General features: G+C 39.6%; 8 protein-coding genes across 8 annotated transcripts; 4 read left to right on the top strand and 4 right to left on the bottom strand.

Annotated features, from left to right (window-relative positions):
* Positions 1–18910: 18910 nt before the first annotated feature.
* Positions 18911–20807, top strand: LOC121973121 (auxin efflux carrier component 5-like). The gene is made up of 5 exons (XM_042524704.1): positions 18911–19657; positions 19765–19850; positions 19955–20112; positions 20371–20447; positions 20548–20807. Exons 1-5 carry the CDS (start codon positions 18954–18956, stop codon positions 20615–20617), a joined length of 1095 nt encoding a protein of 364 aa, XP_042380638.1. The 5' UTR covers positions 18911–18953; the 3' UTR covers positions 20618–20807.
* Positions 20808–26062: 5255 nt separating this feature from the next.
* On the bottom strand, positions 26063–31484 carry LOC121969524. The gene is made up of 14 exons (XM_042519665.1): positions 31189–31484; positions 30412–30535; positions 30059–30160; positions 29821–29922; positions 29330–29413; positions 29135–29253; positions 28957–29058; positions 28491–28610; positions 28292–28357; positions 27144–27210; positions 27002–27055; positions 26836–26925; positions 26474–26512; positions 26063–26395 (listed from the first exon to the last, which is right to left on the bottom strand). The coding sequence occupies exons 1-14, from the start codon at positions 31203–31205 to the stop codon at positions 26297–26299; spliced, it is 1185 nt and encodes a 394-aa protein (XP_042375599.1). The 5' UTR covers positions 31206–31484; the 3' UTR covers positions 26063–26296.
* Positions 31485–33075: 1591 nt separating this feature from the next.
* Positions 33076–34542, bottom strand: LOC121969526 (ras-related protein RABA5c-like). Its single transcript, XM_042519667.1, has 2 exons — positions 33922–34542; positions 33076–33505 (listed from the first exon to the last, which is right to left on the bottom strand). Exons 1-2 carry the CDS (start codon positions 34268–34270, stop codon positions 33186–33188), a joined length of 669 nt encoding a protein of 222 aa, XP_042375601.1. The 5' UTR covers positions 34271–34542; the 3' UTR covers positions 33076–33185.
* A 1627-nt stretch (positions 34543–36169) lies between these two features.
* Positions 36170–38191, bottom strand: LOC121969528 (glycine-rich RNA-binding protein 4, mitochondrial-like). The gene is made up of 4 exons (XM_042519669.1): positions 38031–38191; positions 37874–37942; positions 36554–36660; positions 36170–36461 (listed from the first exon to the last, which is right to left on the bottom strand). The coding sequence occupies exons 1-4, from the start codon at positions 38146–38148 to the stop codon at positions 36357–36359; spliced, it is 399 nt and encodes a 132-aa protein (XP_042375603.1). The 5' UTR covers positions 38149–38191; the 3' UTR covers positions 36170–36356.
* A 1663-nt stretch (positions 38192–39854) lies between these two features.
* Positions 39855–40946, top strand: LOC121969527. Its single transcript, XM_042519668.1, has 2 exons — positions 39855–40479; positions 40552–40946. The coding sequence occupies exons 1-2, from the start codon at positions 40045–40047 to the stop codon at positions 40612–40614; spliced, it is 498 nt and encodes a 165-aa protein (XP_042375602.1). The 5' UTR covers positions 39855–40044; the 3' UTR covers positions 40615–40946.
* Positions 40947–42942: 1996 nt separating this feature from the next.
* LOC121969525 (isopentenyl-diphosphate Delta-isomerase I-like) lies at positions 42943–46770 on the bottom strand. The gene is made up of 6 exons (XM_042519666.1): positions 46449–46770; positions 45690–45745; positions 44752–44843; positions 43695–43797; positions 43473–43610; positions 42943–43392 (listed from the first exon to the last, which is right to left on the bottom strand). Exons 1-6 carry the CDS (start codon positions 46760–46762, stop codon positions 43139–43141), a joined length of 957 nt encoding a protein of 318 aa, XP_042375600.1. The 5' UTR covers positions 46763–46770; the 3' UTR covers positions 42943–43138.
* Positions 46771–50980: 4210 nt separating this feature from the next.
* Positions 50981–53230, top strand: LOC121972231 (B3 domain-containing protein VP1-like). Its single transcript, XM_042523924.1, has 6 exons — positions 50981–52360; positions 52453–52545; positions 52653–52753; positions 52850–52896; positions 52982–53058; positions 53147–53230. Exons 1-6 carry the CDS (start codon positions 50981–50983, stop codon positions 53228–53230), a joined length of 1782 nt encoding a protein of 593 aa, XP_042379858.1.
* An 8935-nt stretch (positions 53231–62165) lies between these two features.
* LOC121972232 lies at positions 62166–64023 on the top strand. Its single transcript, XM_042523926.1, has 7 exons — positions 62166–62277; positions 62322–62416; positions 62503–62604; positions 62719–62800; positions 63056–63075; positions 63167–63223; positions 63916–64023. Exons 1-7 carry the CDS (start codon positions 62166–62168, stop codon positions 64003–64005), a joined length of 558 nt encoding a protein of 185 aa, XP_042379860.1. The 3' UTR covers positions 64006–64023.
* Positions 64024–69605: the final 5582 nt, after the last annotated feature.

Below are 69605 nucleotides of genomic sequence, written 5' to 3' on the forward strand. Positions count from 1 at the left end.
CAATAACAAATTGCTTGGGTACCCAAGCTTGAACAACCTTAACCCTTGAAGCATGGTTTCTACTAATTAGGGACATGAATTTAACTTCCTTATCTTGAGATTTGAAACCTAGTCCCGCTTTATTGTACACGCCTCTTTGAGCTCCTAGAATCATATCTAAGTATTTTGAGCTTGAAGTAAATTTTACTAGAGCACATCTAAGATCATCAACTTGTGATTTCAATGATACATTTTCTTTTTCAAGATCATCAACATCATTTTTGTCATTTTCATGAAGCATGCAACTTTCACATGGCACAATTTCATTTTTGAGTGATTTCAATTCACTTTGCAATCTTTTGACCTTCCCTTTTGATTTAGCTAGTGCATTGGTTAAGCATGCAATGGTGGCATACATCTTATCAAGCTTGGGAGAAATTACCTCATCATCACTAGAAGATGACTCACTTGAAGACTCCACATCTTCTTCATGACTATCTTCATCTTCACTATCTTCTACATGACTTAAGGCCATGAGAGCCATGTGCTTTGAGCTCTTCCTTTCATCTTCTTCCGATGAGCTTGATGATGAGTCATCCCATGTGGCTTTCAACGCCTTCTTCTTTTTCTTGATCTTTTCCTCTTGCTTTTTCAACTTTGGACACTCCGTTTTGTAGTGCCCCTTTTTCTTACATTCATAGCAAATTACATCAGTTTTATTCTTAGAATCCACAAGAGATTTACCTTTTCTTTTCTCATCATTGAAGATTTTCTTAACATCCTTTTTGTCAAACTTCCTTGAATGTCTCATCATTCTTCGAACGAAGTTTGCCATTTCACTTGATGATAGCTCTTCATCACTATCACTATCACTATCACTATCACTATCTTGTTCGGATTCTGAAGATGACTCCTTCTTCTCCTTTTTCTTTTCCTTGTGCTTCTTTTTGCTCTTTTCACCTGCAACCAATGCTATACCTTTCTCCTTATGGCTTGTGTTAGCTTGCTCATGTAATTCAAGTTCACAAAATAATTCATCCAATTTCACTATTGACAAATCCCTTGAAACCTTATAAGCATCCACCATGGATGACCATAAAGAGTTTCTTGGGAAAGATTTTAAAGCATACCTTATGAGATCTCGGTTCTCCACACTCTCTCCAACTGAATGAAGACCATTTAGGAGTTCCTTGAATCTCCCATGTAGTGAGCTTACCGTTTCTCCATCCTTCATGGTGAAGTTTTGAAGTTGATTTATCAACAAATCCCTCTTTGCAATTCTTGAATCCTTGGTGCCTTCATTTAGTTCAATAAGCTTATCCCACAAATCCTTGGCACTCTTAAAGGGTCCAACTTTGTTGAGTTGTTCCGAGCTTAATCCACATTGAAGAGTCACAATCGCCTTTGCATTTGCTTGAGCCTTCATTTTTTGTTCAACAGTCCACTTGGATGACTCAAGCATTTTTCCATTTTCAGTTGGCGCCATGAATCCCTCCGTGATTGAGAACCACATATCAATTTCGGTCATGAGATAGTGTTCCATGCGGCTCTTCCAATAAGCAAAATTGCTGCCTTCATAGAACGGTGGTCGTGAAGTACTATGTCCCTCCTTCATTGACAAAAACCAACATGTTAGAGCAGTTAGGACAACATTTACCATCGCTTTTATCTTCCGCTCTAATTGGGCCTAGCAATGGTGGCAACAAATGCACTTGCCAAACTGTTGCAATATTTGTAGTAGCGATGGAAAATTACTCCTACAAGTCAAATAAACTAGTCCTATAACATCTTTTTTTTTTTATAGTGTCTTGATGACTTGCTATTAGTGTAAGTCTGGTGTAGGCCTTGATTTTGAACCCTGATGACGACTTGTCCCATATAGCTTTTAGATTATTATGCTTCGATCGTCTTGGCCCTTTATCCTTTCTTTTTAGTTTCAAGCAATTGTTCTTGATATGTCCATTTTAGCATCTGACTTTTCTCTTTCTCCGGAGAATCTTATTGGCATGTTTCTTATTGAAATTGTTAGACTTAAAGAACTTTAAAAGTTTTCTTAGCATATAACTTTTTTCATTTTCGTCGAGCGATGATTTTGACTCTGGCTCGATCTTCTTGGCTTTGAGTGCTAGGTTCTAATTTGACTTCTCTTCTTTATTTCATAAACCTACACATCTCGACTCGTGTAATTTGAAAGTAAAAAATAAATTTTTTAAACTACTTACCTCGATGTCTTGAAGATGCAGTAGGGGTCCAGTATAGACGTCCATTTGGGTATTTTCGGGAAAGAATTTAAAGCATACCTTTATGAATCCTGATTCATTACCGTTTCTTTGAGGTTCGTGAGTCTGGTAATCAGTTCTTGTAGATAAGCTACTGTTTCTTCCTTTTCCATCCGGAGGTTACTGAGTCAGTTCCGGAGAAGGTCGTGTCTTGCGAGTTTTACCTTTGAGGTTCCCTCGTGTAGTTCCAAAAATTTCTCTGAAAGCTCTATAGCGGAGTCGTAAGCGCCGATTTGGTTGACTTCTTGAAGTGAAAGTACGCTGAACAGATGAAATTCAACTTTTTCGTTGGCCACGAAATTAGCCTACTCCTTTTTGCTCCACAAGTGCTCTTCCTTTTCACTCCATGCTGATCTATAGGTTCTATAAAACCATATTTTATAGTTAAAAAAATATAAAAATTAGTTTTAAACAATACCTCTATTTTCTTTTTTCATATGGTGAAATCACTCTCGAACTTCGGTGGATGAATGCTCGATCAGACCATCATCTTGTTATTTTTGTCGACGGTTAGTCCTTCTGAAGCCGTTGAGCTATGATACCAATTGCAGATCCAGGTAGATTAGCAAGAAGGGGGTGAATAGTTTGATTTGCAACCAAGAAGGTTGCTAATCTAAGATAATGAAAGCTCTAATAAAAGATCCCCTTTGATTGAAGCAGGCGAAGTAGTCTCTTTACAAACGTTGAAGCGTAAAACGACAACAATAGAATTTGAGAATAAAAGTACAAGTATGTTATTTGGACTTCGAGCATCAGGGCTCTATTTATAGCCCACTAGTCGAAGCTAGTCATTAGCTGGCATGGCATCTCCCAGGCGCCTGGACCCAGTGTGGGCACTTGAACTTGGTCGCCTCAATCCACTCTATAACGGCTTCTTTCCAATAGATCTTCGCTCCTGAGCGCTTGGACCAGTCTGAGCGCCTAAAATTTGGTAAGCGATTCGGTAAGCAATTAAGAAGGCTGATCACTTAAGCCTGTCTTCGTAAAGGGCAAAGAAGATTCAGTAAGTGATTAAGAAGGAAGGCTTAATCACTTATACCTTGTTCTCACGCGAACAGAAAGCTTCCTAATCGATTAGACTAATCGATTAGGAAGGCTTAATAGATTAGGCTAGTCAATTAAACTTGAAAATATAGCCGTTGTGAGCTCGATAAAAAGGGTTCGCATGCACTGTTCCAGACATCACTCCACTCATCTTCTCCGCCAATTCTTAAAAGCTCAAGGTTGAGGTGTTGTTGCATTTTCAAAACTTACAAGAGGCAATCACAAGCAACAAGGTCAAGCAAGAAGAGGTTTTTGTTATACTTGTGTACATTTACTTCTTATTTTGAGTTGTATGTTTGTGTGAGAGTTGTAAGAGGTTTCTTCACCTCCAGTTCCGAGAAGGAGTTGTTTACATAGTGAAGTATATGCTTGAGTGTGGATCATTAGATTAGTCACCTCTTCTTGAGGTGGATACCAAGTAAATGTTAGCATTGGGAGCTTGCTTCAAGTTCTATCCGCTGCATATCATCATCATGAAGCAAACAAACGAACCGTGTCGAGCTATTCACCCCCCTCTAGGTCCAAAGTGTCCCAACAAGTGGTATCAGAGTAAGGTCGCTCTTCACTAGAATCATCACCGAAAAGGGCAACGAGATAGAGGGAGAAGAAGTTGAAGCAAGTTTAACAAAGTCAAAGAATTCATCAAAGGCTCAACTTCAAATGGAATTCTAAGATGGACTTGGATACGACACAAGGGTCCCTCCACCATTCACAATGACGATCTTCGATTCTTGGAAATCAAGAATAAAAAATTTCTTCATGATGGAGATAAAGCAATGGTTTGCTCTAATGGAAGGCTTTGAAGCTCCAAAGAATTCAAAAGGCAAAATTCTCAAGAAGAGCAAGTAGAACCAAGAGCAAATCCAAAGATGTGAGGCCAATGATGAAGTGACCAAGCTATTGGTCAATCTATTGCCTAGCAACATCTTGAAGCAAGTGGGAGAATTTGAGGATGCCAAGGAGATTTGGAGCAAATTGGTCAAGCTTCATGAAGAACCCTTCGCTACACCAAACTAAGAGAAATCCAAATAGGCAGACTCATTGGATCAAGACCAAGATGAAGAGGACTCCGAAGTTGAGAGATGCTCAACTCAAGAAGAGGAAGTCCAAGAAGCTTCATCTTCAATGGAGTACAATGAAAAGGGAAAAAAAAGGAGCATACTCCTTGTTCAATGGGCATGATGATGAAGATGATAAAGCTTCCACCTCTAGGATTGAGGGGGAGTGTCCTTCGTTGACATCGGATCAAGAAGAAGAATAAGCTTCAACAACTGGGTCAAGTGGAGAGGAAGATGAGACAATCTCCAAAAGTCAAGAAAATTCAAATGGAGGATCAAATGTCACCCCTATAAGCAAAGGTATAGAAATGTCAATTGTTAATAATAAAAATCATATTATTTACTTTGAGTGTAGGGAACATGAACACTATAAGAGTAAGTGTCCCAAATTGGCTAAGAAAAAGAGCCAAGTGGCACCTAAGGGCAAGGAGAAGCCCAAGGAGACCACCCCCGTGAAAAAAAAAAGAGCAAGGAGTATATTGTGTACTTCTCTTGCAATAAAAAAAGATATTACTGAAGTCAATATCCTAAGGGGAAGAAATCGGCCAAAGTCAAAGGAGGAAGCTCAACTCAAGCGAGAGCTTCTAAAAGGAAACTCAAGGTATTATTTGTTAAACCAATTCCTTTGACACATGATAAAAAGCATGCTAGGTTTAGTTTATATCACTTTAATGCTATTTATAATGAAAATAGAAGACATAATATAATTAAAGAAAACCATGTGGCTTATCATGCTAAAACAACTTAACCTAGGGTTGGGAAGGTAGAAAACAACTTAGGCAATAACTCAAATGATTCTAGGCACATGCCTAAGAGAAATAAAAATAAAAGTTTTAATGAAAAATCTAAGGTTGAGCTATTATAGAAGTAAAATCAAGTCTTGAAGTCAAGACTTAATAAATTAGATAGGACTCTTAGAAAACCCACACATGAAGAACAAAGGTCCAAGAACAAAATCCTAGGTTTAGGACATTAAGATTCATCCAATGGTCGTAGAGGTTTGGGGTACAAACCTAAGGCTAAGAAGGATGTGACATCTTATCATAGGATTCCATATAGCTATGGAACCAACCCTATGTTTAGGGGTCAAATCAAAGATACAAGGGAAGTTATCCATAGAAGTATTTTTGCAAAGACCAATGTGACTAAGACTTCTAAGAAGCATAAGCAAGTCATCAAGAAGGTGACAAGGGAAGCTATCCCTAGAGTTGACCTAGAGGAAGTGACCAAGGCTTCTAAGAAGCCTAGAAAGGTCATTAAGAAGGTCACTAGGGAATTCATTCCTAGTGAATACCTAGAACATTCAAGGAGCACCAATAGGTGTTGGGTTCCTAGGAGTATATTCTCTACACCCTAGTTGGGTTAGAGAGTGTCAACTCTATTTGGAAGGGTAGTTAACCCAACCTTGATATAGTTGCCACTTGGAGGTGTTTTCAAGATTTTTGCTAAACTTTGAAAATGTAAAGGATTATTGGTTACTCTTTAGAAGAGTAAAATGTGTCAAAATTTGATAATTTGGACTTAATTTTAATTGACACAAATAGAAAAGAGTAAAAGAAATATCAAGTTGAGTTTTGACATTTTCTTGAAGAAGATGGGGGCAATCTAGATTTAATTTTAAGCTTAGCTAAGAATTAAGGATACTTAGATAGATTATCTAGGTATATTTTATTTATGCTAAGTTGCCATGTTTGATTGCTCATCATATATCATAACATCATAGTTTACATTTATATTATTATGAAAAATAAAATAAAAATACCATGTTATGTCATACATGCATCGCTATAGCAGTTTTTCTTTTGAAAAATGCTTATTTTAATGTATGTCATAAGTCATCATGTATTATTTTAAATTTCATGTAATTAAGGACAATGACATTTATCAACAAGCGTGGTAAAAGAATTTATCAACAAGTGACATCATAGGTAGATAATCATATTTTTAAAATGCTTAGATAGATATGCATGATCTCTAGCTTAGGGAAAAATCAATATCTAAATCTCACAATAACTATAGGTTGACTTGTATGTTATTTAGTGCGCATTAGATACAAGTGAGATGTTAGGATGATGAACAAAACTCAAGATGTTGATTTAGTGCATCCTTTTGAGTTTGGATTTCATCAAAACACATAGTTATGTGTTATCTAATCATTGGAAAAGCTAATGTATAAATCATGTGCATTGAGCCCAAAGAACATGGTTAGAAATTGATTCTGAAAATGATTTTAAAATACTTTTGGAAAATCTTGGTGAAAACTATCTTTTGATAGTAATCACCATTGAAGAGTTTGACACAAACTAGAAGAAAACATTGAATTTTTCATGAGTTTTCAAATTTGTATCAATCTTTGAAAATATGAAGTATTTTCTCAGAAAACTATTTTTCCATGAGAGTATATATTTTAGATAATGTCTACAAGAATTTTCATGATTTTTAGAATTTTATAGAATTTTTGAGGCATTTCTGAAATTCGACTGAAATTGAATTTTAGAAATCAAAAATGGTAATCGACTAGGCTAGTCGATTACCACATCCTAATTGATTAGGTTGATCGATTAGGTGAATTCCCGTGAGCACAATAGCTCACGGAATGTAATCGATTAAAGACCTTAATCGATTACATCAATCGATTAACCCTTGGGAATCGATTGAATCCCAACTTCAGTCGATTACGGATGGTCTTAAGCGATTAAGAGCCTTGGTTAGGCGCTTAAGATCTTGTTTTCAATTTGAATAAGTTGATTTCATTTGAACAAGCTGTGTTTAGCCGTGTTAACCATTCTTAACCCTATGAAACCAAGTTGTGAATGTTTAAGGGTAGTTTTCATGATGAAAACAAGGAGCAATGGTTAAGAAGGACTACGTTGGAGTTTGGGATGAAGTTTGCATTCAATATTGATATTTTGAATCTAATAATTTCATATTTTGGGTTTTCTAAAGGTTTAGAAACTCCAAGTCATTATTGGTGCAATGACAGAAGCTCGGGCATGTTTTAAGGGGGAGCTACTCCTTGAAAACATAGTTTACTTTTACTTGTAAACAAAGAAAAAAAATGGAAGATTGGATATCTTCATTGTTAGAATGAAGTATTCTTAAGGGTAAGTATTGGATACAATGAAGGGTATGAGACCTTCAGTATAGTGTTGTGCCCAACGAGTGAAATGCTCTAGGATGAGTAGTGTGAAGTAGTTTAGTGCTCAAGGGTGAGCATTGGAGATAGTGAAGGGTATGAGACCTTTATTATGATGTTATGAATAACAAGTGAAGTTGTGAATAACGGTTGGGTAACTCTTTGGGGGAAGAGTTTTTGATGTGTGCTAAAGGGGGGAAATATAGGGCTTAAGTTAGACCTTCATTTCCTAAAGAGGGAGTTTGCTTCTAGGAAAGGGAGAGAATGAAAGAAACTCTCATTTATGCTTTAGCATGAAGAAAAAATTGAGATTATGTGTTTAGCCTAAGTTAAATGTATTGTCAACATCAAAAAGAGAGAAATTATTGGTGCAATATCCCCTGGATCAAGGTTGACCAGATTAACTAAACTTGAGCTAGCTCAAGTTTAAGTTTTGATATTTGAGTTTCGATGTTTGACAATATATAGACATTGTCGTTGCAATTGTCCATTTAGAAAGGTTGGTCAAGAAGGACAAGGTTGACCGGATACTTGACTGGAAAGTCCTAACTAGAGGTTAGGCAAGGGCAAGTCCAATGGGAAGGTTGGCAGAAGAAGAAAATCTGAGTGGCTCAGTGTTGACCGGACACTTGGTGTGGAAAGTCCTGGTAAGTAAAGCCAGGTAGATGGAAAGTCCTAGTGAGCGAAGCTAAGCAGAAGGAAAATCCTGATGAGTGAAGCCAGGTGAAAGTCCTAGTGAGTGAAGCTAGGCAGAAGGAAAATCCTGATAAGTGAAGCTAGGTGAAAGCCCTAGTGAGTGAAGGTAGGCAGTAGAAAACTCTTAGTGAGTAAAGCTAGGTGAAAGTCTTGGTGAGTGAAGCCAAGCAGATAGAAAGTCCTAGTGAGTGAAGATAGGCAGAAGGAAAATTCTGGTGAGTGAAGGCAGGTGAAAGTCCTAGTGAGTGAAGGCAGGTGAAAGTCTTAGTAAGTGAAGCTAGGCAGAAGGAAAATCCTGGTGAGTGAAGCCAGGTGAAAGCCCTAGTGAGTGAAGCTAGGTAGTAGGAAAATCCTGGTGAGTGAAGCCAGGCATGTAGAGGTCCAAGTGGGTCAAGGTTGATCGGAAACTTGGCATGAGACGATAAGTCCAAGTGAGTCAAGGAGGACCAGACACTTGGCACGAGGAAGAAAGTTTAAGTGGGTCAAAGGATTGACCGGCCACTTGGCAAAGAAGTCCTAGCAGGTCAAAATCAGCCAGATATCAGGCAAGGAGGAGTCCCAACAGGTCACGATTGACCGGATGTTGGATAAAGGAATCCTAGACTTCGGTTGGGAAGTTAGGGTTTGGTGATCGACTATGGTAGTCGAATACCATAGCTTAAGGAACTAAGGTAATCGCTTAAGTTTGGAATCACGAGAAAGGTTGTCTAATCGATTAGTGTAATCAATTAAGACATTGTAAGCGATAAGGGTAATCACTTACGGTGCTTTTTGCTTCGAACAGAATGGTTCTGTTTGAAGCTTAAGCGATCAGGATGATCGCTTAAGCCTGTCTTCGCAAAAGGCAAAGAAAATTCAGTAAGCGATTAAGCAGGAAGGCTTAATCGCTTACAGCTTGTTCTCGCATGAACAGAAAGCTTCTTAATCGATTAGGAAGGCTTAATCGATTAGGCTAGTCTGTTGTGAGCCCGATAAAAAGGGTTTGTGTGCATTGTTCCAAACATCGCTCCACTCATCTTCTCCGCCAGTTCTTGTAAGCTCAGGGTTGAGGTGTTGCTATATTTCCGAAGCTTACAAGAGGCAATCACAAGCAACAAGGTCAAGCAAGAAGAGATTTTTGTTATACTTATGTACATTTACTTCTTGTTTTGAGTTGTAGGTTTGTGTGAGAGTTGTAAGAGGTTTCTCCACCTTCGGTTGTTCCGAGAAGGAGTTGTTTACATAATGGAGTGTGTGCTTGAGTGTGGATCCTTGGATTAGTCATCTCTTCTTGAGGTGGATACTAAGTAAATCCTTTGTGTTAACATTGAGAGCTTGCTTCGAGTTTTATCCGCTGCATATCATCATCACGAAGCAAGCAAACAAAGTGCGATGAGCTATTCACCCTCCTCTATCTCCAAAGTGTCCCAACAGGCACCACAAGGAATCATGTAGAATAGGAATTGAAAATTTTCTATTATAGTGATTTTTTATAAGTATTTTGAATATAAATGGAACATCTGTGTAGTATAAAATTCTTTTGATACTAATTCTCTCAATATTGTTGCAGAAAATATATATTTGGAGGAGGACTATGAAGTCAAATTTAAAAACACAGAACATCTACTGCGCTAAACTTTACAAGGGCTTATTATACAAGTGGAGGAAGAGGGGAACCAGGCCATCCAAGGTGCTTGATGATATTTGGGAGGCTTGGAGAGCCATTTAGGCTGCCAAGAGATGGCAGTCAAATTCAACAATTGCTTGAAGCAATCGTAATGTTGGACCAAGCACCGAATCCATAAAGTATAACGTAGACTTGGTAAGTTTGTTAATTTAATGTTGAGGGAAAAATTTATTGCTATTATTGACCTTGTTTTAATGTACTTGTATTTTTTTTCTACGTAGATTGCTGAATTACAGAGACATTACACTTGTTGGAAGGTATTTAACAAGATGCATAAGAAGACAGATGTCGCATTTGTCGATTTGTGATCCCAAGCAGTCAACGTATAAGAATATTAACTTTATCCAATTACACAATTATCATTCAATATATTTATAGACAGTATGTGAATATTAATTATTTAATTATTTTTTCACGTGATAAAATGACAAATAGAATTGAACTAGCATTTCAGCCTGGTATAACGGAAGAGAAGTCACTGACTCTATCCACTGATGTAATTAATGATATTTATTATGATATCATCAGTAGAAGGAAGAAGACCTCCCTCTACGACCTTGACTCTAAAGTCAAACTTATCTTTGATCGTATGAGTGGCTCCTTCTAGGACCAGGGGTTGTCCTAGTTCCACGTCATTTAGTGTGGTACAAGTGTTGCGACAAGAAAATCAATAATTGAGGGATCAACTTGTGATATTGGAGCAGTCGATGATTGCTCGGAACGCTAAAGATAAGGAGATGTATTGCCATATGTGTGCCATGGCAGCTCAGTTCACTCCAACATAGGAGCCACAGCTACAATCATATCATTTTGAGTCCCAGGATACCAAGGATCCCAATAATGCCCTTGATTAGTAGCTCATTTTGAGGTATGTTATCATATAACTTAGTTTTTTAAAACATATTGCTAGTACTTTTAAAATTATATGCATCTCTAATTATATTATATTTCTTTGTGGTTCATTTCAGTCAATGGTATTTCTATCACCATATGTAGATATCCAAAATTTTTGAACAAATGTATGTTTTTTTAAAGAATGTAAAATTTATGTTTATCCATTTATGTATTTGTATGATAAGTAGTTATCCCTTATATATGCAGTTTAACTTCAAAAACTATTGTTGTTTTTATAACCTATGATATCTTATTTTCTACAGGATTGAAGATGATTTTGTATTAGATTTTGAGTTATTAGATAATATAGATTGTTGTATTGGATTTTTCTTGATTGTATTTAGATGTTTGGTTTATATCGTTTCTTATGTTCGGATCAGATAGGATTGAATTTTATTATCATTTGTCATGTTTTGGATTTTTGTGTTTGGATTGTATTATCGATTGTATCGTTGTAATAACCATCGTTTGTGAATTGTGATGATTTATCAATTGTTATACTTTATGTAAATAGGAAAAACGCCAAAAGGAATAGTTTCTAGTAAAATTTTATCAAATTTAGTGACGGGAATTTATAATTCCATCACTATTTATTGTAAAACTAGTGATAGAATTTTAAGGGGACGTTTGGTTTGCGTTTTCCACGCTGTTTTCTGTTTTCATTTTATGAGAAAATGGAAAATGCGTTTGGTTTGCGTTTTCCACGTTCATTTTTAAGAAAATGAGAGAGTGTTTTCTAAGAAAACGAAAAACGCGGAAAAGTCATTTTCTAAAAAACGAAAAACGCGCGTTTTCCAGAAAATGAAAATAAAATTGGGCAAACCAAACGCACCCTAAGTTTTTCTATTAGAGATGAAATTATAAATTTTTGTTGTTATTTTTTACGATAAAATAGTGATGGAAATTTATAATTAGCGACAGATATTTATAATTCCATAGCTATTAGCAATTGAAATATAAATAATAGTGACAGAATTATGGATGTCTATCGCTGATACATAAATGATCCTGTCCGAATGCTGAGTCGATGGACGCTGGGCACGTGGTGCTCTTCCAGATGATGACGCGGATCTCTGACAGTCCGTATGGAGCTCCGGTGAACCTGCAAGGAAGTCGGGCCGGGAAGGGGTTCCCGGCGACGACCCTCCGACGCTCAAGTCAGGCAAGAGGAAAATGATGAAGTGGCTCTAAAGACGAGATATCGCCTACCTCTGGCGAAGTCTGAGGGCTCTTATATAGAGCTGTGGAGAGGCTTGTGCACACCTACCGAGGCGTACATGTGTCCTGTACCATACCTTAGCATGGGCTTGCCAGAGGAGCATGCCTGACACCATACTGCTACAGTCTGAGCACCTCTCTGATGGGACAGCAGAACCTTCCATCGTACGATTCTACGTATGGCCTGGTCGTCGAATATGTCTGCTGTCAGAAGATGATGTTCCCCAATGTCCCCTTGTCCTGGTCTCCTTTTTTCCCCAAGCCGAGCGTCCGTCCGCTCGGCAGGCATCGTTCCGACCGGGCGTAGGTATCGGTCCGACCGGGTGCTTGGCTGAGACTGTTCCTTCACAGCATTGATGCTTTACGCCTCGGCCGAGCGGGCCACCCGCTCGGCCCGGCGACCCTATTCACCATGAGCGTCGGAAACCCGACTCCCCGTCGGGTTGTCTTTGATTCCGCCCGGACCCGTTCGGCCGGTCGACCCACCCCTTCTCCGATCGGCCGAACCTCATGCTGACCCTTTTGACTTTTGACCTCTACGTGACGTTGACTCCCCTCCAGAGGGGGCCCCCCGACCTTACTGCCGAATCACTTGCCTTCCCTTCAAGTCTAGTCGAAGGAGGCGCATAGTCCGACTGATTGGACGCCCGTAGTGCCGAGCGGCGCATTTAAGAAACCATCCTCCGCTCGGCTTGTGTGGGGGTAGCTACGGCCTTAGTCAACGCCAACATTCCTCGGATCTCTTCGAAATTTACGCCAATCTTCGACATTAAGGCCGGGCATGCTCTCTGCGTCTCGTGAAGGCGCTCATTAAATGCTCTCCAGTGGTCGAATGCCACGTGGCGCTGCTGTCGTCATCGTACGGCGGCGGCGTCGCGAGCGACGAGACCGAGGCGGTTTAAAATGGACGGCCCGATGCGTGCTTCGGTTCCCGTGACCTGCATCCAACGGTGGAAGCCGCTCGGGCTTAACCCTATAAAGCCTTCGCCTTCTCCCCCTCCTTGCCGCATTTGTGCTTTCGCGTGCCCAGAAGCTTTCCTTGCCGTTCCTGCTCTGGTGATCTTGTTGCTGCTTCTTCCGGCGACCTCTCACACTCTTCCTTCGATCTTCGTCTGCTTCTTTGTAAGATCCTTACCCCTTCTCTGTCATCCTTGTGTTTTTTGCTGTGTTCTCGCTTTCTAGTCGTTGTATTGCTTGTCATCTTCTTCCTTCTGTCATTTGCTTTTCCTCGCCTTTTGTGGTTTCGTCTGTTCGGACAATGGCCAGTTCCTCTCAGCCTCAAGACCAAGCCCTTGGCCCATGGTATACCACCATGGAGTCGCGCTTCGATCGGCGCGATGCCGATATTCTGATGGACAATTTTGACATCCCCTCCGATTTTGAACTTATCTTACCCTCCCCCTCCGCTCGGCCACACAAACCGTCGCGTGGAGCTTTCTGTGTTTTCCGCGACCAGTTCATAGTCGGTCTGCGCTTTCTCATCCATCCCTTTATCGTAGAAGTTTGTAATTTTTTCGGCATTCCGCTTGGAAGCTTAGTCCCTAACACCTTCCGCCTTCTATGCGGCGTTGTTGTCCTGTTCAAAATCCACAACATTCCCCTCCGACCGGAGGTCTTTTATTATTTTTATTACCCTAAACAGTCCGAGCTGGGTACTTACATGTTCCAGACTCGGCCCGGTTTAGTCTTCTTTAATAAACTGCCCTCTTCCAATAAACATTGGAAAGAGTATTACTTCTATCTGCGTCTTCCCGAACGGGCCTCCTTCCGAACCCAGTGGCAGGTCGGACCGCCAATCTCCCCTGAGCTAAAGAGGTTCAAGAACCGACCGGACTATCTTCATGCTGCCAACATGCTAGCCGGTCTGAAATTCGACATCAACAAGTTCTTACCCGAAGGGGTGATTTACATCTTTGGTCTGAGTCCGATCCGGACCCCCCTCCCGAGCGGCTTCGATAAGAATTTTACTTGTACATTCGCCTTGATTACTAACTGATTTTCTCCTTTTTCCTTTGCAGCGGACATTGTCATGGAGTCCGTGATGGCCGGAATTTTGAAGAGGAAAGCGGCGGTGCTCGAGGCCGTAGCTGCCAAAGAGATGGAGCAACTGGGTATCACCCCGGTCGGCTCTAACGAAGGAGAGAGCGAAACGAATGCGGGGGAGTCGGCCGCTCAGGCTTCTCTCCCGGAGTCGGCGGTTGGCATAACTTCTAGCCGAGGGCCTTCCGTCCGGGAGGAAGGCTCCGCTCAGGAGGAAGAGCACCCTCTTCGACAAAAGAGGCGCCGAGCGGAGACACCCCTTCGATTGGCGACCTCCGCGGTCCAGTCGTCCGAACGGACCACCGCCGATTCTCGCGGCAAAGCCCCAGCGGTGGAGGTGATCTCATCCGATCGGACTCCGTCCCAACTGGACGTGCCCACGGACCCCCTCGAGGTCGTGCCTGTCAGCGCCCTTCCGCCTTCTCCCCGCCGAGTCCAACGCTCGGCCATTTTGTCCCAGTTGTCTGCACCGGCCTCTGATCCTTCCCCAGCTTCCGCCCAGACGACTCCCGGTCGGCACCATACCATCAGGGTCTCCCTGCATCTCTCCACCGAAGAGTTGATGCCCGAGTCCGATCAGCCAACCGCGCCCGAGCACATGATCACCATGAAAGGGCCCATAGCCGAAATGTGGGCCGACGCTCGGGCACGTGTCACAATGATTCCGCTCAGCAATCTGGCCAATAGCCATATGCAGCAGGCCACTGGGGTAAGTATGTTTTCTTTGAAGTCTTCTACGCACTTTCTCCGATCGGCTATTAATGATCTTGTTTATGTTAGAGGTGGGTAGAAGAGATCGTCGTCTCCAAACGCCTGGCCATGGTGGACGCAGAGTTAAAAAGGTTAAGGAGTTCGGGCGGCGCGCCCTCCCAGGGTCCTTCATACGCCGAGCTGCAGAAAGAGCTCAAGAAGACCCAAGATCTGTTGGCGGCTGAGCAAAAGAAGGCGGCCGATCAGGCCTACACTCTGGGAGGACTTGAAAGATAGGTGAAGACGCTCGATTGGAAGATAAGTCTTGCCACTGACGGAAGAAGACGGCCATCGCCGACCTGGTGAAGAAGAATGTCAAGGCTCGGGGCTTGGAGCAACGGGTGAAAGAGCTGATGGAGTAGCTGGATGGCGAGAAGGCGAGCCGCTCGGCCGAGGCGACTAAACATAAGGATGACCTGAAGACTTTGCAGGAGTCTCTCGAAGCTTCTCAAGTTGCCTTCAGGGAATATCAAGAGGTGGAACCCGGCCGAGTCGCAACCCTGAGGTTGAAGCACATCCGCTCGACCGAATTTTTAGAGAAAGTATGCGAGCGGATGTATACTGCTTTCAAGCTTGCCATCACCGCCACGACGGACTACTTGAAGTCCAATGGTCAGCTCCCGGACTCCGCCAGCATCCCAGCTCAAGACTATGCGGCGTTCCTCAGCAACATCCCTAAGGACCTTTATGATTTTTTGGAGTAGAAGTCTTCATGTAATTCGGCCGTTCGGCCAAAAAAACTTCCTTTTTTGTAATTCGGCTGCTCGGCCCTAATTTCTCTAATTTCAATGAAAAATTTATCTTTGTTCAACTTCACTTTTATTTTGCATGCTTGTGGGTGACTAGTCGGGGCCTATGACACACAACTCGACCCACTAGGCCCCCCGAGCGGGCGTAGGTGGCATATGACTTGTCATCACTTTCCCTTGCCGCTTATCTTGAAGCATCTTTCGTTCCGGCCGGAGGGTTTATAGTCGCCGGTATGACTCTCAATATTTAACTTCGGAGCTCGACGGTTCTTCCGACCGGAGGGTTTATAGTCGTCGGCGCAACTCTCGATTTTTAACGTCGGAGCTCGACGGTTCTTCCGACCGGAGGGTTTATAGTCGCCGGCGCAACTCTCGATTTTTAACGTCGGAGCTCGACGGTTCTTCCGACCGGAGGGTTTATAGTCGCCGGCTCGACTCTCGATATTTAACGTCGGAGCTCAACGGTCTTCCGGCCGGAGGGTTTATAGTCGCCGGTATGACTCTCGATATTTAACGTCGGAGCTCGATGATTCTTCCGACCGGAGGATTTATAGTCGCCGGTGCGACTCTCGATTTTTAACGTCGGAGCTCGACGGTTCTTCCGACCGGAGGGTTTATAGTCGCCGGCGCGACTCTCGATTTTTAACGTCGGAGCTCGACGGTTCTTCCGACCGGAGGGTTTATAGTCGCCGGCTCGACTCTCGATATTTAACGTCGGAGCTCGACGGTCTTCCGACCGGAGGGTTTATAGTCGCCGGCTCGACTCTCGATATTTAACGTCGGAGCTCGACGGTCTTCCGGCCAGAGGATTTATAGTTGCCGGTACGACTCTCGATATTTAACGTCGGAGCTCGACGGTTCTTCCGACCGGAGGGTTTATAGTCGCCGGTACGACTCTCGATATTTAACGTCGGAGCTCGACGGTTCTTCCGACCGGAGGGTCTATAGTCGCCGGCTCGACCCTCGATATTTAACGTCGGAGCTCGACGGTCTTCCGGCCGGAGGGTTTATAGTCGCCGGCTCGACTCTCGATATTTAACATCGGAGCTCGACGGTCTTCCGGCCGGAGGGTTTATAGTCGCCGGCGCGACTCTCGATTTTTAACGTCGGAGCTCGACGGTTTTTCCGACCGGAGGGTTTATAGTCGCCGGTACGACTCTCGATATTTAACGTCGGAGCTCGACGGTTCTTCCGACCGGAGGGTTTATAGTCGCCGGCTCGACTCTCGATATTTAACGTCGGAGCTCAACGGTCTTCCGATTCGGCTGACGATGCCCTATACTTGAGCTAATTTTCCGAATTTTTACTCCTGCATTTCAAGTATACAGCATACATTACATTGGCGCACCTTTCTCCCCGCCCGGTAAGGCTGGAGGTGGTTCGCGCGCTGAGATGTTCTCCGGTCAGAACTATGTTGCCGCTCGGCCTCCTGACGCTGACGTCGCTTGTTGCTCCATTCGATCGGCTTGCGCCTTCTGTTTCTGTTGCTCCACGAGCTTAACTGCTCTTGCCTCGATTAAAGCGTCGAGCTCCTCCTGGGAGAGCATCACGGTGTGCGGTCGTCCAGCTTCGTCCATTTCTTCCGCTCGGATGCAGGTGCATTCCCACAGACGATGTCAATTTGATCCTGTCCGAACGCTGCGTCGATGGACGCTGGGCACGTGGCGCTCTTCCAGATGATGACGCGGATCTCTGACCGGCCTATGGAGCTCCGGCGAACCTGCAAGGAAGTCGGGCCGGGAAGGGGTTCCCGGCGACGACCCTCCGACGCTCAAGTCAGGCAAGAGGAAAATGATGAAGTGGCTCCAAAGAAGAGAGATCACCTACCTCCAGCGAAGTCTGAGGGCTCTTATATAGAGCTGTGGAGAGGCTTGTGCACACCTACCGAGGCGTACACGTGTCCTGTACCATGCCTTAGCATGGGCTTGCTAGAGAAGTATGCCTGACACCATACTGCTACAGTCTGAGCACCTCTCTGATGGGGCAGCAGAACCTTCCGTCGTACGATTCTACGTATGGTTTGGTCGTCGAATATGCCTGATGTCAGAAGATGATGTTCCCCAATGTCCCCTTGTCCTTGTCTCCTTTTTTCCCCAAGTCGAGCGTCCGTCCGCTCGGCAGGCATCGATCCGACCGGGCGTAGGTATCGGTCCGACCGGGTGCTTGGCTGAGACTGTTCCTTCACAGCATTGATGCTTTACGCCTCGGCCGAGCGGGCCACCCGCTCGGCCCGGCGACCCTGTTCACCATGAGCGTCGGAAACCCAACTCCTCGTCGGGTTGTCTTTGATTCCGCCCGGACCCGTTTGGCCGGTCGACCCACCCCTTCTCCGATCGGCCGAACCTCATGCTGACCGTTTTGACTTTTGACCTCTACGTGACGTTGATTCCCCTCCAGAGGGGGTCCCCCGACCTTACTACCGGATCAATAAATATAATTTTATGTCACTATTAGCGGCGGAATTATAAATCTCAGTTGCTATTTATGATAATTAGTGATGGAAATCTTAATCTTCCTGTATCTAATCTCAAATTAGTTAAATAGAAAAATTATTTAAAGTTAATGACGAAATTTATCCCTATTAAGCTTGCTATAATTATTAGAGATGAAATTTATATTCGATCATATAAAGCTTAAGGTAATTATTAGCGAGGAAATTTGTATTCGATCATATAAAGCTTAAGGTAATTATTAGCGAGGAAATTTATATTCGTCGTTAATGTACAGTGGCAACCTAAATAATGGAGACGGAGACTAAGCGGTAGCTAATTACTGTTAACGACGGTTTTGACGGGATCTGTTACGTTGCCGTGAGATCTGATACACGCAAATGCATACATGCACATGCATGCATGTTAAAGTTCATGGAAGTATATTCTTCTCAGCAGGAAGCCACAAACTGTATATAAAATAATCATACTGTTTAATAATAATAATTAGTAGCGCAGGGAGATACAAGAAGAGCCCTTGAGCTTGCAGAAATGTATCCTGAAAGGCTGAAACCCACAAAAAGATTCCTTCATGCAAGTGACGCAACACTATCATGGAGGATGTGGCCTTACACTTAGAATAGTTCTTGTTGCGTTTGCAGAGGAACGAACGATCCATGTATGACAATAATTTAAGCCAACATGCAGTTAAAGGAGGAATAAACCTGGCAGCATCTCAAGCGATATCATGCATGATGCATTCATTCTTGCAGAAGACACACCTTTCCTTCTCCTCCATCAACTATCAACTGGTGTTCCGATATGATATATGAGCATCGATCAAAATATAGCATTCGAATCAATTCCTCATTATATTCGACATTGCAATTGTCTTCTATATACTTTTAGAGACACCATCAACGAACGTTGCAATTGTCTTCTATATATATACTTATCATTCCAAGATGAGAACACAGACGATTTTTTTACAGTGAGTTCAAAAACAAGAACAAAGATGATAAAGGTTGGGGGCGTGTACAAGGTGGCGGAGGCGATGGTGCCACTGTACGTGGCGCTGGGGCTGGGCTACGGCTCCGTGCGGTGGTGGCGCATCATCTCGCCGGAGCAGTGCGAGGCCATCAACCGCCTCGTCTCCTGCATCACGCTGCCACTGTTCACGTTCCAGTTCACGCTGCACACGGACCCCTTCGCAATGAACTACCGTATGATCGGTGCCGACGCCATCTCGAAGGTGCTGGTGGCAGCGCTGCTGGTGGCATGGCCGAGCTGCTGGCGGCTGCACGGCCACAAGGACCAGGAAAGGCCCGGCTATTGTTGGGCCATCACCAGCTTCTCGTTGGCCCAGCTCACTAATTCGCTGGTGGTGGGGGTCCCGCTGGTGGCGGCGATGTACGGGCCGTGGGCGCAGGATGTGGTGGTGCAGCTGTCGGTGGTGCAGGCCATCGTGTGGCTCACGTTGCTGCTGTTTGTGTTCGAGCTCAGGAAGGCCGGGTGCGGCTTGTTCGCAGCCGCAACGGAGCCGGCGCCGCCTCTGCCGGCGTCCAAGGATGTGGAGGGGGCCGCCGGGAAGGCACCGGAGGTGGCGGCGGCCAGGCCGTCGTTTTGGGCGCTGATGAAAGTGGTGTGGCTCAAACTCGCGCTGAACCCAAACTCGTACGCCAGCATAATTGGCATAACGTGGGCATTTGTCGCCAATAGGTATCGTACCGTTGTTAGATTTACATTTCACTTCTATAAATTACTTTTTTATATTAAAACATCCCTGAACATTTCATTATTATCAAATGATTTGATTGACTAATTAGGTGGCATTTCGAAATGCCGAGAATCATGGAGGGTTCGATATTGATCATGTCCAAGGCGGGGACGGGGATGGCCATGTACAGCATGGGTAACTCAAATTTGACCAGTTTTTTTTTTATTTAATTGGATTATATATGAATAAAATTAATACTATAAAATATATATATTAAATATTTTAACTTATAATCATAGGGTTATTTATGGCATTACAAGAGAAGATACTTGCCTGTGGACCGAGATTGACGGCATATGGGATGGTGCTAAAGTTTATTGCGGGACCGGCAGCCATGGCCATCGGATCCATTGCTGTTGGTATTCGCGGTGAAGTCCTACATCTAGCGATTATACAGGTAATCATATACCTGTGTATTAATTAAAATGATAATTGTGTGTTGGATAAGATTTTAAATACTTAATGATGAAAAGTTGAAAATAATATCTATTAATTAATCAATTTATAATTTTAGAATACATTCTAATTATATTTTAATGACAAAGGATAATTTCCCGTCTATATATCATCTAAGTGTAAGTCTCTATTCAAATTATAAGTTGAACATACATTTTGTTGTAGAGATTGCTGAAAATTGATTTACCATGTAACACAGGCTGCACTACCACAGTCGATCACTTCTTTTATTTTTGCAAGAGAATATCAGTTGCATGCTGATGTCCTCAGCACTGCGTAAGTCTCTATTCAAAGTATAATATAATTATTTTTTTTTCTTAATGCTCCATCAGTTAGAAATTCATTAATATAATCCTTTCGTTAATATATTTTGCAGGGTAATTTTTGGGATGCTAGTGTCTTTGCCTATTCTTGTGGCGTACTATGTGATTCTTGGATTTTTTTAGCCAACTCGAGTTGCTTAGTGCTTACTGAAATCTTCTTCTCCTCCTCCATCTTCATTATCATTCTCCTTTTTACTGAAAGCGAAATGTAATGAAGAACGTAACGTGTTGAAGTATATATATTGCTGTAATGGAGTTTTCTATTAAATTAAATATATATATAGATGTCGCAAGGATGCAACAATATTTTAGATATTCCTTTTCGCCATGCACAGTACAATGAGTTTTGGCTTACAACATAATACAATAATAAACTACATTGCTTTTTTTTCGGGGTAAAAAACTAATGGTCCAAAAACGCTTTGAAGCTTCAGTTTTGACTGCTTCTGAAAGTGGTCGATAATTTTATTTTTATGCAGAGAATTACTGAGATCATCCGTGTCTTGGATGCAAGTATCTTACAATGATATCTGGATTTATTCTCAAATTGATCATCTTCGAACCCATCCTTTTATCATACTCCATTTTATTTCGCTCCTTAGTCTAACTTGAAGGAAGAACATCGGATAATATCCTAATTTATTCCCAAAAACTCTGAGTAATCCTATCATGAGCCCTCACGGTTTTCGGATGTCATGCTACTGCATTACGCTACAATATGTCGATACTATAGTGACTAACTTGTAGTACTGTATTAATTGATAAGTGTGTGATCACGAGTTAAATAGAGATATTCGTGATCTAAAAAGAGGATTCATTCTTATCAGGAAGAAAAATGATGAGTGGCGATGGGGCCCAATAAATACTCAATTCATCGTTTCCCTACCTATAAGTAACTCTTCCTCCTCTCCCCCTTGTAGATCATCAGGCATAAACTGAGCTCTATTAGGGTCTTGTGGTCTTGTGTAATCTACCAAATTAATAGAATCTGTGAGTTCTTTCTTCATCTCTCTCCTTATTTCTATTAATCTCTTTGTATATTTTCTACATATTTTACGCAACCCCACTACCACTCCACCACTAGTATCAGAGCAAGGTTTAAAGAGATGACTATGGGAACCTAAAGCCTTAAGGGTTAAAGTATAAATGGAAAGATTACGGGGTCTACTATACCCATATTTGTATACCTTAATTTGATAAACTTCATATAGCGCAAAAGAACATGTCATAACTTGACAAAAAGGCAAACGACCTCTATAAAACCAAGGGCACACTTGTATGAACAAAAATCTGATGTCTATCATGTTAAGAGCCTAATGTCAGAAACCTAGGAAAATGCCATACAAGAATGGTATACCAACTCCCATACATCTAACCTCGAATACCTTGACCTTCCTTCCATCCCAAAAGTTACATCTAATCAGTTAGCCAACAACCTCGTTGTAATATATGATAGAATCTACCTATCATCTAGAGTCCACTTGAAAAACTTCAAACAAATCCAAGAAGGGTGCCAAAAACATGAAAAGGAGGTTTCTAAGCTTAATTCTACCCTGCGAAATCTAACTATTATTTATACAGAAAATAAGCTTCTAACCAAGCAGGAAGTTAGAGAGCTTGTTACAAAGATTGCAGAGCAACCAAAATTGGTGGAAAAGGAAGCCTTGAGGTTGATTGAAGACCTCAACAAAAAGATCGACCGAGTGGAGAAACTCCTCCATAAGCTTGAACAGTGGACAACTTCATGAATGAAAGCAACACTATCACAAAAGCACACTCTCATACAGGGAAGCTGTCAAATCCACAGAATAGATTGAATCTCCTGCTATAGGATTCACTAAATCAGGCGAACATCAGGGACCAACTTCAGGAAATTCTGCTATAATTAAGCAAAATAATACCCAAATTCAATTACTTGTGCAGATCGTTAAAAGTCTCAGAGATATCCAGACAGACTCCAAAACTATCCTGGAACAAACTAGAAGGGAAGTTCAAACTTCATCCATCCCTGACGAACTGATTGACAAGCTAAAGAACCTATCTTTGGGAATATCTAAAAAACCCAAAGAAGGAAGGGGGCAGCTACGAGTTTTTCGTGACCCCTACAAAATCCTCCAAGAAGAACAAGCCAAGATCAATAACTAAATGGCAAGTACAGTCACTGAATTAACAACCCTCAATAACAACTATAACGCCCCTGTTTGATGATGAAATCAAGGAGTTCAGACGGAACCAAAGAAGAATCTACAATACCCGACAAGTCACAAGGAGAATTGGAAGGAGATTAACTGGAAGAACCGTACCAGTACACACCCTGAAACAATAAATAGACCCTCAAGCTCAGTTGAGGTTGTCTATGCAAGCAAGGGCGGCCATAGTGCCAGCTGAGGTACCATACCATTCACGAAGAGATGATGCTCATCATCGGGTAGGGATGACAATTTCACCCGAATACGATAGAGGATCCGACATCCGACCCCGAATGGAGGAGGGTATGGAAGGAATATCAATACCTGATACCCGACTCGAATACCCGATTAAATAATATATATACATATATTAAAGAAAATTTCCTTTTTCTAAAATCAACTTACTATTTTTTGTTGATATTAGTAGGCCTATATAGATGTTTAATCTATTTTTTAATTATATATATATATATATATATTTTAATAGGATGTTAATTTTAATATGTTTTTGGTGAATGATAATAGCTCGATAGAAAGAAGAAAAATTACACGTATAGAATATATCCGGTCCTTTAATAGGTATGGGTATACCCATTTGATATCCTATACCCGATGGGTATGGGTACGGAGGATATAGAATCTGACCCGAACCTGACTCATTGTCATCCCTATCATCGGGTGTATGTCCATAGATCAGAAGAACTGCTTCTGGTTACAGATGGCAACCAACAGGATCACATATTTATTCAAGAGGATAATTTTAATCAACTGCAAAGGAGCCGAATGCAATACATACATCTTGGTGTCCTTCAGGTGCGTATACAAATTCTACATAGACAAGAAGAAGGAACCATGGCTCTGATTGTATTCAGGGATAATCGCTAGATGAGAGACCAAGCTATTCTTGCCACAATAAAAGTAGATCTCACCCAAGGAAGCCAACTAGTTTATGTAATTCCAAATATTATGCTTACAATTGGGGATTTCTATAGAAATATCCAGGTATCTATTCTTATAAAAGGATATGACCAATGGCAAGGCGGTGAAGCTAATTTTCTAATCACTCGACATATGGTAGGAAGATTATCTAATACTCCTAATGTTGGCTTTCCTTATGAGGTACAGGGAGTCGTAGAATACCTCACAAGCCATGGAGTAAGGGCTCTCCCGGAACGACGATATCATACGTCCCACTTACAAGGATTAAACTAGACACTCAGGCCAACACAAGTCGTAATGCTAATGCAACCATCAGAACTGAATACAAGAAACCTGATGGATGAATCCTTGAGTTTTAATAATTATCAAATATCAACAACTTCTAGAGCAATATGCTATAACAAAAAGGATGAGAAAATCCAGAGCGATGAGGAGTCTTTCCATGCTCTTACCGTTCTCATAGAAAAAGCACCAAGGGTATTTGTGTATAAGAATTACCCTGAAGAAGAAGATTATCGACCCTGGCCTACAAATTCGACAGAGGACTCATTACCACACCTTCCTAATAATTTCCAATGGGTATTCTCTGAAATTATTACTGATAGACAGGTTACATGGAGGAAGCTAAAGGAGAAAATACAACAAGAAATCGATCTAGATGATGGATCCCTTTCAGGATCACTTGGGGGCGCAACACCAACCATTCTAGTAACACGACTTTCTCCAAATGTTATTTTACCTAAAACAAAAATCATCTAGAGCTGCAAGATTTGACTTAGCAGCCAGTGAGGATGTTCTAATCCCACTCAGAGACAGGAAATTAATTCCAACAGACCTTCGTATGGAAATTCCTTTCAGAACGTATGACAGAATTGCAACTAGATCCGGAATTGCCTGGAACCACAGTCTTGACGTAGGAGCAGGCGTCATTGACTTTGATTATCGAGGTGAAATTTTTATTCTATTATTCAATCACTCTGATTTTGAATATCAGGTCAGGCAAGGAGACTATATTACTCAAATTATATTTGAAAAAATCATTATGCCTGAAATATTTGAAGCGAAGAGCTTATTAGAAACACCTCGAGGAGGTACTAGTTTGGGTTCAACTTCTGAAAGAATACCTTCTTCGATGATGGCTGAGCTACTTCCACAAGAACTACATATAATATCAGCACTCATTTTCTAAGACACCTGCTTTCAGCAGCATTTGTCTGAGGAACATGCAGGGACTACAAGCTCATGGACCTCTGAACCCCATTCCATGGATATCTCTATGAATGCAATTGAAAATGAGGACTTCCTTGACTACATACAATACTTGACAAACAACACTCTTTACGAATGTGAATCTTCTGACAAACAACCCCTATGGGATGACTATAATGATCATGAATGGCTCAACCCGTTCACAACCGAAGATGGTGGGGATGAACTTATTGCCGTAGCTGTAGGCCTTGATACAAAAACATAAATGGACTATCCAAACCTTAGAAGATTAGTAGAAGATAGTCAACAAATTTATTCCACAACAAGCGCGGCAATAACCTCTCCATATAATCCACCACAAGAAACAATGATGGGGCCACTTGAATATCCACCAGCAGCCAGAACTGAACAAGGCCCATCCCATCACGGAGCAAAGACCTTCATATCTTTGAGGCTTCCAAAAGGCTTGACCCATTGCTAAGAACTTCCAGTGAATCTCCCCTTCTCTCGTCTCCGAAAAAAGATGCACAATTAGCTTCTCAACACTGAGATCCACATACCTCAGCTTCACAACAAGCAAGTCTGGAGAATAAGGAGCCTTGGGAACAATCACTCGATCAAGCGGGAGATTATGCAATCACTCTTATCCTTGACTAGAGGCATCCAATAAAACAAAACAAAACAAAATGCCAACAAGAAAATACTAACATGACAAGCTGAACCACTCCAGAACACCATAAACCCCAAAACAAGAGCTCATTATTGAACTAACTAAAAGAAGAGAGTAGAGAAGACGATTCTCTTCTCTGAACTCATCTGAACAGATCAAACCTATGAATCTTCACTAGATCACTTAGAGAGTTGATCAAGCAAAACACAACCAAAGAAGAGCTTCTGAGAGGGTCATCCGAACTCTGCTAACTAAGCCACTAGAGTGTCACCCAATGGAACAATGATCGTAAACCTTCTCTAGCCTCAGCAAGGTCCCTCATAAACAATGGCTCATCACATCACCCAAAGATGATAATTCGATTCAACCAGCGTATGGGTTAACACCTTAGATTCAAATTATCTAACCTGTTTTAATTTCAAAATTAAAAAATTATTAATTATTGTCGGCAGACACATTAGAGAAAATTGATAACGAATAAATCATCGGAGGTTTGCAGAGAGGAGCCCGTGCAAACGAAAAACGACACCATCAATTATGAATGTAAAAGCCATACGTACAAGATAAATTCGTTTTGTATCAACTCAACAACGATTAAGCGGGATCATATATATGTATCTATCGTCGTATTTCGATTGTCATGTAGTTGATATAAAAAACTGTACAGCAATTTTAATGCCACAAATGTGACGATAAAGAATTTGTTGGTATACTCCTATGCAGATGATTTTGTTCCAAATTTTGCTCGAGTCAAGATATATGAAAACTAACTTCTATATCCTTGGTTTAGCAGGTTCATTCACGGTATGGATCCGTCCAGCAATTATCTTCTGTTACAGCTTCTCTCCATCGATTTTTAAAGATCTTCAATTCGATAGACGATCGTATTCTTACCTGTATGGAGCTTAAGTCAAACACCAAACAGAGAAAAGATAATGAAAATGCCAAACATATCGAATTCAGATTGCTTACTGCAAATCTATCGTTAGTTGTAGGTTTACCAGGGGATATCTGAAAGTACAAGCATACGAGTTAGGTTGGTAAAGAAACTTATCATCTGGACAAAAGTAATAGAATGAAGGATTGGGTTATATGAAACAATGTTAAGCATCATCGAACGAAAAAAGAATGAATATTAAGACCATGAACAGACAAAAACATTTGCGAGTACATGGTTATATAGCATCCAAAACACCATGATCATCTCTAAAAAGATTCCTTCGTTTTCGTTGAAGGTACACATAATAGTGGAAGACTAAAAAGTCTTATTTAATAACAAGATTGATGTAGCTAAGACCAAATAGTTAAAGACGAAAATTATTTATATCGCCTACCTCTTTCTTGTCAAGCCCACCAAGCGTAGGAAGTGCCTTGTGAACTATGTATTCACCATCCACCACTCCGATATTTTTGATCCGGTCACCCTACCAGCAATGAGCTTAGACTACTAATACACAAGAAAGACAACTTGGAATACTCCAAGCTCTAATGGAAATTTACCTGAGCACAATAACCAAGTTTCAAATCCAGACCCCAAGCATGAATCAAGTCACTCTACAGGCAAATGAAAATAGATTAGTAAATAATTTCCCAAAATATACAAACACTCAAACACATAAAGAATCAAGATATTTCTACGCACTTGTATCATATGCCACACACAACGCCAAGAAGCCCGAGAGAAAACAGGAGCCATCATTTCTATCCACCTGCAATAGCAGAATCTCTTAGTAATGGAGGTGGTAAACATACAAGAAAGCAAATATTTATTTAACAGTCAGGAGGGCTTCTATTTTTTAAGCATGTTCATTTAAAACATAAGTTTATTATTTTATATTTTTTCACAAAAAACACAAATGAACTCTTGACAAGTTTAGTATCGAGCTTATTCATGAATATGAACATTCTGTTCATTTATAGCCCGAGCATTGCCTTGATGTGTGAAAATACCTCACATGAAGATATTAACTAAGCAACAACTTGTTATCTGACACTATGAGCTAGCATGTTTCAGTAAGATTGACTATTGACACTATGCAGCTAAAATTACATATCACGCTGCGCTTTCATATGATTGAGGGGCCAAACTTCAAAGCAAAATTTATATATAAGATTCATTTAGGAAGTATCTAATCTATATGATTGAGTCGATATTTGAAAGTGTGACCTTTATTCTACCAGTACATGGAAATATAAGCCAATTCATTTAGGACCTTTATTCTAACTATAGCAACTAGCGCCAAATGGTGTCGATGTTCCAACCATTTGCTCTCACCACAGTCCACAGATATTAAACTCCAAAATTCCAATGAGCCACATGTCAACTTATTACACAAGCCTTGTATCTTGTCACTAAGATCAAGGTTGGGAAAAAAGTTATTTAAAGGGGTGGCTAAGCTCAACACTTGGAACACCATACCTAAGATGTCATCTGAAATTCTGAATTCTCAAAATCAGTCTGCCTAATTCAAAACTTCCTTCCAAGTTCTATGTTTTCATTCGTTTGGATAGAGGCAAGATGATAGTAGTACATTATTTCCTACTTTTCTTGTTTCTTAGAAATAGAATTTAAAAGTTGAAAAGAAAAATAAAATAATAACTTAGAGGACTTTTTTAGCACATTTAAATTTATTAGAGGTGAATGATGTGGTAAATATTTTTTCCCTTTTTTCTAATGACTTTATGTTACTTTCTAATAGAAATTTTCAATTGCCAAACAAGACCTACAAATATGTAAATGTGCCTAATTAATACAATTTAAGACAAATATGCAGTGGGAAAGGAATTCACCCAGTACAAGGTGGGGCAGTACTGTTCCTGTAGCATCTTCCTCCGCCATTTAACTTGAAGATTCTTCTGTTAATTGAAAAAATTACTTCTCATAATTTCCAGCTACTACAAGAACAAAATACTAAAAGTACAAAATGTCACAGCGAAACTGAATATGCAAGTATTGATTAATCATATTGGCAAAAAAAGAAGCCATCACCTGTGTATATCTCCATGACTCTGACGTGCAGTAATTTGGTGGTGAACTCTAGATGATTTTGCAGGATCAAGAGCAGGTTGCGATATCTCCAAGCCTTCCCTCTCCACAATTGTCAAATATCTGAAGAGTTATCCAATTCATACAACATTCCTATGTAAAATTCTTTGTAAAAAGTTTCAAATCAATCTTGAATAATCAAATTAGAAAATTTCAAGAAGTCAGTGAATCATAACTAGGAATATTTTTTAAAAGAAAAAAACATTTAAAATTTCTAACTACATAAAAAATGGAAAATAGATAAGTACTATACTAGGCAGAATGTGACTAGTCAAAAGAAGTTATTGACAGCTAGTCCAGGATGACATAATTGTTAAGCTATAGGAGCAAGCTATCGATCATTAAGATGATGATCATCCTAGTTTTAAAAATTCAATAAACAGAGAAATAGCAAAAGAGCAACAGCAACCTTTCAGGATGAAAATTTTCCACTCCGAGGTCCTCATCCCATAAGAATATGTACTTGTATGGTGCAACCATGTCTGGATGTAAGAAGCGTTTTGCAAACCACCTGCAGAACACATTACTGATTTTAGAATAGACAAAATAAAAAAGATAAAACTAAGTATAAGTTGGGAAACACCAACCATTTTGTTTGATTCATTGCAGAAATATGCAAAGCACTGTCACTCCATTGTAGATCTTTCCATTTGTCAACAATACCATCATAGTGAAAGAGCATTACCATGCAGTTAGACGAAGCAAACTATAATGAGAAAGAAGAGAGTGACTAAAGAAGATCCATACACACGAGGAATATGAGGCAGGGGATATTATTTTACCTTCATTACGATTTTATCCACAATTTCTTTTTGCTTTATACCAACTGCCATTGCCAATAAATTCTTCTGTGAACTTGTAATTTTCTGTCTCAATTTTTGCAAAAAGAATTATCATAAAAATCACTATTAACTTCAACCCAAATGGTAAATCAATGTATGTATGCTAGAAGTTGTATTTAGTCATAAAAGATAATAACTGTATCAATCAATGATCGACGACCACATGATTTTGTCCAGTACTTATCTTAAAGCTTAAAAGTGCTAAACATTCATTAGGAGCTTCATTTAGATTGATGCAAAAAAATAAAATTATCAACCAAATATATATATCTTAGATGGTAAATAGTAGCTCAAAACAATATTATACTTGAGAACTTTTCACATAAAAACCTTGTACTTGAACACCTTATCTCTGATTAACAACTCAAGGAATCTAAAATTAACACCTAGAAGACAGTCAACTACACTAATGAAATCAACAGGAAGCGGACCTTTTTTTTTGGAGCACCCCAAAGAGGCACCATTTCCATGTCTGACGTCCGGCTAATAATTCCTTTGGGAAGTGGTTCAGACCCTGATGCCTTACAAGGACTCTAACAACCACGTAAACTAAATAATCAGAACACAAATGGAATTTAACAATCTTAATGAGTGTAAGACTACAATAAAGAAAAAGTAATTTAATGTGCAATTGCTTTTATAAATTTGAAGAAGTCCTGGAAAGAAAACCTTGCATAAGTCAGATTGAGTGGACTCCAAGTTGAATGTACTCTTCCTTGAAAAGCTTTGGGTGATGTTTGCAAAGCCAGTTAGTGAACCAGCTATCATTTTCTAAAAAAAGAAGAAGAATGAAAAGTGTGGCTACAAGTTAATAGAAAATGTAAGAGTTCACAAAATAATCCGACTTAAAAACTGGAGTCTAAGAAGTTCATGGACATGGAAAGCAATATCCGTGATGGAAAAATCATTCAATCAAATTAATATAAGTCTATATGCATCAAGATTTTCAGTTAAATTGAGACAAAACAGCTCATGTTCAGATAAAACTAAATAATGAAATGGTAAGGAAAAATTAATCAAACCTCCTTATAATCAGTTGCAATATAGGCGGTTCCAATGATGAAGGAAAAAAAGAGGAAAGCAGCTACATTCCAGATACTACAATAGCAAAGTCTCCGGCTTGAGTGGTCCGTGATTGGAGGTCGCCTGCCATAAGTTTTTAGGGAAAAACATTAACGTACTATAAATTATTAATCAAGAATCCATCTACTAGATTCCAAAGAGGGATATAATAAAAGATAAATTAAGGAAAGAAATCCTTGTAAAACCATCAATAAAGTTACTATATTTTATCACGAGAATTGAACAGTAATCAATGATAGACATCGTCGCTACCAACGTAGCAACAAAGTCGCTAACATCCGTGGCACAAAATTGCCACAAAAGAAATACGATTTGACTTCGCGTGTAATTCTTCTGCAAAACTTTCAGACAAGAAAATGTTAATCAATTTTAACTTTTTTAAAAATCTCTTTTAAGAAAATAGTTGATGTAAATTCAGAGCAAAAACAGTCACTGATGCAACAACCCAATACCAGAGTTCCCTTTTTCCACTTTATTGAACAGAGAATTGATTCGAAAAAATATAGTCACTTTTACAAACCATAAAATCACACTTACAAACCGACTGGCATAGATGAAAACTAATGATCACGCCCACAACACAGAAACTAAAACACTGAACGGTTGCATAAAGCTGCGATAGAATCGTAGAATGTTTGATAGCAACAACCCAGTCCCCAAAACATGATCTTTTGGTCAGAAGCAAACCAACAAGAAAGGGAACGACAGTCGCTCACCATGATCGATCAAGCATGACTTTCAGAGGCCTCCCAGAAGAGTCAACGCCTGCGCACGAGCACCAAGGGCACAGAAAAATGGCGTCTTTTCGGTAGATTTCGCCTCTTGATTGGAGCAGAAAGGGGAAAGAGTGGAGAAGAAGTAAGCGGAGAATGCAAACAGCTTTCCGCTTCACTTTTCTTTCTTTCCGCCGCGGGAACGAAGCTGCAACAGTGGATTCTCAATGGCGCACGCGAAGTCGCGAGCAGCGAGGAGGGGAGAAGAAGAGCCGTCGCATTTGTTTCGTGGGCATGGGAACATAAGAGGATTGCGCAGCGGAATTTTCTCGCACAATATATTCTCACCCATCGCCGCACCCTATCCTCGATTGAATAGTCAGTGCGGGAGCCACAAGGGTACCTTCAAATCTCGGTCGGAGTAATCTGATAATCCATTTCCAAACAAGGGAATTGCGATTTGCGAAAGATATTATGTATTTCATCGCCGCATCATCGCAAACAGCCGACGGGAACTCTCACATATGAAAATTGGACGCGCTACAATTAAATAGGGGATTCGTGCAGAATGAGGTAAATATCCTGTATCCTGTCCCGAATGGATAGGTCATGCGTTAGGCCTTCATGAATCGTTGCCGCTGGTGGGTTCCGAGTTGGACACTCAAGTTGATGTTCTTGGGATGGAGTCATTAGGGGGAGATGCTATCCAAATTATAATTTATCTATTAGATTCTCTTATCTAATTACAATTGTATCAATTTATTTATGACCCTAAAAATTATGCCTTAAATTTAAATATATACATTTACATGTTAAACGTGTGCCGTGTTAAGTGGATAATTTCAAAGTGGCCGTCATTTTCTTTAACTTTAGTAAAAGTTGTGGACAGAAGAAATGATACTATATCGAAGTCTCGACAGTCAAACATGCTAAAATATCGATAATATTTTTTAATGAGGAATGTTCAAAAAACATCAGAAAAATGGAGGTCAACGTAGCGTGGATTAGATCTTGATGGTTGACTGGTGTGGAGACACGTCGCCTGTTTTTGAATGATACCTACTAAGGCAACGTCAACGAACCTTTTGATATATTTAGATTATAGCCTTCTTTAAAAATAGAATCACAATTACCAGTGTATTTAAATCGAAATAGAGGGGACTAATTGCACAATAAATTGGAATGATTTTCACAGTTTGTTCTTATAAATTGCCATAATTTATTTGCCGATGATATAATATAATATATGTGAAACGATTAATAAACTAGTTAATACTAATGTATTTAATATATAAATAAATAAAAATTATATTTCATAACAACGGGGATGTAGCTCAGATGGTAGAGCGCTCGCTTAGCATGCGAGAGGTATGGGGATCGATATCCCACTTCTCCAATTATTTTTGAAAATTTTGCACCATTTCGAGGGCTCCAACCGAATCTTCACAGATGCAGTTTAATTAAATATTAATATATGAACGTGCAGACGGAGACTTAAATTTCCAACACAGAAATTAATGCAACTTCAAGACTGTTGTGTGAATCTGTATTTTCGCCGCGATGAGAAATTTCGTAAATTATATAATTTTCTATTAGATTAAATCTGGATTATTGTAATAATATATATTTATAAGTAAATAATTGAAATAATTATTAAATAAATCCATTTCAAAAGGGTGTTGTTAAATAAATACATTCTCCCAAAAAAATAATAATTCAGTTTGTTTTTTATAATTTATTATTATTTTTTTAATAGATACTCAACTCATCCATTAGGCTTCAAAGTTTCATTCTACTGAAAGATAAAAGTTAACAACCGAGTAAAGTGCTTTGAGGGGAAAGAAAATAGTGTGTGTACCTACCTTTTTTAGGTCAGATAAGAACATTTCATTGTCATGCCAAAACATCTATTTGAAGTAGAAAGTGGATACGTGAGTAGACTTACAGCAAAAAGTAGAGAGGATTAAATCTGCTGACTGAATGAAAACTAACAAATGGTGCTAACAGCAAGAGGACCTGCTTGGATCTTGTTTTTGCTCATAGCCTTCATCTCCAGAAAGGGCAACACTGTTGAGTGAAAGGTCGACTTTGTAGGAGTCTGAATTCAAGACCCTCCTGCTCACATTGTCGTATATCTCCTTGATCACAATCTCAAAGGCTGTCTTCACATTCGTGCAGTTGAGGGCTGAAGTCTCCATGAAGAAAAGCCCTTCAGTTTCCGCGAACCGTTTACCTTCCTCGATCGATACCTCTCTAATAGCTGATAAGTCACACTTGTTGCCGACCAGCATCTTGGCCACAGTTGAGTCTGAATTATAAGCTGCGGGATAAAAGACATCAAATGTTTAATTTAAGCAACTATTTCAAGCAGAAGCCATTTCTAGTAACAACATATGAAAGCAACTATAGATCAAGCAACATGAATAGTCTGAGATTATACGAGAATAGGACAAATCATTCTCATAACCTGATCTGATCGCCATGCTAATCTACCATGTAATTGTTTGCAATTGCTTCTTGAGCTTGATGAGAATTTCTCAGGTATTTTGTTCTTTGAATTTCTCGATTGATCTATCTCGCATCAATTTAAGATCTAGTCTAGAAATCTACCTTCCCTCAAGAACTGTAATATAGAAAAGACTGATTGTAAATTCAGATCTTTGTTCTTGAGAAAAAAACACACTAATCGACTTCAATAAGGTTCGATTGGTGCCAGGGCAGGAGGGTACTACTCACTGTTGAGCTCGTCGAGCCAGCGGGCAACGCTGTCGAAGGTGGAGCGGCGGGAGACGTCGTATACGACGAGGGCGCCAAAGGCGCCGCGGTAGTAGGCGGAGGTGACGGCGCGGAAGCGGTCCTGGCCGGCGGTGTCCCAGATCTGCGCCTTCACCTCCTTGCCCTCGATGGCCATGCTCTGCGTCTGGAACTCCACCCCGATGGTCGCCTTGGAGTGGGGGTCGAACTCGTTCCGCGCGTAACGGGACAGCAGATTCGACTTCCCCACCGCCGAGTCGCCGACGATCACCACCTTGAACAGGTACTCCTCAGCCTCCTCCTCCCCGCCGCCGCCTCCCCAAACCACCATCTTTATTTTTAGCTCCCAATTTGGTGGTTTGTTTCTGTCAAAGATTGGATTTTGAGAGCAGGAATCGGAAAGGAAACTCGATCGTCGAGCTTCCTTTCTCTCTTTAAGGTCTGTAAATTGACGCCGCTCAAATAGCTTAATCCCTTCTTTCTTCCGCCGTATAGAGTTGTAATGGCTGCCTTGACTTGTAGATGTCTCTCGAGCTAAAGAAGGATATTCATGGCGGACACGTTGATATTGGAGAGAGGGAGGACATGGAGGACAGCCTGTGCCCTTGGTCAGAGAAAGTAGAAGGCGACAAGATTTAGAGCCCAGGTGGCGCGGGATGAACAGCAGCTTGGCGAGCTCAAGATTTTACTTCCATTCTTGTGTCCACAGGTTAAATCTTTTTTTCCCTAAAAAATGAAAAAAAAAATTGCTTAATTAAAATTACTGAATTATTTCATATTTTATTTTTATTTAAAAACGATTAAGAGTATTAAAGTAGTATGGTTTGTATTTTTTATGTTATTTTTTTTTTATTTTCTGAGAAAATAAAAAATATGTTTGGTTCGTTTTCTAGAAAATTGGGGAATGCAATTTTTTTGAAAATAAAAATAAAAATAAAAATACAAATAAATCAAACCCTCTCTTATATAAAACATCGATTAACTATTAAGCTAAGATTGACTATTAAACTAAGAGCATCCAAAGGTCAGTGAGAACTCCGCTGTTATATTGACATCACGTTAAAAAAATAAAAAAAATTCTATATATCTCTTTATGGAAAAAAACACTGCACTAACTTTTTTTTTAAATATATTATTATTTTTATTTTTTAAAATAGAAATTAAAAATAAAAATTAATATTAAAAAAAAATGAAGGAGCAACTACTTAAACACAGAGCCGCTACTACATTAAAATTAAGGGTGTGTATTAGATTAATTCGATCCATAAATTATTCAAATTAATCGAAAATCGATTTAGTGTTATTTAATCGAATTAAATCAAAATTTTATTAAAATTGAATTAATCGAATTAGTTATTTTAGTTAACATCGAATTAACTAAATTTATTTAAAATAATAATAAAAAGAATTTATACAAAATTAATATCAAATTAACCGAATTAATTGAATACTCATCCCTAATTAAAATCAAAGGCTCCTTCCGATTATGTGCGGGAGCTCATTCCTTCGTTACCACATCACAATAGGAGATCCAAAACGAATCTCCTAATTCATATGACAATTTATTCAACTTTTTAAAAAAGAATAGTGATAAACAATAAACAAACTCTTTCCTGAATTCATTCAAAAAAACAAAAAAGAAAACAAGAAGAAGAAGAAAAGAAGAATATCTCATGCTGACTCCATTTTAACTATTTTCCTTGTAATATTTCAATTTAACTATTTTCCTGGTTGGTCGGTAAAGGAATTGATGCTCCTGAATAAATGAACGAATTAAATGTTCATGAATAAATGAACAAATTTGACATTAGACTAAGTAAAAATTTATTTATATTCATTTTACTTATAAAATTAATTAAATAAATAAATTTAAATAATTTATTAAATTAAATAAACAAATTTATATAAAATTAATTAAATAAATAAATTTAAATAATTTATTAAATTAAATAAACAAATTTAATATTTATGAATAATATTTATAAAAAAATATTCATGAATAATATTCACAAATCATATTCATTAATAAATTTTTTATAAATATATTAAATAAACAAAGAAATTTTTAAAATGGATATATAAATTTAAATTATCAAACTTAATAATCAACCAAACATATAAAAATTTCAATTAATCAAACATGTAAAAGTTTCAAACAATCAAATCAGTTTAAATGTTTGATAACATCGAAATGAATCAAACTCAAGCCAAGTTTAAACCAAACTCAAACTTATAAAAAATAAATCAAATCAAATTTGAACAATCAACTTTCAATGACTTGATTTATTTTAGGCTCATGAGTCAGCTTGACTCAGTTATATAACAAGCTTAAATGTCCTAAAATTTGACTGGTTTAAATCGAGAGAGGCAAACAATAATAATATTTTAAAGTTGTTTGGGTAAATATCAAACAACTCTCAATTTGTTGATTCTTCATCTGCCGGAAGCCGAGGAACAACAATTGGTACACCACGAACTTTATCGACGGCAAAGCTTATTCGCAGAGGCCTTCCAAGAAATGCCTGCAAGCATTACTGTTTTTAGAAAATGCGTCGTCTATCTCAATTTTTTTCCTTGCACTATATTCAAATTGAAGTGATCACTCCTCACTTACCTTTCCGTCCATGGCATTTCTAGCATATTTAGCTGCATCATCAGTTGCAAAACGGACGAACCCAAATCCTCTTGACCTTCCAGTGCTCTTGTCATACATGATCCTAACTGAAACAAACAGAAAAAGAAGACATATTGAGTATGATATTGTTTGTAAAACTTGGAGATTAGAGGCAAGGGTCTAGCATTAAGCGCAAAAGAAAGAAGGTAGTTAATAAACAGAGTCGTCTTTTGATATATGATTTGTTTAAAAGCACGGGGGTATGTATCAAGCATCAACATGCATAGTCAAAGAACATTTTAAATGATAAACAATGATGAACATATTAAACAAATCTTAAATAAAAGTATGAACTTTTTAGGCAAAGGGTTTAACTAAGGTGCAACAGGGTTATAAAAATTTCGGAGGTCCAAGTCCCCTCATAATTCATGAATTTACACACACAAGTTTGAGGAGTCTGAGACAAGAGAAATTGATGAGTTGAATATCCAGGTTTTGTTTCAAATAGTAGGTGCACAACAGATGTAATGGAGATTCTTTACTTGACCTTTTGTTTTTCTACCTTACTCTTTCAAAAAAAGAAAAAAAAAAAAATCTAATTCACCCTCATTGAAGTTATAATCCTTTTGTTAGTTGTTTGTTGTTTGCTGTTCGTTGGAGACTGTGGCACACGCCTCATTGTCACCTATGGATGCATAATGGAATAATTTTTGCTGAAACATCTTCAAACACACAAAAGTTAAAACTAGGTAGATGGTTCTCAGTTAAGAAAACTAGTAAAACCTGGAGAAATTAACGTCCATTCATCACTTCAAGTTGGTTTATTTGTCTCTTCAAAATTGAAACTTGATTTCCGTACTTTAATTTTGTTTTCTTTGTTGTCCTTGACTTTTGAGGATACACTTGCCCCTCTATGTTTATCTTTTGTTTCTTTGTTTCAATGGTGACTAGTTTGAAAAAGATTGAAACAAACATGCATGATATAAAGCTTACATATGTTAATAAGACCGACTTACTTCTCACCTATGAGATAAATCAAGACGATAATTATTTACTGAAACTTGTCATAACGTGTAAGAGATCACAGAGACAATTCATCAAACATTTCGGGTGCAAGACGTCTCATTGGCATAATAAGAATGCAAGACTCTAAACAAGTATCCCCAAGGATTTGGACATTCACCAAAAAAAAAAATGAAAAAGAAAAGAGAAAGTAGGATCAAACATTACTATTGGCAAACTTCTGCGATCGTTACTATCCTTCCGCAGCGCAGCAGACGGGTTAAAAGCTAAATTTGAGAAAAGAGAATGAAGGCAAACCTTCCGTGACCTCGCCGAAGGAAGAGAAGGCATCCCTGAGAGACTTTTCATCAACAGACCAAGAGAGACCTTCACCAAATTCAAAACGACCAGATCATCACCGAAAGAATCACGCATAAGAAAGAAGATGATAACCAAGAGACTAAGCAAAGCTAACCTCCCACAAACAATTTGGGATTGGAAGGCGGCGGCGGAGGGGGCGGACAGCATTGATATCGCGCCTGAAGGAAGCCGGAGGGGCGTGCGAACGACAACCGACTGACGAAATGCCTCATAGGGCTTCGTCCTCCTCTATCTCACACAAAACCAGAGTGACTTATATTCTACGTGGCACGGCTTTCTTACCCAATTACTCATGCTGTCCTAGTGGGGCCCACCGGATATGCCTTAGTGGCTTAGTTCAATGAAATGAAAGTCGGTATGGAGATTGGTAAGTTTGTAGGGTTGAAATATCGACTAATACTTATTTGCAGGAGTCTCGATGATCTCCACCGCCGACGAATTTCCTTCCTTCCTAGCCGCTAACAAATCCTTCGCTTTCTCGGACCAGGCCCCATGCACTCACTGTCAAGATCGCTAGCTCAGCCCCACGGGGTTATCTCGGCTGGTAAAGGTGTGGAAGTTTGTCACTGAGAACATGGGTTCGAGTCCGCAGGGCAACGGGGATTTATTCCCTATCCCTGTGCAAAAAGTCTCGGCCCACTGCGTACTTGCCATCGAGCTACCGTGATTTACTTCCCTCGTGATGACCCTGGGCAGGGTGCGGCGGGGGCCCTGAGGGCGAGGGTTTCGTCTTTTTGCCACTGTCAAGATCGCTAGCTGCTTGACCTTATTACCTTACTGGATTTTTCCTCCCGACGCCCTCCAAGTGTTCGACGAAATGCCCCTTCGGGACGCCGTCAAGGTTGAACAAGAGAGGTACGTAACAGGCAGTGAATTCTGATGCTTTTGCTTTCAGGCATTGAGTTAAACAAAATGTTCTCCTCCTTAGTCATTTAATCTGAGGTCAGTTCCAAGTCATTTAATCTAGCGTTTTCTTTAATTCATTAATCTTTTGATCAATTCAATGGAAAATCATTACCTAGTATACTTATCCGCTTATCTATCCATCGAGTATGATCATGGAAACATCGCTGTTAATGATGACAAGTGCATGTGCCAAGGTGGAGCCTTCGTTAAAATCATTCATACAAGCTCATGACAAGGACAAGGCATTATTATAGAACTCACTGTGCACCAATTTGCAATTCAATCAGCATGCCTAGACAAAAATTGCACTATTGTCAAACCTCATTAATTCAACAACCAACCAGTGAAACTTATCTTTGCACCCTGCATTGCATCAGGAGTTAAACATATATTCATGTATTTTTTTTTCCAGATTCCTTGTGCATTATTGTTATTGCTTGGACAAGATATTGCCAAAATGTTGAGCCACAACCACACATTTACCACTCGTGTAGGATTATCACTCTTTGATTGTAAGCTAAATCTACCTCAAGATCCAAGAACAGGAACCCTTTGCTAGCTAGTTGCCTAGTTACAAACTATTAAATCCCTTCTTTCAGTTTATTGCTCCTCTCACTTTTTTTAAGTTTTTTTATTATTGTACATTTGTTCTGTGTTTATCGTGAAGTTTCCTAGTTTTTTTGGCTCTTTTTAGTGGTTAAAAGTAAATTTTGATTCATGTTACAAGAGTATCTCACCATCTCTGCATATCCTTTGTATAAGTTGAAATGTGAACGGTTTTATACTTTCATTGTAGTAAAAGCTCATCCTAATTTTAATAAAAATTGAGGATTTTTAGAACTTCATTCATCGTCATTAGTTTGAGGATTTTACTAGTAAATTATAATGATCCTTGTTCGAATAAGAACAGCAACATTTTATTTTTGTCGAAGACCTAATTTTAATCAATAAATAAAAAAAAAGAAAATTTTAAGAAAATAAAAGTCTTTAAATGGCCCAGCGGCCTCGCCTTCTTCTCAATTATTCATTCTCCATCCATCGCATTCTTTCTTTCCTTCCTCCTCGGCCTCTGATATCTCAAGCATTCATACTCTTTCTTCCCTTCCTGCAACACCACGATCTCTCTCTCTCTCTCTCTCTCTCTCCAAGAAATCTAAAAAGCGAGTCTTCTTTAAAAAAAAACAAACAAGAAAGCCAACGTCATGATCTCCCTCCCTCTCCCTCCCCTTCTTCTCCTCCTCCTCCTTCTCCTCCCCCTCGCCGCCGGCGACAACGCCTACGAGGTGCTCCGCTCCAACGGCCTCCCCATAGGCCTCCTGCCCAAAGGCGTCCGTGACTTCTCGATCGACGCCGACGGCCGCTTCCAGGCCGGCCTCGACGCCCCCTGCACCGCCACCTTCGAGAGCGAGGTCCTCTACAACGCCAGCATCTCTGGCACCATCTCCCCCGGCCAGATCGCCGCCCTCTCCGGCATGTCCGCCCAGGACCTATTCCTCTGGTTCCCCGTCCTCGCCATCCGCCTCGACGACAACTCCAGCGGCATCATCCACTTCGACGTAGGCGTCGTCGACAAGCAATTCCCCCTCTCCCTCTTCGAGGTCCCTCCTGATTGCGTCCCGCTTTCGCTGTCCGCCCAGGTCCTCCCTCCGGCCCTGCTCCCGATTTCCTTAATTGCAACTCAAAATCTTATTATTATTATTATTGCGCAGAATCAATCCGTCAACTCACGATGCGAAATCCATCAAGACGTTTCTCAAAAATCTGCAATTTGAGAGACAAGATGAAGAAAGTTTCAATTTTGGCCGTGTAACTACGCAATCACCTGCAGAAGCAATGGCAAGACAGATCGAAGCACTGTAAACAAATCAGCTTTAGGATTATCTGATTATGTATGTAATGCGCCAAACGAGCTCCCTGTTCTGTTCTCCCTCGTTGTTTGATTTTCTTGTGAGTAATTTGTTTTTTCTTTCTCATTCTCGGTTTCTATACATTGTGAGATCTTTAAGCATGCGTATCAAGAACTGTTATCCGAGTCAATAAATCCTATTTGTAGCCACAAGTGGTGTGATCATCTTTATTTAAAGAAAGAAATTGCTTTGTTGGGCGTGAGTTTTGTAATGGATTGGATTTGGATTGAGCTGAAAATGGAGAGAACAGTAGTAATCGGAGGCAGCTATCTGACACAATTACAGTTCAGATTGAAGAAGGGCAGGGAGTTGTTTTACTTTCGATTGAAGGACGGTCCCAATTGGCATTTGCAGGCAGTGTTGTCGGGGCTTTCAGTATTTATAGCTGTCTGTCTGAAAGGGCGTGTCGGAGTGATACTGATAGCCACAAACTCAGTGCAGACACCGGCAAATGAGTTTGGTGTATGAAAAAATGTTTGGTGAGAGAAATTAGTTTCCTTTGGCATTTCTCGTTCATAAGATGCATGGCATTCATTGACCCAATTGATTAGTTTGTCTTTGATTGTAAGAAAGAGAAGAATGATTCTTTTACAGGAGCATTTTAATGGTCCAGGTAAAATGGAGATGAATGATTCAAGCGATCTCAATTGAGTACTATCAAAGGACAATTCCAACTAAGAAATAGTTCGGATAAAGTCTAACAAAGTTGTAAAGAACCAACAACTCACACGGTTTGATGCGTTTCCAACGTATAATAATAATCAACTACTTCAAAAATTCATTTAAAATTGCAGTTAAACACAGCAACTAGACAAATTAAATAATCATCTTTTTCATTGACTTGGCCCTTTCAGATGAGCAAGGCTACAAGGAAATAGATTGGTTGATCAAGAACACATGCATAATTCAAGAAAGGCACCGGCAGTCGAGTTGTTGCCAGCCATGGCATTTGCTGGAAGCTACCAAATGAAACTTTGGAAGACTTGTGTTCTTCTCAAATGGGGGGCCAATTGAGTGACCACAATGTGAGCCGACTAAAGGCAACAAAAACAAAAAAGAGTGAGCTTGAGAAATTTGTGTCATGAACATAAATTTTATGTTTCTGAACTGGTGGTGCATGCACTGACAAAGCCTCTATGATGAAACATTACTATTGTAGATACGGCATAGCCATCCACGCATGATTCAGAACAGTTAAACCTTTCAAACAAGGAGCAGAAGGGGAGAGAGAGACAGAGTCTAAGTGATTGTTGGCAAGTTACTATCGGTCCATAGTGTGTGAAAAGTGAAGCAGATCAGGTGAATAAGTTGAATTGAGGTAGCAAAAAAACACAAGAGCATTCAAGTTATCGTGTTATGTCTGTAAGATCTCATCAAATTGTTGTTGGGTAGTTCCATCAGGCAGAAAACGCATGTGGAATTCTGGCTTTAGCTATCATGCTGCTGAAGAACTTGACAGAAATGGAACATTGCAGCCTTCCTCCAAAATTGTGCCAACAATCCATAACTTTCCCTACTCCCAAAGATTTATCTCCATTTTCCATTTTTATTAGCCCTAATTATATATAACTGTAATTTTAATCATATTAATGCTCTGTTTTTATATATATCTGGGTGATTTATAGATCATGGTTGCAAATTTTAATTTAATATACAGACAATTCTTATCACACTAGAAATGTTATTTCAAAAGAATAGTATCTTTCAGTATGTTGTTTTCCTTCTTATATTTCTAATAAATGATATTATAAATGCTATTTCATATAGTAGTTTCTCACTAGAGAATAAATCTTTCTGATTTGAGTCCAGTTTGTTATTTTTGACACATTTACTTCTTTGGCCATGTAGAGTGTGACCTTTACTGGGAGTGGATGCATTGCTACAAGGCTTTGTTTGAGATTATCGATGATCAATTGTTCATTCATGGATAAGAAGAGCATCTTAAAGTAGATAACATTATATCTCCTAAGTTGTACTGCTATTAAGCGAGGGAAAGAACAATCAAGAGAATCATCTGTTTATCTACAAACAAGCATGTTCCCTCTCTATTGGTCCATGTGTAAATTTCTATTGCATACTACTAAAGTTTCTTCCAGCACGCATCGTGAAACTTTACTAGGTATCTGAAGCAAATATTGCTCAAAAAAATTAAATAATAATAACCGTATAAACACACACCAGATAGAGGAAAGGTAGATAAAAGCTGTATTTTTCTCATGTATATTAGTAATAGAGCTGGATAGGGCTCAAAGGATGGTAATAAAAAGACTAAATATTGTTGCAACAGGCAACATTATTTATAGCCTCCAACAGGAAATTTATACTTTATGCACTTAAGTATATATAACTAGAAGTCGAGTAAGAAATTTGTAGAGCACCTGGACTTCATTTAGGTCAATTTATGAATGGTTTTCATATCAGTAGCCTCTTGAAGTGTGCCCCTTTCGACATGGTCCCACCATTTGAACAGGAAGTTATTCACTACCAATCTGAACCAGGGGGACAGCTTTATACCATCTTCACCAGCATCGGCTTTTCTCACCAATTCTCTCAATTGATCCCGATTGACATATTTAACACCAGCAACTTCATCAGGGTTGGGATTCAAGTTTACATCACGAACAATGAAGAGGAGATAGTCAACTGCCAAAGTAGATGCATAGGGTAAGAACTCCTAATTCCATTTGTTAGAAAAAACAAAAAGGAAAATCTGTAGAACATACGCTCGTGTTCACCCCATTTTCCATCAGATGGGGCCTTGTAAAGTATTCGGCCAAGTGAAACAATTTGGTCCACAGGTATATCTTCTGCTGGTATGCCTAGTTCATCGAAAAGTTTCCTCTGTGCAGCGTTCCTCACTCCTGTTCAATATTCTAAGAGTCAGCACTCTTAACAGTACCATGGATTAGAAAATCAAGCATATTTATCTTGTCATTGATGCATACCAAGGAAATTTTCTTCTATAAGCTCGGATTCACGATAGAGAGGATGACTGCAACAGGCATTAGTCCAGACCAAAGGAAAAGTAACCTTTGTTGCAGACCGTTGCTACCATAAAAGAAAACAAAATTCACTAGATTAAGGAAAAATCTAATGATTATAACATGTAAGAACGGAAACTTTTTCCAGTTGTCAACAAGCTCAGGGGAAAATTTTGAGTGAAAGGACAATTAGAAGGATCCTAACCAATTCTTCCATGTAGAATCAGATACTAAACCAGGAAGAAAAATCAATTTGCATTGACCCAGGAGAAATTAATTTATCTATGCTTATGTTATCACTTCAAATTTGTTAGACTTAATAGTCATATGGGCCGCTGATGAGTAAGATTACTGATTACTATGTATGCTGAAATATAAAATAGAAATCTATTTACTGATTTTAATGTAGGTCAATGGGAAGTGATTCATGATATATTTTCTCTGAGTTTGGGTTGATTACTTCCATTTTAATCTATTCTAACTATTTCACACTTTGACAAGAGTGACTTAAAGTAGTAATCTAATACTATTCAATTTTATGGGTGGGTGGTACTACCGAATGTTATTTTCATAATCTTACTCAAGTAGCAGAAGGAGAACCTAGTGCAATACTCTTGGCTCTTGTATGTTCAATGAAAGCATAAAATTTGAAGTGATAACATAAGCATAAAAATGAAGTGATACCTAATAGTCATATGGGCCGCTGATGTGGCGGTTCCACATTTTTTTTTTTTATAGACTTAGTTCCAGATGGAGTATTTAGTCATTGCATATATCTCAGTCAAACATATATATGAGCGTGTAATCAATTTTATTCACCTGTGCTCCTAATGAACCTCCTTCCATCGACGTGGGATCGTCGCATGGGGGGCCGTTAATGTGGCAGTTCCACATTTTTTTTTTGTGTAATCAATTTTATTACAAATAATAAAAGTTTTGTGTAATCAATTTTATTACAAATAATAAAAGTTTATGCAATCCAACTAAATTGATTATCAACTATTAAATAAGAGTAAAATACCTGAAGTAACAACTCAAAATTTGAGTTGAACAGGAAAACACTAAAAGCCCTATGAAGCAGATTCTCAGATTCTATCTTTTCCATCAGGTGACCTACATAAAAATTTTTCAGACCATAAACCAGGAAACCAAATGAGTCCAAAAAAGGTAAGGAAAAGAAAAGCCACAGCCTTCTTAAATCTTTTAAGAGTTAAGATACTGTTGACGTTAATTATTGTGAATTTTTTTTCTTAACCCTTTCATCAAGTTAAATCCCTATGTTGTTAAAAAAAGTCTAGAAAATGAAATTCTAGCATTCAAAAACTCTTTCCAGAATGGAGGGATTTCATATTCATTATTATTGGCATCTAGTGACTCATTGTGTCAATTTTATGCTTTCATTGAACATACAAGAGCCAAGAGTATTGCACTAGGTTCTCCTTCTGCTACTTGAGTAAGATTATGAAAATAACATTCGGTAGTACCACCCACCCATAAAATTGAATAGTATTAGATTACTACTTTAAGTCACTCTTGTCAAAGTGTGAAGTAGTTAGAATAGATTAAAATGGAAGTAATCAACCCAAACTCAGAGAAAATATATCATGAATCACTTCCCATTGACCTACATTAAAATCAGTAAATAGATTTATATTTTATATTTCAGCATTTCAAATCTGAGATTTACCTCAGATAACTTGTAGCTTATAAGAGATCATGAGCATTTGATCAAAAGAGAGGAAGAAGATTCCTGACATCAGTCTTTCTAAAAGATATACAGTATACTTTCATAAGCAGCATATGAATGAAAACTTTGTTTCTATTGATTTGGTTATACATGAAAGTTCGAAGTTCTGATTTGGGAATTAGGATAATGCTTAATTGTTGCCACTTGTCAGAGAATGGAATAAAAATCATAACTTGAAAGCTCTATGTGGATTAGAAGTATATATTACTTACAATTGTACTTGGAGTCATGCCCGACAACATTGTCATGTTCATCTACCAAAATGCACCTGTAAGAAATTATACTAGATTTATGTTGACTGAAATCATAAAGGCAAGAACAAGGTCGGTGAAACAAAGGCTCAGTAATTAGGAAACCATATTTGTATTTTCTGCTTAAAGTTCAAATAAGCCTACAGAATTAGAAAAGTTAGATAGTAAATACTATATCAAGATACATGCTTAGTATAGCAAAGGCTGTAAAAGTGGAGGGAAAAAAAAAACTAAGCAACTATATTTACAGGAAAAAAGAAGTGTTCCAAATCTAGCCATAGTTTGAACTTTGAAGACAACAGAGTGAACACCACACAAGAGATGCAAAAATGATGTTTATCATTAGTACATCTTTGATTTATATTTCCTTTTCGCATTTTGCTTTTATCCACACATTAGAAGAATCATAATCTTAAAGTTAGAACTTCTTCTCTGGCACAAACTCTACTTGATTATGAAGATTACTACTGGCTAAGAAAGCAACTTCAAAACACAGAAATTTAAGCGAACAACGAAGAGGGAACATTGAGCCACTTGAGATCCATCTCTAAACTCAAGAGGGCCGATACCTGAAGACTCTGAAAAATCCTAATTACATCAATAAAAAAAAAAAGGTCTAGCTTTGCAGGAGAACAGCAATCGACATGCACAGCAACCTCACTAAAGGGCGATAAACCTAGTTAACGGAAGAAAAAACAAGAAGAAGGTCAACAATCGTACTCGTCCTCGAACATCAGGCGCCTCTGGACAGCGTCCATACCGGCGTCAGCGACGTCTCTCTCCGAGGCGACTGCCCCATCGGCCGGGGCGGAAGAAAGAGGCCGGGAGAAGGAGGGGCTTCGTCGCCGATGGAGCAGGAACGGGAAGCGCGCAGTGGAAGTAAAAGATACAGCAGTTGGCACACCCCGTTGTCGTCCTCTTCCTCCCAGTTCGCTTCGGACGGCGTAGAGACCACGAAGCAGCGAGGCGGATGCCGACATCCCGTCGGATTTCTGCCACTTCTCCCACAAGAATAAATGAAGCCTAATGCTCATTTCCTCAGGAACAAATATATAACTAGATGTATCACCAAATAGGGCACGGTTTTTTTCCAAATTATTAAAAGGATCTTTTAATTGAACTTTTATTGGTAAAAAAAATAGATCTAATCTAGAATCAATTTTTTATAATAAAATAAATAATGGTAGTAAAATAATGAACATATAGCACACTTATTTTCTATATAACTTTTGAATTTATATTATAAATATTCACATACTAAAACACTCTTTTATTTTTTCCTATAAAATATTGGATGTCTAAAACGTGGATATTTATTTTCTTGGTTGTGAATATCGTTAATGAATATAAATGATATGTTTTGAAAAGATGTGTTGCGTTTAGAAAGGTCCTTCCTATTCCGGTCCATGTTGTTGATTTGATGCACCAAGTTGGAATAGTGATCATAAATTGTGCTAAATTTAATATACAATTAGTGAATATCGTTAATGACCAGGTCTATGATTAGTCTAACGGTAAATTAGAGAAAAATCCTCAATCATAATGTTAACTTTACATGTAATTCCCATGTCCAAAAAATTTTGTTTCCACTCCCTGCATGTAAAGTATTACTTGTTTCAACTTCCTCGTGCAAATATTGATATCTAAATTGCCCCTTAAATTTTTTAGGTACAAAAATTTCAAAATTGAGTATAAAAGTCCAAAAATGAATATAATTCTTCTTAAAGTCAGTACTTTATATTAAAAATCGAGTATATTTTCTATCAAAATTGTCCCTCTTATTTTTTAGGTATAAAAAGTCTAAAATAAGTAGAATTCATGTTAAATTCAGTACTTTACACTATAATCTAGTACTCAATAATAGAATCGAGTATATTTTCTATTGAAATTAACCCTCATATTTTGCGGTACAAATAGTCTAAAAATGAGTATAATTCCTATTAAATTCAACACATTAAACTAAAATCGAGTATATTTTAAGGTGAAAAAAGAATCGTACTCAATTTGATAGAAAATATACTAGATTCTAAGTTAATATACTCAATTTAAGAGGATTTATACTGATTTTTAGACTTTTTGTACCTAAAAATATCATGGATAATTAGGTAAAGATATTTGACTGGAGAGTGAAAACAAAGATTTCCATGGATGGGGACTGCATGCAAAGATTTGTTTGCCAATAGGGACTGCATGCAAAATTACCCTTAGTCTAAAATTGTCCCTTCGGGGGCGGTGCGATGGTTAAGATATGGGGTGTTGCCACATGAGATCTTGAGGTCGAAACTTGGCATGACCGAGCATAACCTCTCCCATGTCTTGGCCATTTACACTAATGGCTAGTAGCCACCCGTGATTTACCTCCTCCGTGTTGGCCTAGGGACAGGTTGGCGGGGGCGCTGGGGACGAGCGAATCGTCTTTTGCCACATGATTAGTCTAAAATTAATAAAAAAAAAATCGAATATCTTTTAGCGTATTCCATTAACGTTGGGATATTTAATTGCATCCCAAAATCTTTGAGGATTAAATATAAAAAAACTCACCAGTTAAATAAATCTGGGGGAATGTTTTGTCACACTATTTTGGCTCATATTTTATTGTGACAAAAGGCGAATACGTTTATCCCCAACGTCCCCGTCAATCCGTCTCTAGATTATACTTAAGACAACAAACATATGTCGAATGTGTCCTCAGATTGAGGTCGAATTCTCTAGACCGTAAAATGAAATTTAGAAGATGTACCATTTTATTCATAAATGAGATCTCATAGACCCTACCTATTATACAAGTAGGATCAATGAAATTCTATTTATTAGTAACTCCTGATCCAAAAATAAACTAAACGTTATGTTAGATTGGTAGCTTCATGGATGTATCAATCTCAAATGCACGACCGCCATCCAAATCAGTGCTATTTTGAAAATTAGTGATTTCTTTTAATAATTCAAGTATGAGTTTTCTCAATTCAATTAATATATAAATTGATCTTTTTAGTTAAAAAAAAATTCTATAGGCCATCATCATCAAAGTAAATAAAGAAATATAGATAAATCCTACTAAGATAGTCCAACATCATAATTTTTTCAAATTCACTGAATGCAATATGTTTGAATGAAATTTAAATATTCATTATCTAAAAAGTCAATTTTACTATTTACTATTGTAAAAAAAAAATTATAGGTCATCATCATTAAAGTAAATCAAAAAATATAGATAAATCCTACTAAGACAGTCCAACATCATAATTTTTTCAAATTTACTGAATGTAATATGTTTGAATGAAATTTAAATATTCATTGTCTAAAAAGTCAATTTTACTATTTTACTATTGCACAATAGAATCAGGGCTCATGAAATTATAATACAGTTAAGACATTCCAGCACCTCAACCAGCTTATTCCTAAGTTAATAAAAAGATATATCATTACAATGGATCAAATGGAATGGGTTGAAAGATATTTTAAATATAAAAATAAGTACCATTTAGTTATTTTTTGGGATGATTTAAATAAAATGGTAGAAGTATTGCCCTGGGCCATATGGACAAAAATAATAAATTGGAGGGAAGTCAAAATTACGCAGCGATCGGTCAGATCCTCCGCATTTAATCAATGTTTAGCCCGTCGATGACGGTGGGAATGGAACGGTCAGTTAGCTGGCGAAACAAGTCGTAGCGATGATTTCACCGCATCGCGTTGACTCAGACCCACAAATGAAGACAAAATCGAAAGTACAAGATTTCTCAGTGCATGCCCATTTAATGAAAAAGACAGACATCGACAGCTGGAACACATTTTATATATATTGCAAACATAAAACGAAAAAATAATAATAATAATAATAATAACAATAAAATCTGATATTATGTATATTTTTGAGCAAGATCGTTCATGACAAACTTGGTAAAGACAAAAACGATAGATAGGAAGGGTGAACAGAAGCTGCCCAATGCCATTATATTATGTATAGAACTCTTCGGATCTGGCTGGCCCTTTGATTTGAATGCAAAGCCATGAACGACGACGACGACGACGAAGAAGCAAAGAAACAACGAGCCACACAACAATTAATTAATGACACGTATCGGCTGAAACCACGTCGGACTCCGCCGCAGTACTTATCCCGCATGTGCCTCCCACGTGACACCCTCGTCGCCGCCTCCCTCACGCCTATGTGCATGCTCCCGGTGGTTACACTTGCACCGATGGAGCAGCAGCTCGGTCGGCACGCGCCATCCGCTGCGGCACGCAGACAGCGTTCACGTACGCGAGCCAGCGGCGGGTGGACAACGGAGAATGCGCGTGGGTTGTTGGAGTCGCCGAGGGTGTCTGAGGAGGAGCAGCGGATGGCACTATGGCAGAGGCGCCGCGGGGCGTCTCCACTGAGCTTCCAACGCTTGGCTGTTGCTTGTGGTTTCGTATAAAGGATTTCGATCCAATTACAGTGGTCGATATGTGCTTTGCTTCTGCTACCAAACAATGCTTTTCATGGTTTGCTTGATTAACGTAATTATATAATTTTCCCATTTTGATCTTAATTTTTTTTTACTAATCTGATAATTATTCGAGGGTCCCTTTCCTCCCTTGTATTATTATTATTACTGTCTCCTTGCTTCCCTGGAGAAGGCAGCAGCAGCTGTTGCTTTCGCACCAAATCTTTGGGCCATATCTTCTATACTACTACGACGCATGCCCATGCTGCCATGCACGCACCATTGCAATCTATTCTTCTTCTTATCCGCTTTGTTTTCAGGTTACTTTTGTTTGCATGCATGCATGCATGAAGAATGAACAAGGCGATTATAGTTCAGATTATTAGATCGATTATAGTAGGCATTATGATTTGATTGAAGTGCATGCCTGTCATTTAGTCTCTCTTAAGTTGTTACATTATATATATAATTTAACATATAAACTTGAAAGTTTCCCTTCACAAATTAATCTTCAGATTTGATATAAAAGTTATCCCTGAATTAAGAGAATTCTCCATTTTATAAAATCTTAATTATTTCAGTCCTTAAATTCTTCGCAATTTTTTTTGTATTGCTTCTCCGGTAACTCTTTTGTCCGTTGTGTAAACTTCAAAATTTATCAGAGTTGAATAAAGAGGATAATACAAATAGATAATTAATAAAGTGATACGTCACCCCTTGTCGAGCTTCGTCGTTTATATGTAGCTTCTCTTCTCTTGCGAACTGCTCGTTCCTCCTCCTCAAGTCACGCCTTCCTTCAGACCTCTGTGGGGAATTGTGGAAATGGAAGGTGAATTAATGGGAGAAGTTGAAGCAAATTTCGACGATGGGAATCTCGTGGTGGACATGGACGCCGGAGATGATTTCTTCTTCTCCGAAGACGCCTTCGCCTCCATCCCCACGGACTTCTCTTGTTTCTCTATGTTGCCGCCGCAACCGCCGACGGAGACCTTCTCGCCGTCGACGACCACTTTCAAACCGAAGGGGTCGATCCTGTCTTCCTCTTCTTCCACGGCCTCTTCCTCCTCTTCTACTTCTTGGTCGTCTCTCCTGCAGGCCCCCGAAGTGGCCGCCGCCGCCGCCTCTGACAACGCGGCGATGGTCGGGCCAGCTTCGTTCCTAGATCTCCCCCAGGGCGAGATCTCTGACGATATGAGTTTTTTCACCAACTTTGAAGGACTTTTTGACCTCGAGGACTCGCGTCCTGACCTCCACGGAAGCGCCTCCGGAGGCGGTGACGTTGCCGGGGCGTGCTGCGGCGGACCACAGGAGGCCGGAGGAGAAGGTGAGGAGAAGGGGAAGGAGGCGGGTGGTTTTTCCGATGAGCTGGCGAAGGTGTTCTTCGAGTGGCTGAGGAGTAACAAGGAGTCGATCTCGCCGGAAGACCTGCGGAGCATCCGACTGAACCGGTCCACCATCGAGAGCGCCGCCCGGCGGCTCGGACGGAACAAGCAGGGGCGCATCCAACTACTGAAGCTGATCCTTGCCTGGGTCCAGCACAACCACCTTCGCCGAAACCCCCTCCACCCTCTCGCTCCGCCGCCACACCCGCCTCTTGTCGATTACCAACCCATGCAAAGTCCGCCGTACACCCACCAGCTCGACTACAATTACGGTTCTAATTGGTTCCCTGGCGCCGATATGATGGCCTACGGCGGCGATATGTTTTCCGGTGCAACCGCTCCTTATCCTTACCACCACTACAGTGGCGGAGGGGGACATTTGGCAGGGCCGGTGCTATCGCAGTTTGCACCATTTCCTGGTGCGGCCATGGTGGGCGCGTTTCCTCCCATGTTTCTGCAAGGCCAAGGAGTGCTTGACGGGGGAACAACAACGGGAGTTTCGAAGACGGAGGAGGCCAGGAGGAAGCGGATGGCGCGGCAGCAGCGGCGACTCTCTTCCCTCCACCATTACCACCACCACCAGCGCCACCACAGGGGCCAGCGTCAGCATGCTCAGCGTTCCCCTGAAGTTTCCGCCGCCGGGGCGTCGTCGAATCCTAGTACCGCCCGGAATTGGGATTTTCGGACCAACATGACCAAGACCCGCAGTACTTCTTCCAACACGCAGCTGATGCAGTCTCTTATCGGAGATCAAGCACCTCCGCCGCCGAAGAAGACGCCGCAAGCTGACGGTGCAGTTTCGAACTCACTGATGCGGCCGGTCCTTTTCTCCCATCCCATTCTCCGTCAAAATTTACTCGTTTCAATAAAACGTTGGAATTAATATAATTCTTTAAATATGTTGATTAACAGGGATTGAAAGGTGAAAAGAACTTGAAGTTTCTGCTACAGAAGGTGTTGAAGCAGAGCGACGTGGGCAGTCTGGGGAGGATTGTGCTACCCAAAGTAATCAAATCGCTTAATTTTCTTTCATCTTTAATAAACCTTCGCTCAGTTAATGGAAGAACTGATCTATCACATGCATCTGTGCATGTCTTCTTTGCATGGAACAGAAGGAAGCAGAGATGCACCTGCCGGAGCTGGACGCTAGAGATGGAATCTCCATTGCAATGGAGGACATCGGGACTTCCCAGGTCTGGAACATGCGTTACAGGTACACGCAATCTCTATCATTAATTTCACCAATCTAATAATAATCCTATAGATCGAGCTCGCAAGTTTCCATTGAATTATGTATCAAATGCTCCAGATTCTGGCCGAACAACAAGAGCAGAATGTACCTCTTGGAAAACACAGGTGAACTACAGTTCTAAAACAGTTCATGCCTAGCTCGCAGTTGTTGTGTATGCTAATGACTCGATCGAGGAAATTTCAATTTCAGGGGATTTTGTGAGATGCAACGGGCTACAAGAAGGCGATTTCATTGTGATCTACTCCGACGTCAAGTCCGGCAAATATGTAATTGCTTTCACTGTTTCTCTTAAAGGTTTCCATATATCTCGGATATTGATAAGTACGGCCGGTGACATGAAACGGGTATATGCAGCTGATTCGAGGAGTGAAGGTTAGACAATCGCTGGAGCCGAGCAGGCCTTCTGTGAAGGCAGGACAGCAGCACGAGAGAAGTTAGATGGAGGATGACAATGCTATGCTAGAGGAGAGTCTGCCTGTCTCGTTTGTGCCAGAAGCTAATCTATAAACATAGTGATGTAAACAAAATATATATCCAAGTGAGGAAGAAGGATCTATAGAGTGTGTGCAGCTGATGTAATTGAAGTACGAGAAATGGTATACATATATGGGTAAGCCTGTTCATGGATATTTCAGGAATGTTGTTGAAGTGGCTTTGGCTACTGGGAGTCTGAGACAGATTAATATAATAATCAGCTGAACGATACAAGATTCTTTGTTTGGATAGATCTCATCCAGAAGCTGATCTATAAAAAGATAGGAATATTGACGGGAAAGAAAGTAGAGTTAGAAGTCACGAGCATGCGCACATCACAAAGAGAGTAAACATAAATATTAGAGAGAACTGTAGCATTGGTAAAAAATAAACAGTAAATAGTAGCACTACAAGAAAATCTATATTCAACAGCACTTAAAACACAATGATTTTATGTTAAAATTGTAATCTTTACCATTGTTTGAGCACTTTGTTTTTAATCAAAGATATTGGCCCGTGTAAAACAATTATCTTTGAGTAATTTTTTAAGACTATAACAGTAATTTTTAAAAATCATTATCTATATATGCCCTTATTTTTAGGGGCTACAATAACCATTTTTAAAAATGGTTATCTATTTATATATTTTTTTTAAGTCAAAATCTTAAAGGTGTGTTTGGTTCGGAGTTATCCTTGATAATTTTAGTTATCCATCTAAGGTTATCAATGAAAATCTTGTTTGGTTCAGGTAATTGATGATTCCCGAATAATATTTTATGCCTAATACGTTAGTAAAAGGGCATGCAAATCGGAATCAGAAAACTTCGAAAAACTGAGATTTTCTTGATTCCGGGGTTAATAGAATTTTTTTTACCTAAAATATCCTCGAATAAGAGAAAAATATGATAAAAAAGGAAAATGAAAAAAAATAAATAAAATAAAAAATATAATAAAATGAAAAACTTTTAAAAAAAGAAAAATGTAAAAAAAACATAAAAAATTTTTAAAAATAGAAAAAACATAAAAAAATTTAAAAAATAAGGGAAAAAAAGAAAAATATAAAAAACTTAATTTTTTTTTAAAATATATAAAAAAATGGAAAATAGAAAAAAAATATAAAAAAATTTTAAAAATAGGAAAAAATAAAAAAACATAAAAAATTTAAAAATTTTAAAAAAAGGAAAAAATTTAAAAAAACTTAATTTTTTTTTAAAAAAATAAAAACGAAAAAAATAAAAAAAAACAAAAAAAAAACACATAAAAATAAAGAAAAACGTGAAAAAGAAAAAAAAATAAAAAACGTAGAGTTTAAATAATAATAATAATAATATAGGGTTAATTTTGCAACTAAGGGTAATATAGTAAAATATTAAACTAAATTATTTTTTAAAATTTTAAGATAAACAAATTTTTGTTTCATTATCTAGGTTAAATCAAACAACATTTGATTATATTTTATTCCTCATAATTTTAGTCATGTGATTACTTGGTAATCACATAACCAAGGTTATACATGATAACTTGAACCAAGGTTATAAAAGTCTTTCTTTCTCGAACCCGACCCTATCCGCCGAGCACAGATCTCCTGGACCACTTTTTTGTGGTCCAGGGGATGTGCCACCAGGTTACGATCTCTTTTTGGGTTACGATCCCTTTGTGTGCCAACCTCGCTCGGCGCCAAGTAATCACACCACTTATTCACCACCTGAGGTCTCCAAGCGACCTTCGGCCGTCCACTCCGAACAAAAACTATAATCTGATGAGGACGGTGAACCCAAGAAGGGATCGTAACCATTTGTGACCGGATCACTGTTAGGACCTTCGGACGCGGCTAGAGAGGGGGGGTGTGAATAGCCGACCCCAAATTCTCGTTTTTTCCTACAATTTGAGTTAGCGCAGCGGAAATAAACAATAGAAACGAAACGGGAGAATATCAAACCTCAAACACGACGATATAACGAGGTTCGGAGATGATACTCCTACTCCTCGGCGTGTCCGTAAGGTGGACGAATCCTATCAATCCGTCGGTGGATGAGACCCCGGAAAATCGAGTAATGAAAACTCCTTCTGGGTGGAGAAACCTCGCCACAATTTCTCTTCCAACAACAAGATCAGAGTACAAGAAATACAGCAAGAAGCCAAGAACAATATGAATGTAAAAACACTAGTTTGCTTGCCTTCTCGTCGACTGTTGATGAAGCAGCAACTTCACGGATGCCAACCACAGCAGCAACTGTTCAGTTGGAGACCCAGCCGAGGGAAGCTCACACGAAGCTTCAGTAATGGAGAGCTCAACAAAGCTCAGATCGCAGAAGCAAGAAGAAGTCAACAACCCCTGTAGAGGCCCTCAACCTCGATTTATAACTTGAACCAGCGAAGAAGACAAAGAAGACATAGAAATCTAGCCGTTGTGACTCAACGGCTAGACCTGGACCGATCAGGCTCCACCCTGATCGGTCCAGGGCGGATCTGATCGGTCAGGGGACCGATCAGGCCCTAGGCTGATCGGTCCCCAGACCGATCCCAACTCTCACAGAGAGTTGGTTGCCGAGCCCTGATCGGTCTGTGGACCGATCAGGCCATAGGTGGATCGGTCCACCGACTGATCCCTCCTATTCCTTCTCCCAATCTGTTTGGTTACTGATCGGTCACCAGACCGATCAGATGACCCAGAGTGAGAATCAGTGTATCACTGGATCGGTTAGCAGACCGATCCAGATACCCATAGTATCACTGGATCGGTCAGCAGACCGATCCAATTTCCCAGCCTTAAACCCTAAAGCCTTCCTGATCTAGAGAACGAGCTACCGAGCCCTCTCTAACCTAGTCCGGAGAACGAGCTACCGAGCCCTCTCCGACTTCCATGTCCGGTCCAGAGAACGAGCTACCGAGCCCTCTCTGACCTAGTCCGGAGAACGAGCTACCGAGCCCTCTCCGACTTCCATGTCCAGTCCAGAGAACGAGCTACCGAGCCCTCTCTGACCTAGTCCGGAGAACGAGATACCGAACCCTCTCCAACTTCCACGTCCGGTCCAGAGAACGAGCTACCGAGTCCTCTCTGACCTAGTCCGGAGAACGAGCTACCGAGCCCTCTCTGACCTACAATGCCAAGCTTCCATACTTGGACTTTTCCCGTGCCAAGCTCCCTGCTTGGACTTTTCCGTGTCAAGTCTCCATACTTGGACTTTTCCCGTGCCAAGCTCCCTGCTTGGACCTTTCTGTGCCAAGTCTCCATACTTGGACTTTTCCATGCCAAGTCTCCATACTTGGACTTTTCCCGTGCCAAGCTCCCTGCTTGGACCTTTCCGTGCCAAGTCTCCATACTTGGACTTTTCCCGAATCAGGTCAACTCAAGTCGGGTCAACCAGGTCAACCTTGACCAAAGGTTGCACCCACAATCCCCCAAGTTCCTATTCAAGTTATACATCAAAATATAACTTCTCTATTCTTGTCAAACATCAAAATATACCTCGAGTCAGGTCAACTCGAGTCGGGTCACCCAGGTCAACCTTGACCTAAGGTTGCACCAACAATCTCCCCCTTTTTGATGTTTGACAAAAACCATAATCAAGTTAGGTTAACCCGATAACCTAACTTAGGTTTTCCAATAGTTCTCCAATGTTCTTCCTTGAACATTCTTTGAACATTCTCCCCAAACTCCAATGTTCTTCCTTGAACATTCTCTGGACATTCTCCCCCTTTTTGACACACATCAAAAAGGAGTGAATCAAGGTCAAGAGTTTCTTCCTAATGAAAGTCCCATACCTTTCATTGAAACCCTTAATTTCCCCCTTGATACTAAAATCAACAATCAACTCAGTTATAATCCCATATCACTCATCCTCAGAAATCTTGACGAGTAAAAACTCCCCCTAAAAGTCAACTCCCCCTTGACCAATAGGTAAAACTCCCCCTAAAGGTCAACTCCTCCTTGACCATTGCACCAACAATGTCTTGGAGAGTTTCAACCCTTTAGAAATCTAAAACACCAACTTTCATAGCTGAAATTTCAGACAACAGTCGAAAATCAGCATTTTAGCACGCTCTGATCAGTCACCAGACCGATCAGGACTCCACTGGATCGGTCACCAGACCGATCCACACTGCCCTGGATCGGTCCAGTGACCGATCCAGACTTCCCCTGGACCGATCAGAATCTTCTCTGATCGGTCCACAATTCTCTGATAAGAATTTCTGATTTTTCTCCCGAAATTCAGAAACCCCTAAAAAATTACAGAAAATTCCAAAAATTATAAAATTTTGAGGATACATTCCTCATAATATATATTATCATGGAAAAATAGTTTTCTATGAAAATAACTCCCATTTTTTAATCTTGATACAAAGTTCGAAAGACTTTGAAATAGCTCAAGGTTAATCCATCTTTGTATCAACCTGCTCAATGATGAATGCTATCACTAGAAAAGCTTCATCAAGGTTTTTCAAATCAATTTTGAAATCATCTTAAACCATTTAATTTAGGACCACAATCTTAGGGCTAAATGTACATGACTTGTACACAAGTTTTCCCTATGATCCTCAAATTCGAATTAGGCTCATCTAGGTACAAAAACTATGCACCTTGATCCTAACTCATAATCCTAATATCTCACACACATCTAAGGTGTATCAAACACATCCAAGTCAATTTTGATGTGAGATATGGGTTTAGGTCATCTTAAGCTAAGTTCTCATGCATTTTCTAAACAACAATTTGATCTCCATATCAAATTGTGTTTCTATCCTTAAATCAAATTAATTGATCATAAATGCAAGAGATGATGACATGACATAAAATAATATCATAAGTGGAAACATGTGCCAATGTCATGATGTCATGTCATCAAGTATGAAACTTAAATAAGGCATGACATATAACTAACCTAAGCATTATCATGACATTTCAAATGATAATAAAATAAAGATGATGTCATGACATGACATATGACAAACAATGTATGACAAATAACATATAAAGGTATAGAAAATACCTAATTCTAGCCTTAGTTGCCATTTTTGATAATTTTGATCATTTTACCATAAATTCTATATTCCTAAGTGTAATAGACCTAAAATCATATACTAAAGATTTTTAGATCACTATGTGCCAATTAGATTGACCCTAGAAAACTCCTCAAATGTGGTTGGCACATCCTAATCACCTTAGGAATAATTTTTAATTTCATTTTCAAGGCTTGATTACACCTTGAAAATTCCTAAAATGCCACCTTTTGCCATAAGTAGGTTAACTACCTATCCAATTAAGGTTGACACACCCTAAATCATCTAGCGTGAAGGGATCACGCTCCTAGGAACCCAATACCTATTTGAGCTCATTGGGTTCACTAAATATTCACTAGGGATGACTTCCCTAGCAACCCTCCTAATGACCCTCCTAGGCTTTAAGGCCTTGGTCATTTGGGACTCATCAAGATCAACTCTAGGGGTGACTCCCCTTGTGACCTTGGTGATGGTCTTCTTAGCCCTAGGTCTTGTTCCATAATCGAATGGAACATTATGATAAGCGGGCTTGACCACTTGAGACTTAGGTTTGTGACCCAAACCTCTCATGTCCTTGGGCTTTGATTTTTGACCCTTAGACCCTAGAGTTGACTTCTCCAAATTCTTAAGAGCCTTTTCTAAAGTGTCAAGTCTTGACCTCAAGACTTGATTTTCCTTCTTTAATACCTCAAGCTTTAATTTTCCATTTTTCTTTGAGGTATTCCTAGGCATATGTCTAGTTGTTTTGGGATTCCTATCTAGGTTTTCCTTAACCTTGGATGAGTTAACTCTAAGATTAACATTTCTAGCATTGTCCTTATCTAGGCTTACATGTTTGGCACCTAAGGACATGTATCGGTTTTTATGGTTATCATGCTTATCACTATTGACAATTGCAATAAAACTACTAGCATGTGTCTTATTAGAATTGCAAGAATGTGCCTTAAAGGATACCTTAGGGTTTGCCTTAGCTCCCCCTATAGATGTGCTTGGTCTCTTGTCCTTGTGAGGTTGCCTCCCCCTTGGACATTGACTCCTATAATGTCCCCTTTGCTTGCGTTGGAAGCACACCACGTGCTCCTTGCCCTTGCGTATCGGGACTCCGGCTTCCTTGACTTTTGGTGCCGGTGGAGTCTTCCTAATCCTCTTTGGATATTTACTTTTATAATGTCCATATTCCCTACACTCAAAGCACATTATATGTAATTTACTTGAAATTAAGTTGCTTGAGTTACCTAGGGTTGAGGATGGATATAAGCTCTCTCCTTCATCCCTTCCGGAGGTAGAGGCTTCTTCTTCTTGCTCCAGGCTTGAAGAAGAACTCTCCTCCTCTTCTTCCTTAGATGTTGAGTAGCCCTCAACTTCTAATTCCATACCTCCATGATGTGAGTTACTTGGCTCACTTGACTCCTCTTCATGACTTGAATTGGAGCTCTCCTCATGGAACTTAGCCAAGTTGTTCCACAACTCCTTGGCATTGTTGTATCTACCTATCTTACACAAGATATCATTAGGTAATGAAAATTCAAAGATTTTTGTTACCTCGTCGTTGATTATGGATTGGTGGATTTGTTCCTTCGTCCACTTCTTCTTCTCGAGAGGTTCTCCTTCTTTATCCACCGGAGGAATAAAACCTACTTGTACACAATTCCAATTTACTAGGTTAGTCATAAGAAAATACTTCATTCTTACCTTCCAATACGCGAAGTCGTCGCGATCGTAGAAAGGTGGAATCGTGACGTCTTCTCCAAGTTGATCCATTCTCTAGCTCGTGGTCCCCCGGGTGTTAATCCGACGAAGAGCGACCTTGCTCTAATACCACTTGTTAGGACCTTCGGACGCGGCTAGAGAGGGGGGGTGTGAATAGCCGACCCCAAATTCTCGTTTCTTCTTACAATTTGAGTTAGCGCAGTGGAAATAAACAATAGAAACGAAACGGGAGAATATCAAACCTCAAACGCGACGATATAACGAGGTTCGGAGATGATACTCCTACTCCTCGGCGTGTCCGTAAGGTGGACGAATCCTATCAATCCGTCGGTGGATGAGACCCCGAAAAATCGAGTAATGAAAACTCCTTCTGGGTGGAGAAACCTCGCCACAATTTCTCTTACAACAACAAGATCAGAGTACAAGAAATACAGCAAGAAGCCAAGAACAATATGAATGTAAAAACACTAGTTTGGTTGCCTTCTCGTCGACTGTTGATGAAGCAGCAACTTCACGGATGCCAACCACAGCAGCAACTGTTCAGTTGGAGACCCAGCCGAGGGAAGCTCACACGAAGCTTCAGTAATGGAGAGCTCAACAAAGCTCAGATCGCAGAAGCAAGAAGAAGTCAACACCCCCTGTAGAGGCCCTCAACCTCGATTTATAACCTGAACCTGCGAAGAAGACAAAGAAGACATAGAAATCTAGCCGTTGTGACTCAACGGCTAGACCTGGACCGATCAGGCTCCACCCTGATCGGTCCGATTCCTTCTCCGATCATTTGGTTACTGATCGATCACCAGACCGATCAGATGAATCGGTCTGTGGACCGATCATGCCATAGGTGGATCGGTCCACCGACCGATCCCTCCTATTCCTTCTCCCAATCTGTTTGGTTACTGATCGGTCACCAGACCGATCAGATGACCCACAGTGAGAATCATAGTATCACTGGATCGGTCAGCAGACCGATTCAATTTCCCAGCCTTAAACCCTAAAGCCTTCCTGATCTAGAGAATGAGCTACCGAGCCCTCTCTGACCTAGTCCGGAGAACGAGCTACCGAGCCCTCTCTGACCTAGTCTGAAGAATGAGCTACCGAGCCCTCTCCGACTTCCACGTCCGGTCCAGAGAACGAGCTACCGAGCCCTCTCTGACCTAGTCCGGAGAACGAGCTACCGAGCTCTCTCCGACTTCCACGTCCGGTCCAGAGAACGAGCTACCGAGCCCTCTCTGACCTAGTCCGGAGAACGAGCTACCGAGCCCTCTCCGACTTCATCCAGTCCAGAGAACGAGCTACCGAGCCCTCTCTGACCTACCATGCCAAGCTTCCATACTTGGACTTTTCCCGTGCCAAGCTCCCTGCTTGGACTTTTCCGTGCCAAGTCTCCATACTTGGACTTTTTCCGTGCCAAGCTCCCTGCTTGGACCTTTCCGTGCCAAGTCTCCATATTTGGACTTTTCCGTGCCAAGTGTCCATACTTGGACTTTTCCCGTGCCAAGCTCCCTGCTTGGACCTTTCCGTGCCAAGTCTCTATACTTGGACTTTTCCCGAATCAGGTCAACTCAAGTCAGGTCAACCAGGTCAACCTTGACCAAAGGTTGCACCCACAATCCCCCAAGTTCCTATTCATGTCATACATCAAAATATAACTTCTCTATTCTTGTCAAACATCAAAATATACCTCGAGTCAGGTCAACTCGAGTCGGGTCGCCCAGGTCAACCTTGACCTAAGGTTGCACCAACAAGATGTGCCACCAGGTTACGATCTCTTTTTGGGTTACGATCGCTTTGTGTGCCAACCTCGCTCGGCGCCAAGTAATCACACCACTTATTCACCACCTGAGGTCTCCAAGCGACCTCTGACCGCCCACTCCGAACAAAAATTATAATCTGATGAGGACGGTGAATCCAAGAAGGGATCGTAACCATTTGTGACCGGATCACGACCACGATCCGATCACAAATACGAGTGACACGTACTCGGAACCACAAGGTCCAGGAGATCCCGCCTCCTCTCCGCCTACGTCCCTTGCGCCTTTGCCACCACTCGCTCGATGTTCTTCTCCTCTCACTGACCGTCTCCCCTTTCTCCTTCAAATCCCTCATTTCGCCACAGAACCAGTTCCGCTTTTGGTTCAAGGTAGGTTAGTACTGTGCACCGAATCTCCTTTCTCCTACCAAGAAGATGAAGAAGCTGTTGCGGAAGAGAGCCAGGGAGTATCACACAGACGAGGACTACGTAGACAAAGAATTCCCAGAGGATCCTTCTAGTGATGACGAAAAAGACGAGGACTCAGGTGTGGGAGATTATGGAAGCAGCGGCTCTAAAGTCAATGAGGAGTGAAGCACGGGATTACCAGGCTCCTCGAGGGTTGCAGGGCTTTTAAGGTTGCTTTTACAAAGATTTTGATGAGGAACCTCCCTGATGATCCCCTTGTAAGCGTTATAATTAGAGGTGTTTGATTCTTAACGAGATTAATAGATTGTTTTTGACTTAAATCTTTTATCTTTGGTCATCTTAGGGCCCAATATTGTCAGCGCACAAAAAGCTTGTCGCGGAGAAGCTCGCAGAAGAGGATTCTGAACAGAAGAGGAAGGGGGCGACGAAAAAGCACAAACATTTCGTCAATATTCTTATTACCTTTCATTTTGTTTCTATCCTTTATGTTGGCTTCACTACGGTCCGTATAAATATAGTGTGTATTTATTTTCATTTTCATTTCTAATATATACTTTAGTCTGACGAGAAGGGTCACACAAAGCCCGACAATTTCTTAGATGCGAAGGAGAAGTTTCTTATCAGTGTTGCAACTAAAGAAGGTAATCTTCGTGCTTCTAAAGGATGACAATTAAAAACTTCACAACTTTTATTATTCCAAATGGTAGTTATACACTGTTTTGTAGTTTTTATCAGTGTTGCAACTTAAGAAGGTAATCTAAGTGCTGCAAAAGACAACACTTAAAACTTACACAAGTTGTGCTATTTCAAATAGTAGTTGCAAGTTGTTTTTCTTTCTTTTACATCTAACTAAATAGTATTCTTCTTGCATGTGTGTTGATGTCTTGGATTCACAGTTGTGAAGCTATTTAATGCAGTAAGAAAACAAGCATTCCACTTTTGAGTTGTAAATTATCTTATTGCATACGGTGGTTTTGCTATTTTTGAACATCTAACTCTCTTCCCAGGTAAGGCATAGAGTTCATAAAGTGGCTCTAATCCTTCTAGTTCCAAAGATGCAAAAGGTAATGAATGGTGAATCCATACTGTGACATGCTTTGATACTGTATCTAATTATGAAGATCATCTCTCTATTTCTAAGAACATTAGTGTCTTAGTAATTTTATGATCTAGTTCACAAATTGAACTATGCACTCATATGCTAAACATAGCCTAAAAATGGTCACTCGTATTACTGACTAAAAATGTAAATTCAATTTTCACAGCATTCTCTAGTGACTCTTCTATTTCTTGTGATTTCAATAGTGCTGGCAAAAAGAAGAAAATAAGCCTTTTTTTTTAGAGCTACAGAAGCCAGCACCACGAGTCTGCTATTACTCTTCATCACATGACTCATTTCTGTTGTAGTCACCATATAAATGCAACGTGCATACTGTTACTCTTCATTTTTCTTTCACATAGATATTTTAATGTTTTTTAGCTTTCTAGAATGATTTATTCTTCTGTTTACAATCTAGTCATTATATGCATAATGTTTCTCATATTACCGACAAATAATTTCAATGTAATTATTGTCACAAGACTCTTAAATTTCTTGCCTTCTCTTGCAAAGCTCTAGTATGATTGCTCTAAATTGACATTGAGATTCTCTATAATTAATGAATAAACTGTTGAGGTTTTTATCAATGCGTTCCCTCAATGACTTGTTTTACCGTGAACTAGACTAATATAAAATGCATGCTTTGTGTAGATCTGATTTGATTCTAATAAGGGAAACAACAATGAGCCTGGATGGGCTCCCCTACATGGCAGTTACATGCTTACACATTCGAAATTGAAGGGCTAGCTAGGATAAAAAGGCGGTGCATGTAAAAAGAATGAATAGCTCGCTTGTTTATTTTTTTCGATGAGCTTTCAAAGTTTTGCTTTGGCATCTCACCAAATGCTTATTAGACATCTTTCTCCTCCACACAGGAACCTACAGCAGTGGTCACGGAGAGAAAGTTTTATCTAATAGTTCTCCAGATGACAAATAGCAACCGGAAGAACATTAGATTCTACTGTCCCCATGAATCAAGAAGTTGAGAAAAGTTTATTGTCTATGATGCTCAAATACAACAATTTTAAAATTGTTATCGTTTCAGTGTACTTTTAACAACAGTATCTATTATAATAACTTTTGAAGGACAAAGACAACAGATAAAATTGAATAAGTTTTTTGTAGTGAGTGTCGATGTGTATGCATACTTGTCCAATGGAGATGACTCCATTTTATACATCTTCTCATAACCTATGTAATAATAAGACGTCAGAGAATATCTATTGTCATAATATGTCGGGTGGTGGGGGATGTACGACAACCCTCTTCTAGGCAGAAGAAGGTTTCGTTGTAGTGGAATATTTCCTGATGAGCAACTGTTATTCTCTAATAGGTAGTTGTGATTATCTAATAATGTTCTCTGCTAAAGGAAGTCTGATTGGCTCTTGTGTCGATCAGGTTTAGGTTAGGAGTCATGTCCATGTAAGGTGGAGAGCTAAGCCCCGTTAAAGTCTGATCGATGTGTGTCGGTCAAGTTTATATTGGGCACCATGCTCATGAGAAGTAGGGAGCTGAGCCCAGGAGATCCAATAGGCTTTAGGGTCGGTCGGGTTTATGCTGAGAGCCTTATCTATGAGAAGTGAGGAGTTGAGCCCCGAAGGTATGATCGACTTTGGGATTGATCGAGTTTATGTTAGGAGTCATGCTCATGAGAAGTGGGGAGCTGAGCTACGGAGATCCGATCGACTCTTAGGCCTATTAGGTCTATGTTGGGATTCATGCCCATGAGAAGAGGGAAGCTGAGCCCCGGAGGTCCTTTCGGCTCTGGGGTCGATCAGGTTTATGCTTGGAGTCATACCATGAAAAGTGGAGAGCTGAGCTTCGAAGGTCCGATCAACTCTAGGGTCGATTGGGTGTATGTTAGGAGTCATGCCCATGAAAAGTAAGGAGCTGAGCTCCGGAAATCCGACTGATTCTAGGGTTGATTAGGTCCAATGTTATCAAAATCACGAGTGAACTCATAAAATCGTACCAAATCGTGAGTTTACTTATGAAAATCGAGTGAAATCGTGTATTAAAGTAAAATCGGAGCAAAATCGTAAAATCAGATCAAAATCGTATTTAAACTTGTAAAAGCATGATTTTTGAGATAATTTTATCGATTTTGTGTCGTAAATAAAAGGGAACTATTTTGGATAAAATGATATCGTTTTGAGACGATTTTAGATTTACATTTATAATGATTTATATTAATTTGTTATCTTGTGTTTTATTTATTTTTAGATTTAAGTTTAGACTTGAATTTATATTTATGTTGTATTTTCATAATAAGTATTTGGTTGTTTAAAAGTTTAAATATGAGGAGTTTATAATTATATGAATTAAAATGTTCTATATGTAGATTTATGCTATAATTTGGATTAAAATATTTAATGATCAATTAAAAAGAGTATATCAGGTTTCTTTTAAAATTGATTTAAAGTATGATGTAAAATCTTACGATTGTACGATATGATTTTATGACTGCTCTGATGATTTTACTTAAACTCTTGATTTTGATAATACTGATTAGGTCTATGCTTGGAGCTATGCCTATGAGGTATGGGAAGCTGAGCTTTGGAGGTCTGATCAACTTTGGAACTAATCAAGTATATGCTTGGAGTCATGCCTGTTGGTCCCTTTGGCGATCGACTATAGGAGAGTGAATAGCTTTCACAATAAAAACCTTTCTCGAACTTTTACAACTTTAATAAATCTAACACTTGCATAAAAAATAAGAGACTAATTAAAGAAAGGAAGAGGTTCTGATTTTTACTTAGTTACAACTGAGAAGGTTGTTAATCCAAGACTCTGAAGCACTAATTAAATTCTCATTCAGGTGTAGACGGAGCAGCCTCTTACAGCAGTTGAAGCACTCAATTACAAAGCTAAATTGAAAAAGAAATAATTACAAGTGTTCTGCCTAAGCCTCTGGGCCCAGAGTTGTATTTATAGTCATAGTCGGAGTGCCTAGAAGGGTTTCAAGCACCGGGGGGATAAACTTTCATCCCCATCGCAACGAAATGTGTCACGTCACGTTCCGGATAAAAACTTGTTCTGAGCGCCTGGACTCAGTCCAGGCGCCTGAACTAAAGTTAATCTTATGTTAACTTGTTTGGTCCAGGTTTTAGCTCCGGGTCCGCACGCTTGGGTCCGGGTCTTCTGCTCCGGCTCCAGCTCCACTTGTTTGGGTGAATTCGGCCATCCAGAATAGGTCTCATCCGAACCCATTTTTCGACCTTCGAGCAAGCTTCCGCTTTGACTTCTCGTCCCTTGGAAATGCCGTGCACCTCCTTCTCGTCCGCCCGTGTACTCTTTCGCAGCACATCATCTCTCGGACGCACCAAGCTCGTCGACTCTCTCCTGTGTCGTCCTTCTCGTTAGTTGTGTCTTGCGCTCGACTTCTTGTGCTCCTAAGTTCCTGCACACTTAGACACAAAGGTTAAATACCAACAGGATTGAACTTTACTTGGTTGATCACATCAAAACTACCATGGGGTACTTACAATCTTCTCCTTTTTTATGTGAGCAAATCCCAAGTCAAGTTAGGGTAAAATAAAAAAAAATAACAGTTATAAAATAAGATTTTTGCAAGTACAAAAATTAAAAATTGCACTAGCCTCTTCTTAGACTTAATCTTTACCACTCTCCCTTTTGATCACATTAAAAATGAGGTACATTAAAAAAATTCTACTTAACAATAATAAAAAGTCTAAGGGTCAATTAAAAAAATATTAAAGTTTAAGTTTCAAATTTTTTTTAACATATTTAAGGTAGGAAAAAATTTCATATAAAGTCAAAATTATCGTTAAAAAAAATTCTAAAAAAAAATGACATTTAGAAAATTTTAACATTTGAAAATTTTCTTACAATTAAGTGATAAAGTTCTCAGAAAAATTAACTTTTAAATAATTTCTAATAAAATTTTTGATAAACAATTGAAAACACTTTTATAACAACTAATTGCTTAATAGTTAGTCAATTTAATACTTATTTCAATAATTGACTTCCAGGCTGTGGCGAGACACTAGATCTTCTTGGATATTGGAGCAACAACTACTTTCTAGACAAAGTCTTTTAAAAAATTAAATATTTAATTTTCTCTATGAAAGCTAAAAAAAATAATTAATCTAAATATGATTTTAGAACCTAAAATAGGTTTCTTCCTACAGGATTAATCAAAAAATTTTTAGGAATGTATTTCTATGATATTTTCCTAATTTAGCCCTTATGGTATTTAAAATACTAGTTTAAACTATTATATCTCCTAATATTTTGATTATTTGAACATGCACGATTTTTCAAATATTCTATTTCTATTTTTAATTTGTCCTTTTCTATTTTCATTTTGTCGAAGTCTTCTAATCGACAAGAAACAGCTAAAGTTGATTTTAATTTTTTATTTTTTCTAACTTACAGTAAATTTTTGATAATATTTTTGCAAACTAAAATAACTTGTTAGGAGGAAGAGACCGTACCTGACTTACCTTGTCGATACTATAATTTGAAGCTCCCCCTGAAGTGCTACTTTCTTCCGATATCGCTCCCCTTTCATCGATGCTCTCGATGCTTATTTCGGACGAGCTTGCTTTGTCTTCGTCTTCTTGGTGACTTGCCACTAGCGCAAGTCCGGTGAGGGCTTCTATCTCCGATTCGAACGACGTTTCGTCCCATATCACTTTGAGATTTCTATGCTTGCCGGTTTAAGCTGGCTTCTTGTTCTTTTCCTTGTCCTTGCTTTTTAATTTTAGGCAGCTATTTTTTACATGTCCTTCTTCATTGCAGTGGTAGCATTTTACTTTTCTTTTTCTTCTTGTACCCTGTACTTGATTAAATTTCTTAGTTTTAAATTGCTTTTTAAATTTTCTTACCATCAGTGTCATTTCGTCGTCATCAAGAGAAGATTTAGAATCTCATTCGTCTGTTTTTGCCTTTAAAGCAATGTTGTGCTTTGACTCCTTTAGATCTGCCCATCTTGTTTTATGAACTTTAAATGTTGAAAATAATTCTTTTAAAGTACTTGATTCTAGATCTTTAGATATATATTAAGCATTTACTAATGATGCTTATTCAGTAGTTCTAGGAAATGCATTAAGCACGTTCCTTAGCGAATCTCAGTTGCTTACCTTTTCTCTGAGATTCATGAGTTCGGTGATGAGTTCCTTTATTCTTGAGTGAAGATGTCCAACATTTTCTCCTTCTTCTAATTTAATGTTGCTAATCTGGTTCTTGAGCAGATCATGTCTCGCGAGTTTTACCTCTGATGTCCCTTCATGTAGTTCCAGGAATTTCTCCCAGAGCTCTTTTGCTGACTCGTAGGCTTCGATCCGGTTGAATTCTTATAGCGGCAAGACGCTTAGCAGATGAAACTCTACTTTTTCGTTTACCACGAAGTTGACCTGCTCCTTCATTATTAAAAGTAAATTGAAATATGTTTTAAAGAATACCTTCATCATTTTCTTCCATCTCACAAATTCCCCCTCGAACTTTGGTGGATAGATGCTCGGTCCAGCCACCTCATGTGTTTCGTTCGACGGTTAGTCCTTCAAACTTTGGTGGATAGATGCTCGGTCCGACCATGCACCTCATGTGTTTAGTTCGACGGTTAGTCCTCCTGAAGCTGTTAGGCTCTGACTTGTTGGTCCCTTTGGCAATCGGCTAGAGGGGGGTGAATAGCATGCACAATAAAAATAAAAAGAATCTTTCCCAAACTTTTACAGCTTTAATAAATCTAACACTTGCATAAAAAATAAGAGATTGATTAAAGAAAGGAAGATGCTATGATTTTTACTTAGTTACAACTGGGAAGGTTGTTAATCCAACGCTCTGAAGTACTAATCAAATTTTTCTTCAGGTGTAAGCGGAGAAGGTTCTTACAGCACTTGAAGTACTCAATTACAAAGCTAAATCGAAAAACAAATGATTATAAGAGTTTTGTCTAAGCTTCTGGGATCAGGACTGTATTTATAGCCCTGGTCAGGGCACCTGGAAGGATTCCAGGTACTTGGGGGATAAACTTTTATCTTCGCCGCAACGGAACGCACCACGTCAAGTTTCGGATAAAAATCTACTCTGGGCGCTTGGACCGTTCGGGCGCCTGGACTTAGTGCAGGCGCTCGGACTTAGTTCAGGCGCCCGGACCAAAGTTAACCTTATGTTAACTTGTTTGGTCTGGGTTCTAGCTCCGGCTTGGTTCACTTGGATCCGGGTCTTCTGCTCCGGCTCCAACTCCATTTGTTTGGGTGAATTCAGCCATCAGGAATATGACTCACCCAAACTTATTTTCCGGCCTTCGAGCAGTCTTCCGTTCAGATTTCTTGTCTCTCGGAAATGGCCGCACCCCCTTCTCATCCGCCCACTTACTCTTC

This window comes from Zingiber officinale, chromosome 4A (assembly GCF_018446385.1).
Source record: "Zingiber officinale cultivar Zhangliang chromosome 4A, Zo_v1.1, whole genome shotgun sequence".
Taxonomy (NCBI): Eukaryota; Viridiplantae; Streptophyta; class Magnoliopsida; order Zingiberales; family Zingiberaceae; genus Zingiber; species Zingiber officinale.

Excerpts from the sequence above, each read along its gene's own strand:
- LOC121973121 (XM_042524704.1), top strand. The coding sequence starts at position 18,954 with ATGATAAAGGTTGGGGGCGTGTACAAGGTGGCGGAGGCGATGGTGCCA. Across the intron at positions 19,658-19,764 it reads TGGGCATTTGTCGCCAATAG|GTGGCATTTCGAAATGCCGA; the intron begins GTATCGTACCGT and ends TTGACTAATTAG. Across the intron at positions 19,851-19,954 it reads GATGGCCATGTACAGCATGG|GGTTATTTATGGCATTACAA; the intron begins GTAACTCAAATT and ends TTATAATCATAG.
- LOC121969524 (XM_042519665.1), bottom strand. Across the intron at positions 29,923-30,058 it reads CTCAATCTGACTTATGCAAG|AGTCCTTGTAAGGCATCAGG; the intron begins GTTTTCTTTCCA and ends CGTGGTTGTTAG. Across the intron at positions 28,611-28,956 it reads GAAAATTTTCATCCTGAAAG|ATATTTGACAATTGTGGAGA; the intron begins GTTGCTGTTGCT and ends ATAACTCTTCAG.
- LOC121969526 (XM_042519667.1), bottom strand. The coding sequence starts at position 34,270 with ATGGTGGTTTGGGGAGGCGGCGGCGGGGAGGAGGAGGCTGAGGAGTAC. Across the intron at positions 33,506-33,921 it reads CTGGCTCGACGAGCTCAACA|CTTATAATTCAGACTCAACT; the intron begins GTGAGTAGTACC and ends TTTATCCCGCAG.
- LOC121969528 (XM_042519669.1), bottom strand. The coding sequence starts at position 38,148 with ATGAGGCATTTCGTCAGTCGGTTGTCGTTCGCACGCCCCTCCGGCTTC. Across the intron at positions 37,943-38,030 it reads TCCCAAATTGTTTGTGGGAG|GTCTCTCTTGGTCTGTTGAT; the intron begins GTTAGCTTTGCT and ends AATTTGGTGAAG. Across the intron at positions 36,462-36,553 it reads GAAATGCCATGGACGGAAAG|GCATTTCTTGGAAGGCCTCT; the intron begins GTAAGTGAGGAG and ends TAATGCTTGCAG.
- LOC121969527 (XM_042519668.1), top strand. The coding sequence starts at position 40,045 with ATGATCTCCCTCCCTCTCCCTCCCCTTCTTCTCCTCCTCCTCCTTCTC. Across the intron at positions 40,480-40,551 it reads CGCTTTCGCTGTCCGCCCAG|AATCAATCCGTCAACTCACG; the intron begins GTCCTCCCTCCG and ends ATTATTGCGCAG.
- LOC121969525 (XM_042519666.1), bottom strand. The coding sequence starts at position 46,762 with ATGAGCATTAGGCTTCATTTATTCTTGTGGGAGAAGTGGCAGAAATCC. Across the intron at positions 45,746-46,448 it reads CGCCTGATGTTCGAGGACGA|GTGCATTTTGGTAGATGAAC; the intron begins GTACGATTGTTG and ends AATTTCTTACAG. Across the intron at positions 43,611-43,694 it reads TATAGAAGAAAATTTCCTTG|GAGTGAGGAACGCTGCACAG; the intron begins GTATGCATCAAT and ends AATATTGAACAG.
- LOC121972231 (XM_042523924.1), top strand. The coding sequence starts at position 50,981 with ATGGAAGGTGAATTAATGGGAGAAGTTGAAGCAAATTTCGACGATGGG. Across the intron at positions 52,897-52,981 it reads GTACCTCTTGGAAAACACAG|GGGATTTTGTGAGATGCAAC; the intron begins GTGAACTACAGT and ends TTTCAATTTCAG. Across the intron at positions 53,059-53,146 it reads ACGTCAAGTCCGGCAAATAT|CTGATTCGAGGAGTGAAGGT; the intron begins GTAATTGCTTTC and ends GGGTATATGCAG.
- LOC121972232 (XM_042523926.1), top strand. The coding sequence starts at position 62,166 with ATGAAGAAGCTGTTGCGGAAGAGAGCCAGGGAGTATCACACAGACGAG. Across the intron at positions 62,605-62,718 it reads CGAAAAAGCACAAACATTTC|TCTGACGAGAAGGGTCACAC; the intron begins GTCAATATTCTT and ends TATATACTTTAG. Across the intron at positions 63,224-63,915 it reads TAGTTCCAAAGATGCAAAAG|TTTGATTCTAATAAGGGAAA; the intron begins GTAATGAATGGT and ends GTGTAGATCTGA.